Source organism: Agelaius phoeniceus, chromosome 3 (genome assembly GCF_051311805.1).
Source record: "Agelaius phoeniceus isolate bAgePho1 chromosome 3, bAgePho1.hap1, whole genome shotgun sequence".
Taxonomy (NCBI): Eukaryota; Metazoa; Chordata; class Aves; order Passeriformes; family Icteridae; genus Agelaius; species Agelaius phoeniceus.
The window spans coordinates 58,866,822-58,927,769 of NC_135267.1; the positions used below are offsets into that span (position 1 = coordinate 58,866,822).

At 40.3% G+C, this 60,948-nt stretch overlaps 4 protein-coding genes and 1 non-coding gene across 16 annotated transcripts in view; 1 reads left to right on the plus strand and 4 right to left on the minus strand.

Moving 5' to 3' along the window:
- The window catches only part of GINM1 (glycosylated integral membrane protein 1), an 18,860-nt gene extending 13,497 nt beyond the window's left edge, over positions 1-5,363 (plus strand). The window contains exons 5-8 of the mRNA XM_054630733.2: positions 677-833; positions 1,598-1,728; positions 2,453-2,616; positions 4,426-5,363. Coding sequence (XP_054486708.1) covers positions 677-833; positions 1,598-1,728; positions 2,453-2,616; positions 4,426-4,534 — 561 coding nt within the window. The 3' untranslated portion in view covers positions 4,535-5,363. The remainder of the gene's footprint in view (positions 1-676; positions 834-1,597; positions 1,729-2,452; positions 2,617-4,425) is intronic.
- Positions 5,364-8,611: 3,248 nt separating this feature from the next.
- KATNA1 (katanin catalytic subunit A1) lies at positions 8,612-26,566 on the minus strand. Of its 5 annotated transcripts, XR_013181375.1 has the most exons (13): positions 26,446-26,566; positions 22,047-22,230; positions 21,423-21,597; positions 20,556-20,713; positions 19,602-19,785; positions 17,932-18,053; positions 16,414-16,519; positions 15,924-16,082; positions 14,694-14,820; positions 12,966-13,100; positions 12,558-12,684; positions 11,406-11,597; positions 8,816-8,952 (listed from the first exon to the last, which is right to left on the minus strand). XR_013181375.1 is itself a non-coding variant. In XM_054630731.2 (12 exons), exons 2-12 carry the CDS (start codon positions 22,061-22,063, stop codon positions 8,754-8,756), a joined length of 1,491 nt encoding a protein of 496 aa, XP_054486706.1. In that variant the 5' UTR covers positions 22,064-22,230; positions 26,446-26,566; the 3' UTR covers positions 8,612-8,753. The 5 variants fall into 5 exon arrangements, 4 of the variants coding, with proteins under 4 accessions (XP_054486706.1, XP_054486705.1, XP_054486707.1 ...); XM_054630731.2 differs by lacking the exon at positions 11,406-11,597 and having other exon boundaries at positions 8,612-8,952; positions 19,602-19,767; XM_054630730.2 differs by lacking the exon at positions 11,406-11,597 and having other exon boundaries at positions 8,612-8,952.
- A 221-nt stretch (positions 26,567-26,787) lies between these two features.
- On the minus strand, positions 26,788-26,858 carry TRNAG-GCC (transfer RNA glycine (anticodon GCC)). Its single transcript has one exon. It is a non-coding gene; the product is annotated as a tRNA-Gly (tRNA).
- Positions 26,859-28,763: 1,905 nt separating this feature from the next.
- Positions 28,764-50,486, minus strand: LATS1 (large tumor suppressor kinase 1). 8 transcript variants are annotated; one of them, XM_077175363.1, is made up of 8 exons: positions 50,252-50,486; positions 45,857-46,362; positions 43,716-43,851; positions 40,355-41,880; positions 35,120-35,702; positions 34,217-34,399; positions 33,873-33,979; positions 28,764-32,916 (listed from the first exon to the last, which is right to left on the minus strand). In XM_077175363.1, exons 2-8 carry the CDS (start codon positions 46,205-46,207, stop codon positions 32,404-32,406), a joined length of 3,399 nt encoding a protein of 1,132 aa, XP_077031478.1. In that variant the 5' UTR covers positions 46,208-46,362; positions 50,252-50,486; the 3' UTR covers positions 28,764-32,403. The 8 variants fall into 8 exon arrangements, with proteins under 8 accessions (XP_077031478.1, XP_077031477.1, XP_077031476.1 ...); XM_077175362.1 differs by having other exon boundaries at positions 40,355-41,883; XM_077175361.1 differs by having other exon boundaries at positions 43,701-43,851.
- Positions 50,487-51,219: 733 nt separating this feature from the next.
- NUP43 (nucleoporin 43) lies at positions 51,220-60,402 on the minus strand. The gene is made up of 8 exons (XM_054629748.2): positions 60,228-60,402; positions 59,721-59,843; positions 59,382-59,459; positions 58,298-58,475; positions 56,576-56,711; positions 55,536-55,687; positions 53,570-53,692; positions 51,220-52,300 (listed from the first exon to the last, which is right to left on the minus strand). Exons 1-8 carry the CDS (start codon positions 60,345-60,347, stop codon positions 52,086-52,088), a joined length of 1,125 nt encoding a protein of 374 aa, XP_054485723.1. The 5' UTR covers positions 60,348-60,402; the 3' UTR covers positions 51,220-52,085.
- Between the last annotated feature and the right edge of the window lie 546 nt (positions 60,403-60,948).

A 60,948-nucleotide genomic window follows, 5' to 3' on the forward strand; every position in this document is an offset into this window, starting at 1 on the left:
GCACTCAGTCTCACTGTCGGTGGTGCCAGCAAAGTTGCTACACAGCAGCAGTGCAAATACCCATCCCTGAGGACACCCCTTGTCACTGATCTCCATTTGGATATTGAGCCATTGGCAGCAACTTTCTAGAGTGCAAGCATCCAGCCAATGCCATATCCACTGCCTGGTCCATCTGTCAAGTGCATGTCTCTTGGTTGGAGACAAGGAGTTCAAACAGGACACTGTCAAATGCTGTGACACTTGGCTTGCAGTTGTTGAAAACAAGCAATGTTCCTGCAAAAGCAGAAACGTCAGTCTCGCCTTAGCAAGAATTTCAGTGTTTGCAAGTGCTTTCACTACATATCTGAGTTTTCCATGCCCTAAAATGCCTCCCTGCAAGAGGACAGTGATGTACCATGTAAGTGATTAAAACAGCCCGTGGATTGACTACCATGTGCTTTTGCAGGGAGTGAAACCCAGTCTGTTCAAGTGAAACCCAGTCTGTTCAGCATATTTTCTGATGTGGTATGGTCTACAGAAATGTGATATGTGAAAACAAAGAATACCAGTTCATATTATAACATCTCTATGTGTACATCTTAGTGGCCTGGAATTTTCTGGGATCCACTGTTGGCCTCTGCCAGGCTGCTTCAGTCTTGCTTTAAACTCAGTCATATCATGTTTGCATCTTTTGTAGGTTCAGCAGGAAGAAGTAACAGAAATAGATATTTTAGTGAAGGACCTGAGAGTACTTAGACATTCCAACTACACGGTCCCTTTGAAGGAGAGCATGCTGTACTCCATGCCAAGGGACAACGACGTGTTATTTACATTGCCCAACCTCTCAGGAAAAGGTATCTCTCGGCTGTTAAGTAGCATTTTCATCCATATTCAATGTATTGCTTTACAGGCTAAGAGAGCATCATTTATCCCTTGTTCTACATAGTGAAAGAGTTTCTTCATAAACAGGGAATGGGTTTAATTTTATATGCCTTGGTTTTTGTTTTTTTTTTTAAACACCTAAATTCAACTCTTCATATTATGTATTTTATTTGTTTGCTTTCAGATCTGTTCTCCTTTAAAGTACTTGATACTTGGCAGTCTGCAAGCCAGACATCTGACAGGAGTAAATTTCTCTTTCAGATCTGCAGTGTTTGTCTACAACTCCCCCTTTTTCCTGAGAATGAAAGAGAAAACTGTAGAGGAAATAACTGTCTAGGTCAATTCCAAACCACAGAACAGTTTTCTGTTATTAAATTTGAACAACGTAAAAGCAATAGAAGTTACTTGATGCCTTAATTTTATTTCAGTTTTGTTTAATCAAAAACTGTCAAGGATTTAATTGGAGTAGAACATTTTAATCTAGTCCATCACCTTTTAATCTGATGACAGGTGAAATTTACAGCTAAGGGCATAGCTAAAGGCTGCATTGTAACACTGTTTCTGCTTCTTATCAAGTCCATTGCTCAAGTAAAAAAAAGCCTTCTGTGTTCCTGCTGTAAATGTGTGAGAACTGTACCCTCTGCTGAGAAACATGTCTTTAGCATGTCTTTATTTTCCTTCAGAGTGGGTCGAACAAAAAGCAAACTCTCCCCTAAATGTAGCTCTTCTTCTTCAGATATTCAAGATCCACTGCAGACTACCAGTCAGTACCTCATCCAGCAAGTAGAAACTACAGTGGATGAAGAGACATTACCTGGCAAGTTACCAGAGACCCCTCTTAGGACGGAACCTCCATCTTCTTACAAGGTGCTTTTGCTGTTTGTTTGCTTGCTTTAATTATTAGTATAATTATTAGTATAGAAATACAATTATTTAAAGACAGCCAACCACTAAGACCAGTTGATTTTTGCAGATAAACCCCAAATAAACCAAAAAATATCCCCTCCTAAATTACTGTTCAGCAGTGACAAGTCCAGTAGGAATCCATTGGGCTTCTAAGTCTTGCCACGTTCTGACCACACAGATTCTTCACAATAGTCAGTTGTGACATGTACATTGTACCAAGCTAAGCATTTTTGACAATTTCAAATATTGCTTAGCTTTGAATTCCACCGTTTTCTCCTGATTCTGCCCAAGTGCTTACCCCTCTGAGAAATGGACCACTGGTCTCACCTGCTGTAGGAAACACAGTAACAGCTGGAGGAGTTCAGTTCCAGCTTACGCAAGGATGTGTTTCATGGCCTCCTCCATGGCCAAAACACTCACAGTTACAACCCACTGTCGGCCCTGTTCAAGTGTCCTTCATTTTCCAAAGGGGCCTTTAATGAACACAGAACTAAACCTTCACCTGTTTCAAACCTTGAACAACAAAGATAGCTGAGCCACCAGTCAATTCCACCATGCTTTTATGTATGTTTAAGTAAAATTACCACCATGTAATGTGATTTAGCAGTAGCTAAAAAAAAAACAAAACCCCAAAACCCAGCAGTTGCTTTGTTTTGCAATCTTTGTATTTTTACCTGTTTTGTAGGTGATGTGCCAGTGGGTGGAAGACTTGAGAAAAGGGTTGTGCAGATTTTGGTTTCAATCTCTGCCTATCTTGTTTAGTTTCATGGAAGTTGTTGTTGTTGGAGTTGTTGGAGCAGCTCTTATTATCAAAGTCTTAAAGCTGATTCTCCCTTCCTGTGAAAATAAGTAAGTAATTTCTGTAGTTCTCTTTTTGCTTTGATGAAGGCAAAATATTGACTAAAAGAATCTATCAAGAAGCAGGCTCATTCTGTAGGGTAGTTGTAGCAAGAATTCAATGAGAAAGCTACTGGTAACTTTCCATTCCAAGTGCACTTCTGACACATAGGCATTTCAGAGAGACATGGGAAAGTATTTCATTGGAAATGTCTTTAGCTGAGCTGTCATACTGCCAAATTTTTATCAAGTCTTCTAAGGACTACATTGTGAGATGCTATTAACATAGTTCCAAGAAAGGAGGGTAGAAACTAGGTCTAAACAATTCCAATATCTCCAAATCTTTTCATACTCCTACTGTGCTGGAGTTTTACAGTAGTTCTGAAAGGCCTCAAATTTGGCTTTGCAAATTTGCATGGGAATTCTCCAAGAGGGGGGGACCTATCTCTGTAGGCAGCTTCCACAGTGAAGTGGTGCTGGCACAGGTGGCAAGAGGCCACAAATAAAGCTGAGGCTGCAAGGGCTGCATCCACTCCCTGTGTTACCAGCAGCACTAACATTTTTGGGAAACCAAGGTCTCAGAGCAAGGGGCAGAAAGATGAATTGGTAACTGCAGGTCATAAATCAGTGTAGATTTAGTGCTGGAATGGGCAAGCATGTGTGCTTTAAAGCAACCTAAGTCAGCTCTGGAAGAGCTGTCCCTTGGAACTTCATGTTCTTTGGGAAGTGACTGAGCGCAGTGTGCTTCATCAGCCACAGGCACAGCTGCCTTCTTCAAATGCAGCTGATCAGCTGTGCCTCTGAGTGGCCCTGCATGCATTAATTTATGTATCCACTCGGGGGTACAGGTGTTCTTGGTCCTTCTGACAAACCGGGAAAATGGAGGGTTGGAAGATCAGGAAGGCTGGAAACTGCAGTGACAAAAGAGGCAGTGCTTCCCCTGGCATTTCACACTGTGCTGTCAGATGGGAGGGCTCCCCTGGTTAGAGCAGAGACAGTGGAGAAACACTTTGTACTTTCCCCAGCAGTAAGCAGCTTACCACTGGCAGTAAGTAGCTTAACACTGCCATGTATGAAACTGAACTAAGTAGAACTGGGAAGAAAACTCTAATCCCAACAAACTGTTCAGCAAAGTGGATGATAACCTCTGTCCGTAGCAGAGGTCAGTATGGAGCAGAGGAACCAGCTTGCAGTAATTTCTCTTCCAAATGAGGAACATGGGGCTTGCTCATGCCTTGTTAGAGTGTGTAAAGAAATTGAACTGTCCCCCCCATTTAAAAAAAAACAAACTAAACCTCCCCAAAAAACCCTTAAACCACACAGTTATTTTCTTGCTACCTGTGTAAAGTGGTCCTCTAAAGAATGGTAACAGTTTAGCTCAGGATTGTAAATCAGTCAGAATGAGCAGAACATCTCATCTGGTGAATGACAGTTGCAGATGTGAGTTGGGACCTCATCCCAAGTCTTCAGTGCCATTCTATGTTACACTGATAAAACTGGAGGGTGTTGCTGAGTCCTGGAGAATCAGCTACAGGTCCTGACAGCAAAGAGTTTTAGGCTACTATGAAATTGAGCAGCTAGAGCCTGCACTGCTGACATTTAAGATGTAGAAACTGGGCAAAAGGAGCCCTCAGAAACCACAGCCACTACATTCTGGAAGCATTTTTCATTGCAACTTCATATAAGAGATATTATGAGGGTAATACTTAGTTGATGCATTGATTTAAACTAAGTTTGGGGAGTTTAAGAGTAAGTCCAATTTTTAGAACAGAGAATGGTTTTGTGTATTGTTTTCTAATGCCAGGTAACCTTACCTTTCAGGGGCATCCTTCTCCTGGATCAAGTTGGCTTTGTACCTGTGACTACCATCAGCCTGCCTTCAGACCTTTCAGACAGGAAAAATAATTTAGATGAGAAAGCATGTACTTAATACAGTATTTACTTTGGAGTTACTGGTTTTTAAAAACACACTTTTCGTTGATCTGATATTTGGCACCTGATCTTAATACCTTGTTTTTTTCCTGCTAAGAAAACTAAGTCAGTTGATTAATTGATAAAAGGCCACTCAGGCCGAGGCCCAAAGCTGACATCCTTGTGCCTCTCCATAACAAGCAGCCTTTTCAGAAGCTTCAAAGTAGAACAACTGCCTTTTCAGAAGTTTCAAAATACAGCAGCTTTCCACCCTGAGGGCTACCATTGGTTTTAACTTCTGTGAAGTCACTTTTCCACACCTCAGACAGGATGCTGGCTGCCTTCATGCCCATAAACCAAGTCAGCTGTCCTGACTAACAAGATGATGAAATTCAGGGTGTCCTTAAGTCTGGAGATAGCATTCTTTCAAAAAATAGGGGAAATATTACAAACATCAGCTGTGCCTGCAAACCTAAGTAAAGCTGCCCCACCTGGTTCCAGGTCTCATAGGGTTGAGTGTGTCTTGCCAGGAAGATAGACTACCAAACATTTGTGTTACTCAAAAGATCTGACATTTTGTATATGCAAAACAAAAATTTGAACCGAAGATTTATATTTCAAGCACTTTACATTTTTATGGTCCCTTCCACTCATAAAAATTGTTAGCAGTTGTAACCAGCTTGCTTTTTGTATCTGTGACAGCAGTACTCTATGAAGTCCCAAAAGAAAAATGAGAATTCCATTAAATTCTACAGAAATACTGGCTTACTATTGCTGAGTAGGCCCAGTCTGCTCATGCCAGTTTGTATGGTTAACATTTTTCAAATAAACATTTAAATTGTTTATTAGACTGTGTTCATGTGTGCATTTCTAGTTAGGTAAACCAGTGGTTTGCCAAACATTTCTGACTCAGGACATTGTCTGTTTCTTAGCTTTTCATTGTTCTTACAGAAATTGTTTGTCTAAAGAATGAATAGGAAAAAAACCTCAGATCTGTTAACTACCTGACAGTAGACTGAGCACAGTTATCATCTGAATGATCAGAATTATGTGTTCAGCTGGAGTTCTTAGAGCGAGGAAGAAAAGCTGGGACTCCCCCCTCCTTCTGCCCTAAGGAAACATCATGTGTTTAATGAGATCCAAGTCACTCAGATGCTGCTCTGTGACAGGGACAACTCTCATTGTCTCACTGAGCTGACAGCACTGCAGTGATAAAAGGAACATTTCTAACACTGACTTTGCCTTGTAAAAACACCAAACCAAACTTCACCACCCAGCAGTGCGGTGTGGTAGACACCACACCAGCTCAAGGTAACAGAAACACTGCTCAAACTTCCCTTTTATTTTTTTTGTTCTAGTACCTTGTGGGTGGCAGGGGGTTTGCCAGCCATGGCTGAACAGGAAACTGCTAGGATTAGCACAGGAGTGGTGACTGCACAGAGAAGAGCAAGTATTCAAACAGGTGGAGACAAACTTCTCTGTACATGGATATTGCCTGGCCCCTCCACTAGCATAGTTCAAGAAGAAGTGATGTTCAAGGCAGAAGTTAGCTTCTTCTGGGGAAAAAAAAAAAAGATGGACAAGAAACACAATAGTTCTCCCTTAGTGCATAAACACAGTAGGAATTATGCTGCAGATGGAAACCTGGCAGCTGTTTGCATGTACTCTTTGCATCCCTCCTTAGGAAACTGGAAACCAAGCACCTGCAACAGCCACAAGGCAATTTAGCTACTCCAAACAGCTGCCACAAATGCATGGTTAAGCCTGAAAGTGTTGGTACTGCTTCAAAACTTGGCTGATTTCTGTAGTTACAGAGCAGCAGGAAAGAAGTATCACCATCATGTTAATGGAATTCTAAAAATAGTGCAAATCTTGAACACAGTAACTGTCAGACAGTTTCTGCTGCTTTATGGAGCTGGAGTTATCAAGTCTTTAAAAAGTTAAAGCTTTTGTGTTTCTGCTTTAGCACGCACATGGTTTTCCCAAATCACAAGTCACATGCCTTTCAGAGGAGTGCTACTCTGAGCTGGCACCACTCTGAACTATTTTGTAAATTGATTAAAAAAACACCTCACCCAATCAAGACAGTAAGGAAAGGGCAACTGTCCTGCATGCCAGTCATGGTAGGTCTCATTTTTCCAGGATGTGAACTGATGTGCCCTCTAGGGGAAGGTATGTGAGGGGACTGGGAACTGAAAAAAAAAAAAAAAAAAAAAAAAACACCCAACAAAACCCATCTACCAAAAAAAAAAAAAAAAATCCCTGGTGGGATAGTGGTAGGTTCCTAGAAACAGGAACATCATCTCCTCACAAGCACCAAGCACCTCACTGCAGCCCTTCCTGCCCTCAGAACTGTGTATCACCACACTGTGTGCTCCAAATCAAAATGAACCTCTGAGCTGCTGCAAATTTAGCCTCCATCACTTTTTCTTTCCTATACTATGCATTAGAGATGTTAATTTTGTTCAGAGTGAACAGGGCTGTTTGAGTACTAAACTACTGCTTTTAAGTTGAGGTTTACTTTAGGATTTCTCAAAATCTATCATACTTCGACTAAGTGGGCCCTTAATGGACTGCTGCCAAGGTCCAAATCTTGCTGACTCTCCCTTCTTATGTGGGAGACAGATTAAATATTCTGGTTTGTTTGCAGTGAATTAGGAGAAATCTGCAACAACACCTGACAGCTACACTCTCATCCTTACATACAAACAGAAAAATAAGTACTAAGAGTACTCGCATCTTCAAAATATTGCACATTTTTAATAACTCTGACACATAAGACTATCCAAAAATAGTAAATTTGTTTTCCATTCTGGAAATGGAAGAATATAAATGTACACACCTGTATACTCACCTCAACTTTTTTCTTTCATTTCTGGGTTCATCATGCCAGGTCCACCCAGGGATTCAGGAGCTCTCACAAGATCTCAGTGTCTAACTTGAGCCTCTCATTGCTGACACTGCTGGAAGTCCTTTTCAGTGTGCCCAGCTGTCACTCACAACATAGCCATGAATGTCAGGCACATGAACAAGATGCTCACAATAATGGCATTTACACAGCTGTGTCTCTGAGATGCACTTGCCTCCTGCTCAGACTGCAATGTTGCATTACCGTTATGAACAGGAATTCCACAGCCAGCTTTATACAGCATGGATCTACCAGCTGGAACAAGTCCAGACCTATTTGATTCATGAAAAATGATGAAGTTTACCCATAAGCAGAACTACAGCTGGCTGCACTGGGAGGAGCTAGCAGGAAGAAGTGTTTCCCAAACAGCAGAAGATGGATAGAAATTAAAGGTGGTTTAGTTACAATTAGCACTGTTCAGCAAAATCTAAAGTTATTACCTGGATGGTTACTGCAGACTCAGACAATAAGTGGCATGGAGAAGCAGTTAAGTAATGAAAAATGAGAATTTAGATTTTATGTCAATTGTAAAATCAGGGTTATAAACTGAGCACAAACACAGCATGTGCTGCCTTACCAGAATAATTGTGTAAACCAGGACCCAACTCACCAGTCTAACATTTTGCTGCTTGCAGTACCAGGCAAGGGAGAAACACCTATTGCAGAATTAATGCCAGAAAGTTTTTGATTTCTCAGACTAACAAGGAAACTACACATGTGACAGCATCACTGCTGGCTGCACAGAATTAGTTTACACCAGCTGGATGTATTTTAATATTATTTAACAGCTACTGTAAACCCATGATGTTCTTAACCCCTTGCTCAAACTTCACTAACTCCATTGACTGTTCCAGCACGACCATTGCTGTTCCACATCTCAGCCTTTGCACAGGTTCTTCAACAAGAGTTTAATGGTAGAATTCTCCAAGATCAGCTAGGAAAACTATCTGTGTAACTGCATCCTGTTTGACCCATTTTCAAGTTTTCAGCATCCCTGACTCACTTAGCAGGACTAGCTTGGGGGGGAGGGGTTTACTGACACAAAAGCAATTTTTCAAGAGTAAATACTGATGAAAGGAGTTCTAGTATTAAAGTAATTTTAAAATATTGAAAATCAAATCAGATACCATCAGCATTTGAGAAAAATGAGTGATTTCTGAGCTAGTTCAAAGAGAGCTAGGCAGAACATGCATTTTAGAAAAAAATTTATTTAGACATCTGTTGCTCTTAAATTACAAAAGTTAAAAAGAGCACGCAGTGCACTGACACATCACCAATTACTTCTAAAGCTGTTTTAAGACATAAGGTGGTTTCTTCCAGAGAACACAACTCAACATGATCCAAACTCAACTATCCATTTCTCGTATTTCTCAATGTCCGCAGCAGAAACAGATTTAGAAACTTTCTTCAAAGCTATTTCAAAGTCTTCCATAGTTGTTGGCATGTGCATTTCATCTCGGGGAAGATTTCTGATTTCTTCTGGTGTCAAGCCTTCAATACGCCTCCTCATAGCCATCAATGATGCATCTCTGGTCAGGAGGGTAAGAAAATAAAATCATTATTCAATGCAGGATGGTGAATTCAGTTGTTTGAAAGGCTCAACACAGCATTCCAGTTAAGCTGCTGCATTCAAAAAGATTCAATAAAGAACTGTAAACTTTCATGGGAATATCTCCAAGTGCTTGTACAAGCTACAATACCATGTAATCCATATTTTTCAAACATGGCATTATCCTCACTGGATATCTGAAGAGCTACTATTCATAGGCTAAGCAAAAGAGGTAAAGACAAACTGACTGAGGTAAAGACAGGCTGATGTCACTGCATGCTTATGATGTAGCTGCTTTTTAAACAGGAACAAGGCAATAACAATTTCACTCCTCCTAGATATAGAAGGAGTAGCTGGAGTGTTTTGAATGCTTCCTGGTTTGAACAGGAATCCCACTTCAAAGATGGGGAAGTCAACAGTATCTACCTCCAACCTCTACACTCAAGAGCTAAATGTTAAATAACAAAATCTGTTCTGTCTGTAGCTCCTCAAACTTCAGGCCTTAATGAGCACTAAGCACTTTTACAAGTGTGCCATTTTCTTTAGTATTAGGTTTCACTGAATTTAGATTTCCAGCAGTAAATCTGGTGGCAGCAGGTGATGAGCTAGTGAGGTGATAATTAGGTAACACTGGAAGGCTGAAGTTCCTGCCCATTCATTGTTACAAATCTAATAATAACAAGAAAACGCTGCTAATCTAACAGTATAAAAGATGCAACTGTAATCTTGGTGATATCAAAATAGTATATTGTGAAATGTCAGAAGGTGAGAATCCAAAGAGAGAAAAACTTAAACCTTGCCTTCCAGAAGGACTTAGAAAAATGGTTTGAGCATGTTCTGTTTCAGTACCATCCCCTCCCGCTGAAGGAAACCCTAACTGTCAGACTTCAGGAATTTAGTAAATAACTCACAGAATCACAGAATATTCCAAGCTGGAAGGGACCCACAAGGATCATCAAGTCTGACTCTTAAATGAATTGAATCCACAACCTTGATATTATTAGCACCATGCTCTGACGAACTGAGCTCATCTCAGTGTTATTTAATAAATTAAAATCTCTTAATACAGGAACTAAAATTTCAGAACAACCAAAAGATTGTCTTGTTGAACTTCATCTCAACCAAGTATCACCACCCTTCACTGTTACAACATCATTTGTAAACCATAAGCTATTGTTACACAATGGGTAGAGGGGACATTCCATGCATCTAATTTGCTTGCAGACAGCAGTTAAAAAAACCAGAAAGTCCAGCAAAAACAATCCAGCCAACCAACCAACCAACAAGCCCATCATACACCTTAATACACTGATAGAACTGAAGTGCAGCTGCCACCACTTCCTTTTGTGAAGTCATTTTATGGACAGTCATTCCAAACTGAACTCCTGGTGCTTTCTCAAATGTACTCTTGGTGCCTGAAGAAGCATCAAAACCCTATACAAAAAACAGGCTGCCAGACACAGCAGGGACCAGTTCTGTTTAAAGGCCTTTCAACACTGACAGTCCACCCAAAACAATTCAAAGTTAGTTCATACTCACATCTCATCTGCAATTTGGATGCATTTTCTATTTCCTGGATTTTAAAATGAAGGTTCACCTTCATTTCCCCCTGGTTATATGCTGACTGCTACCAACTGTAGTGTTACCTCTGACTGGTTCTCACTCTGGCTCAGCAAACTTTGGACTTCACCTCAAATTCTTTAAGATAGGAGGGTAATTTCAGTAAACCAGAGCTCTTGGCTTGTGTCACTAGGAAGGACTGACAGAGTAAACAAGTTTGAACTATACCCTGCTTCTATCCTGAGAGCCTGAACCATAATAAAGCACTTTTAAATCATCCACATCTTTTTGTCTCAATGGAAATGAAACAATCATATCCAAGAGCTATTTCTCCTGACACCATGAACAAAGTGTAACTACACAATAATATGAGTACTTTCTTAGTGATTTCAAACCATGTACATCCAAATCTCAGTTCATCTGGATTTCTGCTTGCTGCCACCTCAGTCATCACTTCAGAGATGGCCACAAATAGAAGATTCAGATGTAGAAGATTCAGATGATTTTTTTTTAAATAGTATTTGTACAAAGGGGGTTTGGTTAAAAAAATCAAAATTAATTATGCACAAATACATACACACATAAATTTCACTGAAAAACATTACAAGTATTTTCATTTCTAAAATAATTGTATTGATAGTCAGTATAAAATTAATTACAAACAACAAACACTGAACAGACTGGAGGAGACAAACTGCAGCTAAAATGCACAAAGCAGCAGACCAAATAAATTCTCTATCATATAACATGAACCTATTAACACAAACTCCTTTCAAAGCAGAACCAAAGATCAAAAGAACACCAGAAATTCATCTCACAAATCTACAAAATGAAACAAATCTCCACAACACAGATTCAGAGCAACTAACATACCATTCTTTTCCCAGACAGTGCGCAAGGTTTGTTCAGGAAACTACTGAGGCTCCAAACTTTTAGCTCAGCCTGCAGTGGCCCTGCTGACAGAGCCTTGGTGGCAGCTTTGTGTACAAGCTTTGCTTTCATCCCTGTGGCACAGCACACTCCTCTCAGCTGTGCTGACACTGTCTGCAGAGCCCCGTTAAGAATCTAGGCGAGAAACGGAGCCGCGTTGGAGGGAGAAGCCAGAGGTGCTTTTACTCCTGCTCTCTCACCCTGCTCAAAGCCCACACGGGTGGGGCTGGAACAGCTGGGAGCTCAAGCCTTGCCCTGCCACACTTCAGTGCTACCTCCAAAGCCTGAAAGCAGCGTTACACAGGCGCTCATCACAACACAACAGCATCTAAGCAGCTTCAGTTCTCTGTCCCCTACTGCAGGTCTCAGAGCTTGCCACTGCCACAGCTGTGCAAGCGCAAGTCTTTGATGTAAACAGGAGAGCTGACACTCATCTCTTAACAGATCAGTCCCCTCCTTCCCTTCCCAATTTGTCAAAGAAAATATAAGGGAAGAATTAGACGATATTTTTAGTCAAGTATTTCAGGAATCTAGGCTAGAGAATAGGCCCACAAACAACTGTATGCCAACAGTACTGAGGAGACCGGGAAATGAAGGAGGTAGCAGAAAACTTTAGTCAGTCTCATCACAAAACCAATGTGCTGGGTGCACAGCTCTTGCACCATCACACAAGACTGTACACCTTTTCCGTATCATGAAAGAAGAAAACTCCATGGTTTTACTTTAGTTGTTCCAACCTATATCACTGTTGTCTCTCACATGGATTTCTGCAGCAATCATATAGCCCAAGCAGAATGACTGCAACTTCACAAGTTAACCATCCTCTGGATAATCCTCATGCATGGAATTTAGTCTATATGAAGGAAGGTGGAATTTTACCTAAATCACAGCTTATTAGATTACTAGGTTGCAACTACTCTTCAAATGGAAATTTAGGTACATATTAATGCAGGATTTCACCCTTCAGCCATACATAAAAGACAAGTTACAGTCCATTTTTATCCAATAACTTTAATCATGTAAACAGGCCACATTACAAACAGTTTTCCCAAAGTCTGCAGCAGTAGTAACACAAATGATGCAATGTCAGCTTACCTGCATACATTGGTAATGTCTGCACCTGAATAACCCTCCATCTTCTCAGCTATGTTTGCAAGGTCAACATCATCAGCCAGTTCCAGCTCTCGCAGATTTATTTTGAGGAGTTCCTCTCTACCTTTGGCTAATCAGAGAAAAGAAAATTGAGTCTGTATAATTTCCTTTCTGAAGATAAACAATAAATTAAAGGAGGATAAGAGGGAAGAATGAGAAAAAGGATGCTGTACTTGCTACAAGGGTAAATGTTCATGTTTAGATTTAAGCTGGTCCCTGAATCCATAAGTGAATTTGCATACATGTATCAATTCGATTTTTAAACCCAGTGATCTAAACTAAAGGAATGATAAAGTTGATAAAGTTTAGATTTTAGAATTTTTAACCACTCCTCTCCCCAATTCTTCATACCTGATGGTAAAGGAATGTAAATTCTCTTTTCTAGTCTCCGTCTTAGGGCTTCATCAATATCCCAAGGAAAATTAGTAGCAGCAAGTACCATGACCATCTTAGAAGGATCCTCATTTTCAGTAGCCCCCCCAACACCTGCAGTCCAGAATAGAGGAGGTAAAAAATACATGTTTATTGAAATTTCATGTATAGAGAAAACACTTCTGCAGTATTAAAGCAGAAGTGTACTCTATTGCACTTTAATGAGCCCAAGCGTAACAGAATCACCAAGCGCAACAGAGTTTGCTTTTTCATCTCTGTGACAGCCTGCAAGCAGGAATGGAAGCCTGGTTTGAACAGCAGCAGGGGCACAGGACACTGCTCAGACCAGGAAGTTCCTCCCTATCATGGCCAGAATGGTTTTACAGCAGAATTGTTTGTACTTCTGCCACAAGAGTGGTTCAGTTTTCACACCGACATCTTGTAGCAGCCGGTCAGGAAACAAAGCAACGCCCAACACCATCACCACACCAAAAACCAACAAACATCCCCCACAGTATTCACCAACAGCCACACCAAGGCAGCATGACTCCCCTAAAAGGTGCCCTCACTTCTTAAGTCAGGCCAAAGGTTTCATATGCACAGGTGGACTGTGCAAACTGCTGAAGTGAATGTTTAAATTTGGTGGACTAAATCACAACTTCTTAGAGACAGAACACCTGAGTTTATAAACACTATGAATCTGTTACAACAGGAAGAAGGTAATTTCATTAAAGTTGCTACTCTCTATATCTACTGCTTTTCCTTAGAACAACAGGATTGAGCTGTGGGATAGCTGCTGTACCTAGTCTGCCTGAGAGTTTGCATATAAAACACAATTTATTAATGCCTAAGTAAAAGGATGGAAATAGTTCTTACTAATAAAATCAGATTATGTACATACTTGATATGAGAACAGTATTAGAGCTTTGCTGCTCTTTAAAGACAAAAATAAAAGGGTACGAACATCAGAGAAGGAGAAATAAATATGCAAATCTTCTGACTCATGGAATTCTATCACAAAGCAGTCCATAGATTAGCAGTTCTCAGTAGTTCCTTTCCTTCTCTCTGCTGCCCAGAATATGAAATGGAGGCTCTCTGTAGCAACTCTGCATTGTTACCTACTTTTGAACTTCATTGATTTGTGAAATTTTAGCCACATATTTGTAGTGAAATCAGTGTTTTAAAATGAAAACTCTCCCAACCGCTTCTATAAAACAGAAGATCTTCACTTGTTATTTATATTTTTAGGAGAAAAAGAGATCCCAAAGAAATGAAATGTAATGCTGCTTTTGAAGTTAAAATAAAAATAGGTAACAGTTCTTTTGAAGCACGTTTTACTTAATTTGGAAGAAGTGAGTGATATGCCAGGCAAAGACTGAGAGAAGCAGGTTCTTTTTCTGCTACTCTTTTGAAATCTTGTATTTTCCACTGAATCTTCCTTATTCTGAATCACTAATACAAGATCATAGCTCAGAGGCCAAAAGATCATTAAATAATGTCACTTGTGGCTGTTAACCCGAATTTCATGTACGGCTTTTGAAAAACTGCTTCTGAAGAATGAAGTTTTCTTGTTTTTTTGTTTGGTGTTTTTTTGTTTGTTTTTTTTTTTTTGGCGGAGGGGGTGTTGTTTGTTTTTTTTGTTGTGGTTGTTTTTTTCTCCCTCAAGTTTCCTCCAGTCCAGCAGTTCCCAGTGATCAGGTTATTTACCATCCATCTGCACTAGCAGTTCTGCCTTCACACGTCGGCTGGCTTCATGCTCCTCCGAAGTTCCCCTGCGGCTACAGATGGAATCTATCTCATCAATAAATATGGTTGTTGGGGCATAAAATCGAGCCTGGAGAAAGCAAAAGATAAAGCACAAGCTGAAATAGCAGTTCACTCCCATTTAAGAAGTAGCAGCATATTCAGATCTGAGTAATGATGTATTTACCCCAAGTATCAAACAATCCCCATCAATCCCTCTCAGACCCCAGCCCTCAGGTACAAAGCAGCTGTGCATTCATTCAGAGCCTTTGCGTAGAAGGGCTTTTGGCAAAGTTCTGTAGTTGTTAGAGCTCAAAACAAACATTTCATAAGCTATAGGCTGTTTCCCACATTAGGAGTAACATTTTAAACTGTGAAAGTCATCACGGATTGCTTGAATAGTATTTCAGTTAAAGCCAGGATGAATGTTAAGCTGGGACATCAGGACATGGAGGCTGTCCAAGAGACAGGTCAACTGCAAAATAACTGACCTTTTTGAAAACAAGAGCATTTAAAGACAAGGATCCAGGATAATAAAAGCTATTGTATTAGAGCAGTTGAGATGCTGTTCATTGTGTTATATGCATTTTTGACCCATCACATTAAATGAGCTGGTATCCTGCCTAACAAACTATAATGTAAAAGATCTTTTATTTCTTGCCTTTTCTGACTACTGTAATTTTACCTCTGCTGTCCCCTTCAGTACTGGGCACCCTAGCAAACACTGGTAACACATGGGAAAAAAGACAACTATTTTCTGAGTATTATTTCAAGTATTATGTGCTCTGAAGCCAACTACAGTTTGGAAGGCCTCTTCTTTTAACCACAAACAAAAAACCACCCACAAAAACAACAAAGCACACAATCTAAATAGGGTTCTCACCCAGAAGGCAATTAATTCCATCCCTAGATTTCCATTCAAGTCTGTTCTGCAGCACTCACCAGCTTATAGTGAGCTACCTCTAATGTAGCAATTTAACCCTGAAAATAAAAGACTACCTATTTTTCAGCTTTTATAAATCCATTTAGGAATAATCTTTAAATGCAAATGGGCAAATCAGAAATGCCCCAAGCATTCCAAGCTTGGAGAGCTGTTTATATATGCTATAAGTTTGAAACCTTGGTAAGGTTTCACTGTTCCAAAGGTGATTCTACTTCATTATCTCTCTGCTCATGTTCAGAAACTTAAATCACCATTTCAAACAGCAGACGAACAAGTTTCTCAGATTCTCCTCTGTATTTTGAGGTAAGTGTGGAAGAAGAAACATTGAAAAAAGTTGTCTTGCATTCAGTGGCTACAGCTTTTGCTAGGAGGGTCTTTCCAGTACCAGGGGGACCAACCATCAGCACACCCTATAAAAATGAAAAAGAACCACGTTGACAAGAATCAAAACAGAGAATTTTACAGTTTGTTTAGTGTAATAGTAAACTACTGGATGTAAAATTTCCCTTGAAAGTTATTCAAAGGTAGGTAATTATTGTCATTGCTCACTAGCAAACACCTAGCTGAAGAGAGTGTGCAGGTATCTGATTGACATCTTTATTTTGCTATTACTTACAATAAATTTTGTAACTCAAACACAGGAGGAATTTATTTAAACTCTAAAACATTTGAAATTTCTTGTTCTGCCAAGACCCAATCTCTAAATCCTACTTCTGATCACAGGAGCAGATTTTTTCATACCTTCCACGGTCTTCTAATCCCCTTGAAGAACTCTGGCATCCACATTGGTAAAACTACAGCTTCCTTAAGCAGCTTTTTGGCTTCTACTAAATCAGCAATGTCATCCCTGACAAGAAATAGAAAATTGTTTGACAGATTCAGACAGCAGGCAAAAGAATCACTCCACAGCTCAAGAAACTGCACAATTAAACTTATTGTTACACATTGGTTCTCCCATAAATAATTCAGGAAAATGAATTAGATTTATGTTCTAAAGGCAAAAGCCTGTAACAGCTACAATTGACATCTGCCTGGCAGACTCTGGATGGATGCAAAAGCAAAAAAACCCATGAACTATTTCATTAGAGCAACACTGTCAGTATTCAGAGAAAGACAAGCAGAAGAAAGTAGGTTGGTTAAACTTGGGCTAACTATCAATTATGCTTTCTTGTTTTGCTGAGAGGTTGGATGTCCCTGAAACTTAAATAACATCTTTCATTGTTACAAGAACAACTTGCTGAAGACTAGTAAATGGAGCAGAATTAAACATAATTTTTAGAATTATTTTTCAGAGTTACAAAAGTATTAGTTCTTAGATACCTTATAGGCTGGTCTTGTTTCCTTGAAAGCAACTTTCAGGGCATTCCTCTTATCAGCATGTGCCCAAGTAACATTTTGGTTTCAAAACACATCTATATGAAGAACTAGTTTAAAATCTGAAGTAGTAACTTAAGATTCAGTATAAAAACTGAAACATATATTTAAATATTAAACTGAAATACAAGGCAGTTGCATGCACAAAACACAAAGTGTTTTGTGGGACTGGTTTTTTTTAAAGCCTACTTTATTTGCTAGAAGAATTTTGCTCATTTAATCCTCACAAAACCACCTAAGCTTGGAAACATTTGGAACACAAAACAACCTTTACATAAGGTTTATATTAAACCTTTATATAAGGTTTAATATTTAACACATTTATGTAAAGGTACTGGCACAGGGTTATATTTTATACTAGTGGCCACATTACATCCAGCAACATTTCAAAGGGTTCCTATATTGACATAACTTATTTATTAATCAGCTTTCTGTCTTGATAGGCCCCAGAGTAGGAAAACAGATTTTCAAATAAAGATACACTGACAGAAATTAGAAACTTTTACACTGAAAAAGAGTATCTCAAAAATTGATCTTAGGACTCTCAGAAAATTTTGAGAAGCTTTGTATGGCCAAGTTGGACAACACTTTAGGCAACCTGATTTAGAGAAAGATGTCCCTGCCATGGCAGGGGACTACTTTAGTTGATATTTAAAGGTCCATCCAGCCCAAACTATTATATGAATATATGTGGGGAAAAAATTTTTTTTGAGTTCTAGAAGTATTCAACCACATAAAAAGTTTAGTTGCCTGTTTAAAGGCAATAAGGAAAACCCGTATGTATCTTTTTATATGTAAGTATCTGTTAAAATACTTAATTCTTGTCATATCACATGAGAGGAAACAGAAACAGCTCAGGAGATTAGCAGCAGTACTCAAACTTACCATCGGATGTTGGGATTCTGAGAAATGATATCTCTTTCCAAAGCTTCTACTAAATCTTTGTCATATCCAGTACTATCAAATTTCTTTGGTTCAGACTCTGAAATCTCAGATGTGGATTTGTTCTACATATAAAGGATATAACAATGTAAATACATAACAAAGGTCATGCTACTAATGAATTTTTACCATAAGTCCACAACAGCATCGTATTTTTAGAAGGTGGCAACATAAACCAGCATGAAAATTATGAAGCATCCATATTACAGCTGCACTGCAGGATGGATCTGTGTGTTTCACCCAGATTTCTGTACTGCCCTGGTTCCATTTCCTTCTCCCCAAAGCCAGCATGTTGTACTGATGCAGTTTCTTTGTTTTGGTACCTAATCAAAACTCCATACGCCTATCCCAGTGTAACAGTTTCTGCCTCTTGTCCCAAAGAAATCTGAAACTATATGAGACACAGCAGGGGAAAATTAAGTGTAAGACTGGACCACAAAGTGTCACAAATATGCCATGTATGTGGGACACAACAACAAAAAAAATTAAGCATGACTTCCATATGTAGAATGAGCAATGGTGATCTGCAGGGAGACCACAGGGGTAAAACCAGAGCTAATTAACTGATACAGAAGCATGGACATGAACAGCAGAGAAGCAGCTCTGCAGCAGACTCAAAGCAAAGAAGCTACATAGTTGAAAGGGCTCAAACAGCAGAGACCATGCAACTGAAAGGAAATAAAATGCACTAGACATACCCTGGTTTTATACATTTAACAGCAAGCACTGGTGATGACAGAACAACTGTAAAAGAGAAAAAGAAACCTATCCTGTCTCTCTGTGGATACATTTGATGGGGAGAGGATTATCACTCAGAGGCAATCTAATTTAGCTCCTAATAAAAGTAGTAGCTTACACAGCTAAACAATTCTACCCTCATAGATTATACTACCTCCACAGGCCATGACACCCTGCCACAACTTAAGGCTGCTGAAGCTAACAAACTATTGCATGGATATTTGATTTATTTAGACCCTGGAAAGCAATGAATCTGCTGTTTCCTGTATGGTCTCTTACCTTGGTCATCTGCTAAATTTATGGTGACCAGAGCACAAAAATTAAAGCACTCTGCCAAGAACAGATCATAATTCAAGTATACAGGCATTTTGTTCATTTACAACTAAGAGAGTAGGGAGCTAGCAATGTATCTCAAAAGAAAAAAAAAAATAAACAAAAAAAAGGCAAGGGATTGTGTCTAGACAGTTCCTAGTATCCCCAGAGAGGGAGACTCCACAATCCCTCTGGACAACCTGTTCCAGTGTGTGGTTACCCACACAGTAAGAAAGTGCTTCTTCATGTTCAGGTAGAACTTCCAATTCCTGTCTGTTGCCTCTTGTCCTATTGCTTGGCATCACCAAGAAGAGCCTGGAAATACCTTCTTGGCACCCACCTTCAGATACATTTACCAGATCCCAACTTCCCAGAGCGATTGCTTGTTTTTAATTAACCCATAACCAACACTGTGCACAAAGACAAGACACCTTACAAGGTGAGGTTCAAATCAGCACACTGACATGAACAGAAGAAACATTTTATAGGCATTTTATAATACAGTCAATAGTAAGAAAGCACAACTGAGCTTCTCAACTGCGTGAAGTTATTTTCCAGCTTACCTTTTCCTCTTTTCCTTTGTTTTGCTGATCCTTTTTTTCCCGGCTGCGGACTGCCTTCCCTTTATCGCTGGGGTTCCGAGAGGACGGGCGGTGGGAGCCCCTGGCAGCTGCGCTCACGCGGTTGCTGTGCCCTCTGCAGTCACTGCACGGAGCAGACTGACGCTTCCTGGGGCCGGGCGAAGGTCTGGTTAGTTGTAACATATGCAAAAGCCTCAGTCTGAAGCCACTGGTGAGCACCACATAACCAAATCAACTGGCTACAAACTGAAAAGCCACATGGCTCAAGATAAAAATCTGAATGTCAGAAACAAGACAGGTATTTTTAGATAGTGACTGAAAATCCATTTTCCTTGTGCCACAAGCTCAGGGTTCACCTGGTTAAAACAAGTGCCATGCTTTGTATATTTCATCAGTAGAAGTAATATGGACATCCAAAAAAATTAACCAGCAAACAATAATTTGACAATACAGCTAAAGTAATCTAACAACCACTTTCTGTCAAAATGCACAGTTCTGTGTCTGCTTTGCACATACTCTTGTCTCCTCCTTCATGCTACCACTGGCATGTGTTAGAACTTCTAGTGAACCAAGTCAGATAGCTACTCACAAAAAAACCAAACAAAAACCACTAGACAGACAGAACAATCTCTTTAGCATCCTGAACCAGCTAATTAACACCAACAGAGACAAAAGTGAAATAAAAACTCAAAACCAAAAACTAAACAACTCGGGCAACAGTGTGTGGGGCGAAGAACCTTGACATTAGTCAGGACTATGTAAGATAAAACCCTCAGAACATCCACCTGACACCTCCTTCACCACAAACGGTGTCAAGCTGCTGGTGCGAGTGTTACACACCTAAGCTCAATAACAAGAACTACACCACAACAGGCTGAAGTCCAAGCACACTTTGTCCTGATAAATATTAATTTAGGTCTCCGCGTTTCCTCTTACCTACGTTCAGCAGGTACTGGCAAAGACCAGACTTCTGCATCGTGAGCTGGTAATTCTTGTTGTGAGGCTTTCAATGGAGTATTGTCTAGTTTAAAACTCTCCAGTGTTTTCATTATATCTTTCACATGCTTAGCTTCCACACTTATCTCCTGCCAAACCTGATTCAAAAAAAAAAAGTAGATTAAGCACATTGGAAATAAGTTTGTAACAGTCCTCTGTTCAAGCCCATGAAATGCCTGGATGGATTCCACAGGGTTTAATGAGCTACCTAATTCTACTTCAATAAACAAGAATTATGCACATTAGATATTAAGGAGGTTTTTCTGCCTTCCTCAGCACATTAAAAGAACAAACGAAGAGATTTTGGATTTAATATCAAAGAGACTTTTGACAAATTTTGCAGATTTAATAGGTATGACAGAACCTAACAGACTGAATATCAATCAAAAGTATCAACCTCATAGGCAGAATATCAATGAAAACAAAAGAGAGTTTTTGTTGAGGACAAATTATCAACTTGCTGTTAAGGACCTTAGTCCCACTAAAACATTGAGGGAAATAAGACCCTGAAGATACCAGGCTAAAAAACTTGAGCATAGCAGGGATACTCATCAGCATAGCTGTCAGGGCAGACAGTGCCCTTGCTCCTCAGAGCCATGTTCCACTGACTGTTCTGCCACTGTCAGACAAAGAAGTCATAAAGATGACTTAAACAAGTTTATGCAACAAAAAAGAAGCCTATATGTAACAACACTAGTGTATGAGAGACTGGGGTAAGTCTTTTTACATTTTTGTTTGCAGTAAGATAGGCAATTCCTGCTACTTCAATGCTTTTCCCTCAAAATGTGCCAGAAAAGTGCTATTTACCTGCTGCCATTTCTGTTGCAGATAGGTATCTCTCACAGAGTACAAATACTTATTCATTTGGTCAAGAACTCCCTGGTAGTAGACCATGGCAGAGTCGTAATTTCCCAGTAAGGCATATTCACGGGCCAACTTCACATTCTCAATGATCATAACAAGGCTCATGTTCAACATGAAGCTGAAAAAAATTAGGAAATATTAAAGAAGTAAAAAACCAACTGAGGACTGAAACAATTTTTTGCAAGTATTTTCATATGTTATTACCTCATTTGGCATATCAAAACATAGAAGCTGAGAAAACACTGGTTACAAAAACAAGGTCTAAAATGAATGTCATACATATAAAATGCTAATTGATGTTCTGTTAGTAAAAATTAAGCTTTTCACATCACAGCTTTGTTTCTTGTCCTGGAGATTCTGTCTAAAAGCCCATGTAAGATGTGCAGACTTAAATGCATTATTACAAGTCACAGTTGCATACTCTCCTTACCTCTTTCTTCTACTGTAAGATAAATTACTATTTTACTGTGCCTGGCCTGTCTTGTGTGGTTTAAAAAAAACCACCAAACAAGCAATAATTCAAAGCCCTTCTTTCTAATGCATTATCTTTCATTAATTTTTTTTTACCTTAACATTCCACGCATGTGAGTTTTAATAGTCTGATTTTGCCTTTTGGAAAACACTATTCTTCCATTAGCTTCATTTTACAATTCTTCAATTTTATTCAATGTTTCTTTAAAATAAATATCCACCTTCCATGCCCACCTTGCACCTTCCTATAAGCTTCATTCTTACACCTACAAAGAAACCCCTGAAAAACATCAAGGCTCTTTAAGTTAACACTGAAAGGTAAGCAAAAGACACAATTAAACATTTAGTGTGCAACCACCCATTTTATTTAACACATTGTTCAAACCATGCTGCTTTTCCCTGTCAGTGGTGCTTGTTTATGGTTTTTGGAGCAAACATCATAGACTGTGACTACTTCCACTTTGCAGCCCTAACAGAATCTGCACTTTTAGATTAGAATAGTACAGAAATATTATTTATACAAGTACAGTGTAAGTAGAAGCAGTAGAAGTAGACTCATTCTTTACAGTGCCATTGTCCCTGTAGGAACAGTTGTCCCACATTATTGCCAGTGTCTTACATACCCCAGCCCCCTCTTCTCCAACACACTTATGCTGTCTCCACTTGTCTCTTACACACCAAGAATTTCCCCACTCTCCTCATAATTTCCTAACCAGGCACAGAAAGCATTAAAATCAGCAAAAAAACACGCCTGCAAGAGAATCATCCTGCTCTCATTTTGGTACCTGTACCCAGTGCCAGGAAGAAGCAACTGCAGACAAGCAACTCCAGCTAAGCCCTGGGATGAAGCATACTTGATACAGATCAACTATTTAAAGAATGTAAGAGGCACTAAATTCACATGCGCAATAAACAGACTTAGGGCTGAATACATTTCAGGACCAGGTCAGGGTCGAGATCAGACACATCATCAGAGGTTTCAGAAGCCACTCTTTGCACACACGTGCCAACCTATTGCTAAAATGTGAGCTCTCCATTGTAAAGAGGGACTGCTAGGTACAAATCAAACATTTTAGGGCTTTCACTCCTTTTTCTGTCCCCTTCCCAAGTAGTTTCACACACAGAAACACAGCTCAGGCACTCCTGAGCCAACATCCTCTTCTTTATTTGCTTCCTTCCTCTTCTTTCCTCAGCTTCCATTAGAGCAAATTAGCTGCTGTCAAAAATTTCAGTCCAGAGCAGCAAAACTCTGGCAGCAGCAGAGCTGAAGAGGGGCCTCTGAGAGCCCACAGCCATCCCTGCAGAGGGGACCCGTGGGGTGAGCAGGGAACCTGCTATCACAGAACCTGCACGCTGTAATCTCACCCCAGCCAGACACTCGCCCGGCTGGCCATGATGCCTACAAGCTGATACAGTAATGTCACCGCCAACTACAAAGATTAACATGTCCCAAGCTAATTAGGCTTTGGAGACACAGTTTGGCTTGGGAGTTTTGTTGGTTTTAACCTCAGGAGAAAGAGCCTGAAGATGTTTGTCAACTGCTGTATGGATCATCACACAGATGTTAAAGTTTTCCCTGCTGTATTTAGGAGCGAGCTTTTCCACTCCTGCTCCTCCTACCAGATACACCTGTTTGCCTGTGCTGAGAATTCAGACCGATGACTAACACTGCTGAAATCACAAGTTGAGCAAGATGCTAATAGACATTTTAAAAATCAAGTAATAACAAGTTACTAAAACCAAACTAGACTTTTAAATACAGAGGGAAGTCATAGGTAACTTTTTTCACTGAATGCTGTAGAGCAATCCAAGCAGAACAGCTACTTTATATATACAGAAAAAGAAAAAAAAACTTATGTAAGAATAGTTTTCATCTGGAAATGTGAAAATAACTAGAATTAGGAAGAAAATAACAACAAAACTAAAGAGGCTAAGTCAGAAACATATGAAAGCTTGGGACCAAAAGGATAGCACTGTACATAATAAAAGAGTCAAGGATACTTTCAAGTTAGAAAGGGCAGAGAATGTAAGGACAGAAAGCAGAAACAGATATGTAAGCAGACTAAGCTAGCAACTTGTGGGAAGAAAAAAAAGAAAGAAGGTGCTTAGTCAAGCTTATAATGCTATTGGAATCTACCTGTGTCATTAGTACTACTGAAAATGCAAGATAATTTGGTTAAAACTAGAAAACCAATTTAATTTGTTGCTTCATCTTGACTCATGAGAGCAAAAGAGCTTGAAGTGGCTTCCAAACACAAGGCTCTTGAGTACAAGAGAGGCAGAAAAAGCTGCTGGCTGTGCTTATATCTGGACGTGCCACTGCTGCTGCCACAACTTCATTAGCTGATACACTAATGAGAGTCCATGGGTCTGCAGCACTTGTAAGTGAAGATGGTGAAGCAGCTCTAAGGGGGAAAAAGAAGAGTTAGAGTACTAGTCTGAAAGTAGATTGAAGTTTGTGGCAGAAGGTGACAATATACTGGGGCAGCTCAGCAGGGTGGAGGACATGGGAGAGGCATGACTACACATGAATCCAGAGTTAAACCAGAACTGAAGGGATTAAAACTCTCACAAAACTAATCCTGCACTACTTAACAATCTTTAAAGTATTTACAAATACTTAGCAATATCACACGTGTTTACAAATACTTGGTGCTATCACGTAACAGGATGTCAAAGCAGCACTTATCAGCCACAACCTTTCCATGAATCATGACCAGTGAAGTTATCTATGTTCCAACAGTCACTGAAACAGAGAAGAGCTCATAAAGTTTACAGTGAACAGGATATGAGACAAATAACCTAAGCACTTTGTCTTGCAAGTTTAATTCTTCACTATGTACAAACACACAGACTTCACAAGAATAATCGCTCTTCACACCAGATGTGGGTATATAAGGTTCCCTGAAATTAACCCACCTCTAGTTACAAAATACATTTTATCATTTGCTCCAAGGACCTAAAATATTTCTGGAGTATAGAACAGCCAAGTCCAGCAAGGGTTGAACCTAACAAAAGTTCGAGATCCCTACAGCTTGTGAGAATGAGGTTTTGGAACTTATTTTTGTATTTCATTTGAAAAACACCAGCCATTATCAAGAACCGTAATAACCATTATCAAGAAAACCCTGGGGATACTTCATGTTTTCCATAACTTCAAGAAATCATCAGTGGAAATGACTGTAAGTAATTTCTGCTCAGTCATACGTTAGAATCCAGGAACACTGCATCAATCCCATAACACAAAGAAGTCCCCCAAACTTTAAAAAATAAAAGAAGAGATTGACTGATAGTGTGTCAATTACCGTGGTGGACCTGCTGACTGGAAGGCACGAACTATACATGGAAAATACTTTCAAGGAGTTCTTCGCTCCAACCTTAATGTCTGGACTAAGCCAGAGCCTGAATTTTGGCAGAGCGCACATGTTTCCATTATTTCAGCCTGCTATACAGGCTCTGACATCAAAGCAACCCTGTAATATTTGCAAAGTTCTCTTGGCAAGCCAGAAGAGAAAAAAACACCCCAAAGTAACAGCTTTCAGGAATCAGTTTTTGCTGATGACACGATGGCCTGCATCACCTCCGAGTTCCCTTCCACCTTTAATACTCTTCTCCATAACATCCACGGCATGCAACATTTGGTATCAACAAGTGACTGTGTGGATTCCTAGGGAAGGAGAGCTGCCAGACTTACTGGATACTAAACAAAATGGTTCTCGTGCAGTTGCTGTATTTAACAGTAACAGTTAGCAGAAGAACAACCACCAGCAGCCACAAACATAAGTATGGCTGGCAGTTAGTGGAAAACAAAAAACATTACAAAAATCAATCAACAGGTAGAGATACATGGCTGGCAGGTGATTTTATGTTTTCCAAGCAAAGCCTTTCAGAAAGCTTTATTAAACAGGCTTCTCCCCACTTCACGGGGTCTGACATTCTTTTTGACGATCAATGTTAAATTAACAAATTTCTCTGTCAGTTTAGAGAGGTCCGCGGCTGAATAGAGATCTGAAATTGCTGCCTGCTATTTCAGCTCCAGAGAGAGCTTCTCTCTCTCTGGAGAGCAAACTTGCATCATCGCAGATTACTGCACATTAACAAAAAACTCCCAAACAACAAAGCAGGTGGAGGGTGAAGGGAGACTTAGGAAGCAGAGCTCCGTGCCTGGGCCAGTGCCAGCAGCCCCCGGAGCCCAGCCGGGAGCGCCGGCCCCACACCTGCGAGCAGCAGAAGCCCCCGACAGCGCTGCCCCGTGCGGCGCCGAGCACGTGTGAGCCACGGCCCCGACACAACGAGCTCCGTGGTCACGGCTGTCGCGACAGCAACCCCCGTGTTCCCCGGCCCTCCGGCCGCGGGGCAGAGCAGCCGGAGCCCGCCCGTGCCCAGGAACCCTCGGGGTGGCCCCGCCACACGGGGCGCAGCTGTGGCCCCCCGTCCCAGGCCCGCCTGTCCCTGCGGCCCGGCCGGACCCCGCGGGCCCCTCCCGCTCACTTACTCCTCTCCGGAGCTCGCACCCGCAGCGGCGGCAGCAGCTTACAGCGGCAGCAGCCACGACCCCTCCAGTTTTTCCGCCCCCTTCCTCCCGCAGCGGCGCTGACCCCGCCCCGGCCCTGCCCACCGCCTCCTCCCGCCACCGCCGCCGGCAATTTTTGAAGGCAAATCCGGCTGCGTCACTTCCAGCCTGGTGGGACGGGGAAGAAGGTCCGCCAGCCGGACCGACAAGGAGTTGGTGTCTGTTTGAGCGTTATGACTAAAAGCGAAGAGATGGTTTGGTTTTAAATGTTAACAGCGGGGAAAAAAAAAAAAAAAATTTAAAAAGCGGCGAGAAAAGAGCAACTGCATTGGCCGGGAATCGAACCCGGGCCTCCCGCGTGGCAGGCGAGAATTCTACCACTGAACCACCAATGCTTCTATAGCAACAACTTTTTGCCTCCATAACTCGAAGGTGACAAACGCAAATTTCTTTGTCCCATTACACTCGCTTGGGATTCCGTCCTGATGATCGAGAGAGTTCCTTTGGCTATTTCTTTTCCATAACTCACAAATGTGAGTTTTGCCGAGTGAATAGCAAGCACCCACTTTTATCTATGTGTTCTTTGCTTGTGACTTGTATGCACCTCTTCAAGCTTTCATAGATGGTGCCGTTCTGGGGAAGAAAACGCGTCTGAGTGTGCTGAGGAAAACCTGCTGCCGAGCGGAGTCATACCAGGAAACTGCCCTTAAGTGTCCCTGATGCAGCAGTACCTCATCACCTGTCTAAATAGACTCAGCTGCTTAGCAACAAATAGGATCTAAAGGTTGGGCACAAGGCAGGAGGTTTATGATAGTCCTTCAGGTGAACTCCAAACCCCCACAGCAGTATATCATCCTTTAATTAAGTGTATCACATCCATTCTTACTCGTCTTGTTATTCTATTTCTACCCATTCTTAAACTGGCAGTTTTAGTCTATCCCTTTAACAAATGTCTATGTTTAAAACAACCATTCCTACATTGCTTCAGCTGTAAAGACACAGAAAGCTGCTGAATTTCTAAAATTTTAAATGTATCACATCACTTGATTGATGATAGCTGGAGAAATTTCTTTTCTCCCCTTTTAAGGTGGGCTAATGAATAAAGAATGGTGCTGTACTTCCACAACCTCCTCCCCAAGCGTGGAAGGATTAGGATATAACTCAGTCTCTCCAATAACACATTAGTTTCTGCTTTAGCATTTTGAGATGCGCATGGATTTTCACAAAGACAAATACAGATGAAAGCTGTGATACATTGCCCTCTTAAGGAACAGCTTCACAGTACATAATGTATGAATAATAAATAATAAAAATATTAATAATAATAGTAATTAATAAGATTTACTTATTTTGATGAAAGAGGTAGCAGAGGACAAGGAAAGAACACCAACAAGTTGAACTCTTGAACATCAACATGTATCCTTTTGAGAACAGGTACAAACAGGAGGTGACATCCAAGTACAATAGCATTCCTGCTCTTACACTTGTGCCATTTTATTGTTAAACAGAAGAGCTGCTGCAGCATGAACGGGACTTGTAGAGGAGGGATGTGAAGGAGGAGAGAAAAATAAATGCAATTGGGCAATAATTTTTATATTTCATGTCTGAATAGCCAAAATAACAATGTGATTTTCACTTCTTATAAAGATCCAGTGTGGGGTTTATTATTCCATCAAGTGTTACACTACAGACACCAATTCTGAGAAAACAGGAACAATTTCAATAACTCAGGAATGTCAACGACTACCAGTAGCTGATAATTCAGTCAGGCTGCTCATGAGAGCTGGAATTCCTTCTCTTATTCTAAAATAACTTTTAAGAAGGTGTCAGTGCAACCACCCACTCACATCCCATCTCCAGGTCAAACACGCATGCTGTGTGTGCAGTCAGCAGGGACAAGGAATTCTCCACTGCTCAACTGCTGGGCACTGACAAACTGGAAACCTGGCACTGCTGGATGAAGTGGATGCATGCTCCAGTGTACCTACTGGAAAAGTCAGCAAAGATGTACATTCCTTTCATATGAACATCAGGAGCCTTGGAGATCATGGTCCAAGCCAGCATCCCATATGCCCCTAAGACCCAAAAGTGCCAATGGGCATTCAGAGATCATATGGCACACATGTAGCTGGATTGCAGGAATGCAGAGACCTGGCAAAAGGGGATGCCCAGGTCATGGTTGAGACAAGTAAAGAATACTCAAAAAAATGGTGAATAACTTACTATGGCCATGAGATAATGTGAAATTGTTACGTTTACCAGCTAGGTACAGAATAAATGAATGATCCGCTTAAGAAGAATTGTGGGATGGTCTATGTATTTAATAGGAGAATCCAAAGGAACTGACAGCCTTATAATACAAAAAGGACATTATATACACATATACACACAGAGTATGTCTATATATATCTATAGATATATATATATAAATCAGTAAACTTGAATAGTGCCTTATCATGACCATCTTAAGGCATTCAAAACATTTTACTATGACATTGACCCAATTCATTATCTTTTTTGCTTTGGCTGAAATAAAGCAAACACATTTAAAGGTCTGATCTGAAACACCCACAACATCTGAAACAAAAGCCTAATAGTATCTTCAGTGACAGCAGCATAACCTAAGAACCCACCCACTGCACTGCCTATCAGCTGAATAATATTAAAAGGAGTCTAAATAAATCATTCCCACTCACAGCTTTTGCAACAGCGGAAGATACATCAGTCTCAAAGAGACTTTCTAGCCATAAATTCTATAGATTCTATTAAAAATTGAGGATAGAAAAGATACAGCAAGAGGGCCTGCCCAAGGATAGAATGCCACTGAATATCAAATAGTATTTACAGTACAAGTTCTAGGATTATAGAACATTTTATAAATACAATTAATATGTATACAAGGGCACATAAAAGAGAAACTTGTTTTCATGCTTTACAAAGTAAAGGTAACCTGAACTAAAACTTACTGCAGAATTCCACAGCTGCTGGCTAGGAGCCTCTCTTCTCTACTGCCTGTACAAACCAATCCCCATTGTAGGTCACCAGTGAAACACCCATGTTTTAAGCAGCAACTATGAAGAATCTCAACAGACTCTGAATCTACGTATGAAACATCAAGTTTCAAAACATGGGTAAGGCAGAGTGTGCTGGAGAGTTGTGACAACATTCGTGTGTAACTAACTTTCTCAGAGGAGAACATGGACTGTAATGAACTGCACTTTTTGCAAGGAAATACATAATACTGCAGCATATAGGTGGTGAAATTCAAACAAGGAACATTACAACTTCTACCACGATATTAGAAAATGCCAGAAGCATCTACCAAATTCTAAAGTTGTGAGCACTTCCCATATTTGTTTAAAAAAGGCAAAAGAGTATTTAAGATTTCAGTACTTGCACATGTCCTTAAAAGAATCAATGATTTCCTTTAATAAAAGCAATTGGTTTTTCTTTTTAGACCAATGGTGCCTTTACAGGACACTTATTTATTGTTTTTTAGAATTATTTTTAAATTGCCTAGGATCAGTAATAGTATTAAACAGGAATACACCATAGTATAGTGCAGGCAGAGGAGAGATATACTCAGATGAAAAAGCAATTTTAAGAGTCAATTTAATGAATTGACATTATTTTCTCTGCACACTTCAAAAATGGTGACGCAGGCTTGATTAAATTACCTTTAACCAGCAATATATTATACTTTGCTCCAAGACAAGTAGACCAGTTTTACTGGGATACTTACTATGAAGGAGGATAATCTTTAAAGTTTATTTACATGAAAAGCCATCTTTTTTACATAATATATAAAATGGAGTAGTTATGCACTGCAGCCATTTTACAATAATTAAGCTAAATGAAATTAATCTTAAAAGCTACTCTATTTCAACAGCTGTGAGAAAGGCAGAGCAGGAATTGTTTTATTAAGCTGCAAACTCATTTTCATTATAGTAAGCAACTAACTAACTACTTGTTTGAGAAAACAACTTCTCATAACCGTCTTCTAACCATTATAAACACTTCAGAGCAGAGGGGTGAACTTCCACAAACATTTTCTTCTGTGCCAAAGTACGTTTAAGAAGCTTCCTCACTGCCAACCTGCTGCAGTTCCCTCAGTTATGTCAATAAAAATCATTTTTGGACCACACCAGAAGCTGGATCGCTCAAATGACAACCCACTCACAAGAAAGGAAACTCCAAATGACAACCAACAAGCACTTTCTTCAGAGATCAGTATTTAGGACAGCACTAGAGACAGTTGCACTGGCACAAACAGAGACGCTGAACTGGAGCACGGAAAGACAACAAATGGCCATATGCAAACAAACCAGCCTGGTGAGAAAAGTAAACTGGTAACTGATGTTGGCTGCAAGAACAGCTATGAACACCAGTTTCATGATGTTTAGATAGTTGCAATGCCAGTGCAATGGCACAAATAATAATTTAGGAAAGCAGTAATGCTTACATGCATGTTATTAGATTATCCATTGGAATTAAATTCCAATGAAGAAGAAATGTTTCAAAAGGCATTAAGTTTACTAAAAATAGTGCATTCTTTTTTTTACCACTGCATTTATTTTAGGAAAAAGAAGGATAGTGGCAAAACCGTAATTCTTTCTGCCTTTCAATACTTAACTCCTGGTCTTGTCTCAGTGAAGCTGCTCAGAGTGATGCTCCCATCCTGCTCTACAGAACCTCAACAGGCTCAGTACCCTCCATGAGACCCTAGGAGATACCTGAGCATCTACTGCTGGAAATTATGGAAACTAATGCAGAAGGCAGCAGGCACAGCAGTCAGCTCCTAATTCTGTTCTGATCCAGGCTGTGAAAGACAGAGCATTGAAACTGTACTGCCAGCTCAGACAGACCTGTGCACAGCCCTTCTCCTCAGTGCCTGTGTAACCAGGAGCAAACTGTTCCAGCCAAGGCAAATGGTCTCCACAAGAAGTCTCAAAAGTCATAATTTAGAATATTTTCCCATTACTAACTCAAATTTATCATAAAGATACTACTCTAAAATTTATTTTTCAAACTAAAATTCCAACTAAAGCAGCACTGTACACATTTTACAGTTTGGCTGTAGTCAGAAAATTGAACTAGATTTCAGAAAGTGTTGTTTCTAAGGCTTCTTTTCCTCTTACATCTATAGGAGAACTGATGACAAGAGACAATCAAGTTCTTTCTCAGGGAGCAGTCCTGCTTTGAGAGTACCAGTCACATGCTACAGTGTTACTAATATCAAATCCAATTACTATTTAATAAAATACTAGTTCTAATGTTTTATCATCTTACAATCATATTGTAGCCAAGACTGACACTTTCTTGTTTCAAAGCTGAAAACAAGGCCACTCCCACAGCAGCTGGAAACATTTCACCAGATAGGTGGATTTTTTTCCAACACTGTGAATAATAAGGCTAAATACAGTGAGAAGTGAGGGTACAGCAGCCTTTTTTTTCTCTTCAGAAATGTATCAGAGAACATTATTAGTGTAAAGTAGGTTTTATATTTGGTCAATGCATGGAAAAACTGTGATTAAAAATTCTGAAGCACAGATTTGTTCTCTAAAATTATTCACTATATGTATAAATAGATACCAGGCATCTTAGGGAAAATAAAATCACTATTTCCTATTTTGAGTACTTAGAGTACAGAGGACCAATAAGAATATTCAAGTGATTTTTGTTTTAACCTAACATCAAATCTCTTCTAAATTAAACAATTAACATCACTGGAATAAATTAATTCTCAAGAAGCATTTCCCTGTATTCTAGGGGAAACAAAATGTACAGAGAGGGAAAGTGAAGAAATAATTTTTTTAGCATTTAAAAGAAGAGTGCACATATTTACCCTAGCAATCTTCTTTCAGTTCTCTTAAAGGAAGAGACTTTTCAAAATCTAAAGCTGCAGAATTGATTATTTCATTTTTGACCTTTATTGCTCTACTAAACATAAACTAGATCACGACTCTGAACTCCTCTACTTGCCTGTTCATCATCATCATCATCTGACTGCTGTTCTGAGTTTTGGGAACTACTATACTCATACTCAATGGGCTTTGGATTGTTGTATGGGTAGCCATTGTCATCAAAAAACCTTCGGAAGGTGAACTCATAAAAAGCGTGTTCAGGATGTTTTCCGTTTTTGTACCACCCATTGAGGGTATCATTTCTGTTCCCCTCCTTATCATCATCACTCCACAATTTATCTGGATCAACCGGATCAAAGTTTGATGTGTCTGTAGGGTGAGCAATTTTGGGAATGTAGAAAGCAGACTGTCGCCGTAGATCGCTGGAAAAATCAATTGTTTTGAAAAATGGATGAGCTTTTATTTCATCTGCACCGTTTTTGCCCAAACGATCTTCTGGCCCTCGGCAGAGTTTAATAATGAGGTCGGAGGCCTCGGGAGTCAATTTAGCCTGAGGTGGAATATGAAGTGCAGTTTGCCAGTTGATAACCTTAAAAGCAAAAAGATGTGTTATTTATTTATAATTAAAAAAAAAAAGGAAAAATACATTAAAACAACAAAACAAAACAAAAGACCACAAAGAAATAATTCAGTATGTCTAAGGTTTTTCACAGTAGAGGGGAAAACATGAAGCTGCTCTTTCAGAAAGACAAGGAATATTTTGTCTGGAAATCTGGCAAAATGCAGGCAAAGTTTATTCACATTCCAAATCTAAACTAGAGTCTGGCATGGAAGACACAGCTATAAACCAACAAAGATACCATAAAATCCAGCACCTGGGACCTGAGATTAGGCACATGGCTTACAATCCTAAAAAGATGAGGCAGATGAGTTTTGAGTTATTTGATGTACTGTAAAGCCTAAGAGATTTCAAGTTAAAAAAAAAAAATCAACACTGCCTACATTTGAGCCACCTGAATGCAATTTTGCAAAAAATGACATCAGCAGAAGACTGCCTTGATGCTTTCTCTGAAACAGTAGGGGCTCAGGAAGGAAAGAATCATAGGCTCTGAGCTGTCAGTAGCCCTAAGCAGGCAATCATCTGCTGCTCCTCCACCCTCCCATGCTAAGCACCTGCAGGTACATCACCAAAGGAAATCCTCTGCCGGCAAACAAGCATGGAAGAGGTGAGAAAAGAACACATAAATACTGGAAGAGGGAAGGGGAACAACAACTAGAACAGATACAAACAGTGAAAGGCTGAGATGAGATGTAATTTTTAGTTGGCATGTTTACTGTATGACCAGATAAGTTACAAATGTGATTCTAGAAGTTTCTTTATAAATCAAGTACACTTCCACAATAACAAAGTTTAAAATCTTCAGTTTATAACATGCTTGGAGAGGCAGTGCCTTCAAACATCACCTTTCTTTTCACTACAAATTAGTATGACTATGTAAGTTTCAAGCCTTTTTCAGACTGTTAATACCAGGTTTTTAAAGTTACCTTCATTTGTGTTTCCAGTGGTGTCTGTGCCAGGAACGGAGGCTGCCCCACTAGCATCTCAAAGAGAATTACTCCAACACTCCACCAGTCACACAACTGTGTGTAACCTGAAATAAAGTTCAAATAAGGTAGTCAAGCCTTTGTATAGTTTTAATCTCAAATTTCTAAGAACAAAAAAGTTCACAAGAGAATTCAATACTTAAGGTTTCCATATTAACAAATATTTATTTTTTTGTTAAAGTATCACACCCTGGGGAGAAGGGGGAGTGTGGGAGAAGTGAAGCAGGACGCCTGAGTACCAGTCACTTTGCAGTGAGGCTGCAGTACAACAGCACGTTCATTACCTGTCCGTAACAGCACTTCAGGTGCAATGTAGTTGGGAGTGCCCACCAGGGAGTGGGCCAGGCAGCGTTGGTGCTGCCGCGCAGCCCTGCGCTCCAGCGGCTTCAGCCGATCCCCACACCTGCAGTTGGCCGGGTCACCCCACTCACTGCTGAAATCCATACTGTCCTGACGGGCGTGATCACCTGCCAGGGAGTGACAAGGATGCCAAAACTGAGCATGGCTACTTTAGTTCTTACCTAAGATGAAATTTGCTTTATCCATTAACATTCTGTGTTACAAGACAGAATCAGTTACAATTTCAATACTGAACCTGAGAGTTAAAACAGAAATCAACATCAAGATGTTGATTTTTGTTTAGGATATAAAATACCAACATCTGAGGGCACAATTTTTTTAAGCAAATTTTTGACATAACTATAAGAAAATACCAATCTCAATACTTTTCAGATTTTTCTTAGCATCACCACATTGAGTGTATAAGGGGTATATTGTTTTAACGTTTGTGTAAACATAAACCTCTAACATTTAAATCACCAAAAAAAAAAATCAGATTTTAAATCTTTATCTTCTCACCAGAGACTGTGTAACAGTCTGGGCTAAGATACATAACATTTTGAGAAAAACTAATCAGAAGTAATTTAAACCTTGTTTTTGAAGGTATGTTTTTATTTTTGGAAACTAAAAAAAAGTTATCACATAATCTGTATTTTACCACTCTCAAAACTGTGACTTCTCTTTCACTCCACCTTTTCCTTTAGCTGTTGTTTCAAATTATCAAATAGGATTTTGAAAAGCCTACTTAAACCTTCTCATAAAAGAAACAGCACAGTCATCTTTCTACTCATTTATAATTTATCATTTATAATTTAATTCCTTGTAAAGAATACTTGTATCTCTCTTACCGCTCTGGTAGTACTTTGAGTCATGGGTCCACCGAAAACCAGTACAGAGCCCGAAGTCAGTCAGTTTGATATGACCATCACGGTCTATCAAGATATTGTCAGGTTTAATATCTCTGTGGATGAAGCCCATTTTATGAACACTCTCAACTGCACACGTCAGTTCTGCTGTGTAGAACCGTGCCAGATTTTCTGGGAAGACACCCATTCTAATTAGGAGACTCATCATATCACCTCCTGGAATGTAGTCCATTACAAAGTACAAATTGTCCTTATCTTGGAATGAATAGTACAGGCGAACTACCCATTCGTTATCAGCTTCTGCAAGGATATCCCGCTCAGCTTTAACATGAGCAACTTGATTTCTAAGCAAGACATCTTTTTTCCTCAGAGTCTTTGTTGCATATAGAGCATTAGTATCCACCTTTCTTGCCAGGCAAACTTCTCCAAACGCACCAACTCCCAGGGTTTTAATTTTTACAAACATTGACTTGTCCATTTTAGCTCTTCTTAGCCGAATGTAATTTGACTCTTTCTGGCACAACATTTTCCTCATTTGATCCCGGGCTTCTGGTGACAATCCAACCTGTGCAGCAAACAGAGTTAAATCTGAAGAGTGAACAGTACTCTTAACTCTTGGTGATCTTCTCATAATTAATTACAAGGCTTAGGCAAAGCAAACCAAATACTTATACACAGCACAAGAAATAATACTTAAAGGGATTTGGTTTTGTTTTAATTTACACATTAGGATTCTATGAAAACACATAGGAGTGATAAAAAACTGAAATGTGATTATTTTCAACAGTAAAATGCAGGTTCTAGAGAAGGGACTACTACATTCTTAAGAATGGTAATTTACAAATTACTGATAAAAACCACTGCAAATAATATTATCTGAATAACAGTGTGCATCAGCTGCCTCCCTGATTATCTTTACAGGGTTAAAGAAAGCCAAGACATGTCTGGGAGCTGTAAGTTGCTGAGGGCTAAGGAGCTGCCATGGGAAAGGCAGACTAACTGGAGCAGAAGTCACTGAACTTCCTGACCATGCTCTAGAATTTCAGCTGCAGGAGGGAGTATGCACTCCCTCTCACACTCTCTCTGTCACTTCCGCGTGCAGCTACCCAAAACAGATCCTACTGGCACTGCTTCCTACTGCTTGCCCACACCTCTGCCACACGCCTTGACCAATTGATGTTCCCTCTTATCACACAACACACCCCTTTCTAGCAGGGCTTCACTCACACTCTCACCCCTGCTCTCCACTCTGCCTAGGAACCAGCTGAGCAAAGCACCTCCTGGAGTGGCTCACTCCTCCCAACAGGATCTTTTCTTGGCTCCTATCTGCGTACATATCCCTATCTTCACTGAACATCCCTGGTGTTCCAGCCAATGCCACCAACATTCTGACAGCTGAAACACTCACAGACCACACACAACTCATCACCTACAGTGTGGAAACCCTTATCTACAAGAACCACATTGATCACTCTCATTGTACTCCAACCTGCGTGCCCTCCCAGTATATTTTTGCTGTTTTCCACTCCCTTCAAAGTCCCATTAATTTTGGTGCCATTCTTCTTGGCAAATTTCAGGGCCTGGAATCAGAATAATCCTTCTTTGTTTCAATGAGAATAGAACCTGTCTTCAATTTTTTTATATTTTTTCTCTGTGACACTATTGCCACGTAGCCTGACGTTCATTCCTTCTTTTGTTTTCTGACAGCATTCTCACATTACTATATGCTACCTTTCTCACAGCATCCCAATTATTTTATCTCCTACTTGGCTTGAAATCACCATCCCACACCAATGATTTCCAAGTTCAACATATAGCATACTTCCTTATTTTTTCATGGACATGTTGATCATAAACTCAAACATGGCCACACTGAACCCCTGCAAACATTTCAACTGTACTCAAGCACTAGTCTAAAAGCTTTTCTTACTGTAACATCTTAGCGATTCTTGATACCAAATCTTGCTGTTTCCATCTCTTTAAAGCTTCAAATATGTGAGATACTGTCTGCATAGCTGTATTCAGAACCATCAATAGGACTAAGTAACTAGTCTAGGCCTGCACAGACTGTATGTTAATAGACGACTTTGGCCTTGCCTGACTTCCAACATAACTTGAAACAAAATATAATAGATGCGACTGACAAAAAAGGCAAAAAAATTCAATTAGATATCATTCAGTATCTTAAAAATGTTTTCACAAGTTACTATATGCCACCTATTAAAGAAAATACTGTTAGAAAACATAAAACTTCTTACAGGCATCATAGCAAAAAAGGATCCAAAGGAGATGCAATTAGGAAAATGCATACAATATGCTCGTCTACCCAAATGAATTTCACAAGTTATACAAATTTGGTAGGATTGAAATGGGGAAGGCTGTCTCAAATTTAAGACAAAATTTTTTGTAGACATCAGATAGGCAGTAGTTAGGACTGGTTAGCTGCAGTTTTATGACTGGTGTGGGTAATGGGTTCAACTACATGTTTTGAATCAAAAAATTGTCTTATTGCAGGAACATCTGCGTACTGTCTTCCAAGACAGAAACATCTGAAGTTTTCCACGAAAGAACAGGCTTAAGGCACACTTCAACACAGAAGGAAGGATTTTTTTAAGACTTACAAACATCAAGAAGACAGCTGAAGACCTGAGCCTGGTAAAGTTCAGACAATGGTGGGTCACCTTCTTAAGGCCCATCTGAATCCTAAAGCTCATCTCAGTACAGACCCACTTGACACAAACTGAACCCCACCCATCACTGACAAAGCTGGCAAAGAATAAAACCTGGATGCCAACAACCCCCTAGGAGTGAGACTCTATACAATGATTAATCACTGCAAGACATACAAAGAGTCTCCAAAATCCTGGTTTTGGAAAGCTTTGGTTTCTTCTACCTGCTCTCTAGCTCTCGCATCTGAACCGTTTTATAGTAAAAAAAAGTAGCCCAAGTACTGCAATTTGTCATCTCTTCCCTCAACCCACCTTCATTTTTCCCTGTCATCCACTAAAACAAATGTTAATTACAAACTTTCTCTCTGAATTGCTGTATTTTCCCTAGAACACTCCTCAGCTTCAGCATTTACCAAAAATTAACAAACTGTCAGCTGCACAAACCTTTCTGCACGTGTACCTCCAATTATTTCAAGATGCCAGACACCAAAACTTTCCTGACTGGCTCTCTATCATCACACAGTTTGCTCTCATTCTGCTTCCTTCTCATCTTGCTGTGCCTTAAAGGATGACTTAGGCTTCTGTTTGCAGGAAAGACACCTATTGTAACTCTTGGCCAAACTCACACATCTAAATTAAACACTTTTGAGACCACTAAACTCCTAGGAGACCTGACACCATAGAAATATGTCAGGTATGCTAGAAATACAGCATCTGGTATTTTCACAGGTGCATTCTGAGGTATTTTTCTTTCAAAATTCAAAGGGCAGAAAAGAAGGGATTCAATACTTGCTTAATCTTCTTAAAACTTTCTGAAAATAAATAATTTCCCGTTCTCCTTCTCAAGAAGGCCCAAAACACACTTTATTCTTGTGGCATTCCTCTCCTGTATGCTTATGAAAAAGGAGAGGTCTGCAGCAGCACAATAACCCATGTTCCAACCTCCGCCCTGTAAATAAGCATCCCAGCTTTAAATCCAGCATAAACTATTAAAACTCTAGCATTAATATTATAAATATTATAAAATACTCCTACTAAGGTGCTTTAAAAGCACAAGAAAAATATCAAGAAAAGTTATATCAGTGCTTTTATATAAGTAATACTTATTCTGAGATACTACAAAACACAACACAGTAAGAAGGGAAAGTGAAGTTTGCAAATCAACATTAATTATAATCTTACATTTAAGTACTCAAAAATAGCCAAAATAAATTCATGCTTAATTTTGATGCAGGGTTGCATGCAAAGCCCTCTAAAAAGGGATCATGCTATTCTTAAGAAACACTGTTGCTTCAGAATCTTACTTGTCTACACAGGGATGGAGGCTACAGAGTTCAGGAAAGCTTCCCACACCTTAACAGTTTAAATCAGCTGTTAGTGAAGTGAAAAAGGAAAGAGAGAAGACTAAGAATAAAGATCTAGTAAGAATTCCAGGATGAAATCTTGCTAACATTTACATATTCGTGATCAAACAAACACAAAAGACTACAGCTTACAGTAAGAATTTTCAAAGAATAAGAAAAAAAAAGATTTAAAAAACAGCATGTCAAGAAAGTGGTATAAGCCAAATACATACTCTCATAGAATAAATAAAAAAGAACATCATACTTATGTGAAACTTTCAACTACAACTGTTAAGAAATATATTTGTGTGACTCATCTCAATTTCATCTTTCTGCAAATCTTAGTTTCACTACTTCTCACTGTTTTCTCTTTTGAAATGACATATGTTTGTCAGCTCAAGTTTTTACCCTTTTGATTTGGTTTAACAGAACACTGAAACACTAGAAATAGACCACTGACTCCATGCAGGCAGAAAAAAGTTGATTTCACATGTATTTGTTTTATAATTACGCCCTTCAATTGCTCTTGAAGAGCATAATTATAAAACAGACACATGTGAAAAACAGATACATTTACAGTGCAGATTACAAAATCATTAGACAAAAGATACAATCTCTTTCATTCTACAAAAGCCCCAACTAACCTTTGAATGTTTTCTTTTTTTTTTTTTGAACTTTAAAAAACTATCCCTACTGGTAACAAATTTCAGAATGTAAATAATGTTACTGTTTGCAAGTCTATATAAAAGCTCTAGCCAGCCTGCAACTTGTCCTCAGTTTGCTTGTACCTTCAGTACTTAGTTTAAAAAAACAAAAATATTTTTTAAAATCATTAAAATATTGCCTATAACTCAAAAATCAGGATTAAGTAGAACCCATAACAAAAAGCTATGAGCCATGTAGCTACATCTCAGTTCATGTAACAACTGTTTTGCTTCTGCCACCCTACTGTACGTAGGCCATACAAATTACCTTTAGATATCCAAAACAACTTACTTAAAAATCAATTTCTAAGAAAATTAAATACATAAACAAGACATGGAAGAAACTTGCCACATCTCAAACACAAAGATTAAAAACAGATTTCAATACCACAGCTCTAAATCTTCTACTTATCTCTATCTATTTAATTCTACAATTAAGACATTTCTTATAAAAGTAATAGAAGAGTTTAGTCATAGATTTAGAAAGAAGAAGGAGTTTACCCGCATCATTTCATTCTCTAGCTGTTTTTTCCGGTGCAAACGTTGCTGGTGTGACTTGAGTATATTCTCCACATGCTGCTCCATGAAGAATTTAAAGGCTTGAGGGGAATAACTCTGAATGCGAGACTCTCTTCTTTCTTCATCTTTCTTGTTTTTTCTAACAGGAACAGGTGAGGTTGTAATTTGCTTCTTTTCTTTATCTGTTGAATCAACACATTCGTAATTCTTTTCATTCTCATCCTCCCTGGATAAAGGAGGTGGCTCCTCCTTGTTGAGCTTGGGTCCTGCCTCATATAGATTGACAGAAGGGTTCTGATGTAACAAGTGTTTGGGGTAAGGTGGTGGGGGACCCTGGTAATTTGGAGCCTCCGCCACAGGAAGCATAACTGCCATATTGGTGGAGGGGCTGTCGGAGAAGGGAATGGTCTGAACGGTTTGCACGGGCTGCGGCATCCAGGAAGGGTGAGTGGGTGCCAGGGCAGTCTGTAGCTCTGGTTTCAACACTCGCATGCTTTTCACTGGCTGCTGAATGGGAGCAGGCGTTATGGCTGTCACTGTGGTGGCCGAAGGCTGGGAGCTGCCCGAGTGACTCTGCCTGCTGCCGTGATGGTTGTTGAAGGAGTTGGAGCGCACGGGAATACTGGGCTGCCACGCAGGCATGTCGTGCCCATTGCCCGGCGACGACTGCGGCTGCACGGGGGAAGGCTGTGACCAGGATGCAGGTATTCCAGCCACATTGGTGTTGTAAAGTTCCAGGTTGTGACTGTTCCTGTTTGGCACCATTATTGCCTGAGGAATATTCCCATTGGTGTACGCTGAAGGAGGAGCAGATCCTCCTGCCTGCATCTGTAGTGCTGTGGGACTCTGCCTGTTGGTTGGATTCATTGGATATGGGGGTGGCTGGCGACTCACCGAATTTCCAGACACCACATTCTGGTGAACTACGAATTCTGCCTGACAATTGCCATTTTGCATTCCAGCTCTTCCTGAGGGAAAACTAAATTTGCTGTTGGCAGAACTCTGCATGATTATTGGCTGCCTGCCAATGGGGACAGCACTCATGCCTCTCTGCCCCTGTGCGGATGAATTCATAGGAGGAGGATTCATAGGTGGAGGTGGATAACCATCCTGCCATGCTCCTGGTGGCACTGGAGAAATACGGGAGATCACATACTCCATGTTTCCAGAGTACCGCTTCGTTTGAGAATTTGGCTCCCAGGAAGGAGGTGGAGGAGTAGTTCCCCTTGGAGGGGGTGTCTGCCCCCGAGGAGGTGGAGGGGGAGGTGTGACACTCCTTATCTGCGGCAGAGGTGGGGGATTCACTCTTTGTCCATTGGCAGGATGAGCCTGAGCAAATGCTGCAATGCCAGATCCAGATAACGGCCTTCCTACATCAGGCTGCGAGCTGGGACTTTCCGAGCGATAAACCACACCCTCTGCCAGGGAAGGGCCGTGCCGCTGAGGAACGAGGGACTCCTTAGAACCCTTCCAGCTCTGCTTGCGGTTCACTGACTGCTGCACAGCCCCTGCTTCCACAAGAAGAAAACACAGCATTTACATTATTAGAAATTATTCCTATTGACTGCTTTGAATATTTTGTTCTTCTGTGTTAATTACCACAGAAACAGGACTTGAATTCTCTGACACAATATAATCCACCATACTTCATACGAAAACTTTTTCTAGTAATATACAGCACTGCATGCTAATATGCTCAGTGTACATATAAGAAAGAGGGAAAAAAAACCCCACATTGAAACTATAAACCTATAATACCAGAAAGTGATTTTTCAGAAATCACTTTTCTGAAAATGTATTTCACTTCAGTAAAAATGTAACATTTAATTGAAAAAAATGGTAACATGCAAAATTATTAGTCACACAATGTATTTTTAAACATGTGTACAAGAAACTCTCAGAATGTTCAGCACAAATGCAATAAGAAGTAATAGCATGGAAAAATATGTTATATTGCTATCCTTTCCAATTAACATTTGCAAAACACTTAGTGTTCTTAAATTAAATTTAACTGAATGCTGTAAAATCAAGGCTTGCACCCTTATATGCACACAGATCATTCAGACTTGTTATATTCCCATAAGACAGAATCTGACTAAGTACTTTAATTTTAAAAGTTGGATCTTTTTGAGTAAAAGCATTGTAGATAGATGCAAAAATTAAAACTGTATGAATGCAAAATTTACAGAGCAAAACCCTGCTATATATTTACTTTGCAGATGCTATTTTGCATCACATAAACAAAATATACAAGGAACTGATGGTGCAGGCCGTCTTACTGTGGTTTTTATAATGTTAACACTAAAATATGTGTAAACACATGCAGTACTTTAATTGCTGAAAATCACCCTGTCCTCACTTAAAGAACATGTTAATTACTATATTTTTGCAGGTAACAATGAAAACTATGTCTAAATGGTGGAATTTACCTATGAACTTCATACAAGCACCAACTAATCCTGCTTAACAGACTAAAGGAAAATGACGCTGTTCTTTGCAACTCCTGACTAATTTTTCCTCCTATCTATATTGTTGATTTAAAATCTAACTGCAGTGCTAGCAGCTCAGCACCCAACTTTAGTCTAATAAAAGTTCAGTATTTCTGCTGCATCTTTAAGTTGCTCTTTTTTTAGGTGTATGCTACTAAAAACGCATCAAGTAATCTGAAAAATGTGCTAGCATCTGTTCAGAAAGCAATAATAGCAAGTGGCAAAATTCTGAGTCTGCTAGTAAAGATACAGTCCCTCCTCTAACATCTCTAAGAACATGGAGCCTGCCTTAAAAACTATAGAAACAAAAGCTGGAACCAAGCAGGAAATTAAGCAGAGAGGCATCCTGAAACACAAATACCATAGTTATATGATATATAAATACACACACAGACAAATACATACGCAAAAATACACATACAGAATGCGTATGTGTGTAAAGAATGCAGGAGTGTGTAAAGAATATAGTAAAGAAGAATTCAATGCTCATGCACTAATTTCTAAGTGGTGCCTGACACAAAACAAAACACAGGCACCACATCAGAAGGTAACAGAAATTACCAAAATGCGATCTGAATACCATTCCTTGTATAAAATGTTTATGCACAGTAATAAAACCATGCAGTTATAAAACCATGCTTAAGAAACTCAAGTCAAACAGACCTATCTCTCAGAAGGATTACATCAGATATGTAAAATGCTGTTTTTAAAGGCAAAAAAACCTGTATCTCAGCATTTCTGTTCTACTGTGGGCACATGAAGGCAAAATTTACTCCAATCCATGTTTCACCTATAAGAATACACTCAGTGAGTAACTGAGTCACCATGGATACACCTACCTGGTGGTTTCATACCTGCGTTTACAGGTCTTGCTGCTGCTGCAACCATCTGTTCCCGACGAGGATCCTGGTAGCTCATTTTACTTATAAATTCAATAGCAGCCTCTATACTACGGTTGTTAGTTTGTCTAAGAGCTTGTATAACCATATCCTAAAGAGAAAATTATACACAAAAAATTATTTACAAGAAATACCAAAAATCATGGTTATTTAGCCAAATATCCTCCGCTAATTGCACCTAAGTAATTTTACAAAGTATCGATTTCTTTCAATTGTTTTAGAACTACTTTTAAAATGTCTTTTCTAGAAGAGATCACCTGAAATAGTAGTGCAATCTGGATATTCAGAAGAAAAGTTAACCAGTTGAAGCACTGCAGTCTGATGTAAATCATGTCATCTTGATAGAACAGTGTGGTCATACAACCCTTAAAAAAGGACTTTATAATAAAAAAGCCTATACAGTAAAGTTGTTGCAATCTTTATGGACCAGCTGACATTACAAAAAGCACACATAACATTTTCAGGTCAACAATTTGGTCACCTATGTGATATGAAGTAGTCAATGTCTTAATGTCATATAAGGATTTAACTTGAACCATAGTAAGCAAAAGCGATTTTCTGTAAGATATTTAGGATAAAAAACCCCAAATGCAATGACTAGCAACCTACCCTGATTATTATATATATATATATATATCTGTATACACACACCTGACACTTACTGATATCTATCTGTTCCACTTCACCCCTTAATGCTACCTACTACTGAGAGGTGGGGGGAAATAACAAGAATGTTTGTTAATATTTCATTTGGAAAAAAAAAAATTCAATACATTTTGAAACTTCTCAACCAAGACAAATGCTTCCCTACCTCAGCTGTATCTGTTCCTAGGGACATATGTGGATCAGTGCCATATGGGCTATTGTGGCAATACAACTGTAGGTTAACACATGGCAGAAAGGGCTTATGCTGGCACTGTGCCTGAAAAAAGCCCCATATAATCACAAGTGTCATGGGAATTTGCAGTTGTATCCAAGAACAAAGGGTAGAAGCAAAAGGCTTCAAGATACAAAGGATCTGACAAAAATACCAACTTAAAGATACCTTTCTAATTTATTGTGCAGCCACATACCACAACCTTCAGTCTGCAAAACCAGCTGCAGGTTCAAATCTGTAAAAATGGAGCTGAGAACCAATCGACTTTGAAAAAACAAACGCACACCCCTCCTTGCCCCAAAATCGCACACAACAACAGCAACAAAACTTCCTCAACCTCAGCAATGAATCACAGAGCTGGAGCAAATGATTACAAAAATAATTTATCGTTATAAAATCCTTCCATTCTTCCTGACACACAGTCTGGACTGTGAAAGGAACATGAAAAGCCACTATCAGCACTTGACACTGGGATGCAGCTGAAGAAAAGCCAGTTGGTAGTTTTGGAGAAGCTCACTTGTGTCAGAGGTAGATCTCTGTAAATATCAAAGCATCACAGACAGCAGAACTCATGAGCTGGTCACTATTGCAAGCAGTGCACGCCTGAAAAGTTAATCCCTGTTGTGGTACTGTGCCTTTTTCCTCTGGCAAGATGAGTGGTTTGCTAGCTCTTTTTAAACATGCTTTTGTACCCAGGTTTACAAAGAAGGCATGAAAACAAGTGTGATTTATGTGATGTGCAGGTCCCAGTAAAAACACAGGAGATGTAAGTGTATTCATTTTTCCTTCCTGGAAACCACATTTCAGATTATTTTCCAAAATATTTGGTATTGCCATTCAATTTAGAATGGCCGTATTTTATCAACCTATTTTAATTTAGCACAATCCAAAATTACTTTGAGTATCAGAGGCAAAATCCATGTTCTAGAGAGTCCAGTCCTCTCTGCCTAAAACTATATAAATAATTAAAACAACCTACCACATAAGAACAATCTGGACAAGATGCTTAAAAATACAAAGCCAAGCCTCTCTAAATCCTTCTAGTCCTCTTTTACATCCCCCACTATTACCAGTTTCATGTCCCAATCAGAAACCTACCAAATTTTGAAGCTTTTTGCTTATCATGCTGTTCAAACATTCCCTGACCAACACCCCCTCCAACATGCACTTATAGTTTATAGCTAGCAGAACACCAAATCCTTAAAATAAAACACTTCACCTCATCAAAGCCAGCAGCTTGCAAATCTTGCAGCATCTGTCGATTAACTTCTGATGTTCCTTTGACAGCTGAGGTTGCTTCATTTGCAAAAGGCAGAAGTGAGTTTCTTATCTCCTGCAAAACCTTATGATATGTTACAAATTTAGGGGGATTTCGGCCTTGTCTAGGATCTTCAGGTAACATTTTGCCCATGCTGTGATCAGCTTTAGCAGCATCTGAGGGTTTAGGCAAATTCCTGAGGCTCTCTCGTATTTCCTGTAGCATCTGCTGGCTGCTGCCAGTATAATTACTGGCAGGAAAAGTTTTAGGCCTCATTTGTCTGTAACCTTCTGGCTTCTCACTTCTCTTCATGAAAACATGTATATATGCAACCTCCACCAAGGACTCGCACACACCAGAATTCAAGGAAGACTGGCTGATGTCAGAACTTGTGAAAGCAGGGGCTCTTCGCTGTGAAACCTTGGTTCCTGAAGTGCTCGAGTTTGTCAGAACCCAAAACTGCTATTCTGTTAACAAAACAAAACAAATCACATTTAACAGAGCAGTAAAAAAATTCACAATGTAGCACTGGAGCAGTGAAACATTCACATGCAGCACTGCCTTCACAGATGCTAAAAGCATGCTAAGCGAATTCTTCAGGCAGTCTTTACTCAAACTAATTTACAAACCATGTTGGGTTTTTAACTGTCTGTTAACAACTAATGTTTTAGGTGCCTCAAGTCTAAACAGTCCTAAATTGCAAAGGATGTGGTCATAGTAAAGAGCTCTGTGTGGTGGACAAAGCTTGCAAGAGCAGATATGAACCACTGGTGTGTGCCAGCACCGCTTCTTTGCCTCCCCCCTCTCCTGTGTCCATTTGTCACCTGTGTTCTCCCCATCAACACCTTTGTAGCTAGAAGAGCCAACTCTACTACCCAGTCAGCCAGGATATGGATCAAATAACCTTGCTGTTCAATGATTCTGACATCCAGCTCCAGCAAAAGATGGGAGTGAGAAGTACACCAGTAAGAGCATGTAATTACAGTGATTTTATTCGTTCTCTAGCAGTCACATTTGTTAAAACTACACATTTGCCTGGCTTATCACATGCAACTTTATGACTTCTTGTATCATCTGCTACTTGCACCTGTTTAAGGGTTCAGATTCTGAGGCTTTCACAGTCTCTTAGCTAAAGTCTCTTTGAGCCAGTCTTCATCAATAGTTAAGTAATTTTAAAATTTATTTTACATAAGGGAAAATGAGAGCAGGAAGAGAAACAAAGAAAATTTTAATCTTTTTTTTTTTTTTTTACTGTAAAATTGTTTAACAACTCAAGCATCAAATTCGCTGAGAGCATAGCTATGACATTTGGTAAGGGAAACAGAATTTTCTGCCAAAAGCCAAATAAAAAACGTTTGCATTTTGAAGGCGCTGACTCATCAGGGAAAGAGCCCCGTGTCTGCAGAGAACTCAAATCTCTGTGTTCAGGCTGGGCACTAATTGTTACTGCAACTGCATGGCAAAGGATAAAGCAACCACAGTGAAACACTGAAGAAACTGCAGAGCATTTGCCTCTTCAGAGTATCATGAAATTAAACTTTGTCAGTCTCTACTGCTTCACAGAGGAAGATCAGGAACTAAGACAGTGCTAGGTAAACTAAATGTTTCTGCTCTGTCTTTTCTTCAAAGGCAACAAAAATGCTGAAGCCCAACTCACACAGCTCCTTTACTACTGTGTTGCTAAGCGTTTCTCATTGTAGATATAAATTAAATAAATTAAACAAGAATCCAAATTTTACACAGTCTACCAAAAAGTCACTCTTTCTTCATTCAGGTTTCATTTCTACAATACTTGCACTGTCACAAACCAATTAGTGATTCAGCAATTGAGGAAGAATATGACAAGTTAATAGGAAAATGAACTCCCGGGAACATATGCAAATTATATGAATTAAATACTCGTGCTACTCATATATGAATAAAACCTGAAAGCTGGGAAGTAATACATAAATGAGGACTGCAAAAGAAACACTTAAGGGATATCCACTTAATCCCATTCTCCTTGGAGAACCATTTTAAAAATAACAGAATTCCTCTTAAGAAACTTGCTAAATCTTAAGGGGTATAACTGCATTCACAATCCTTCTTTGCACTGTGATAGCTTTGAAACCTTAAATGAGTGTAGTTGGGTAATTATATGTTCAATACAGTCTGATAGCATATAGTTCTTCAGTGCTCACTGAATAAGGAAGCGATCATCAGACATGAGTGAATTTTAATAATTAACAGTGAAATTTTGCCCAAAGTATTAAGAAATCCAGAAATCAGCAGAAAGTACAGCATGAGAGCAATTAAAATGTAATTTAATTTTGGCCACTTTCAAAATAATTTTCCAAACATGCGGTATTTAAGACCACATTGAAAATACTTTTTCCAAAGAAAATGAAGTAAGAACTTGACAAAATACCCCAACTTATGTTTTTAACAAATTCCAAAGGCCTGGAATTCAGGACAAAATGGGTTTTGCACCTACATATTTTACAAATTTCATCTGGTATGGCAGTATTCACTTCATGGTTACACCAGCTCGGGTAGCTGGGATAGGTAAATCTAACACCCCCTAAGAGAAATCAAGGTTAAATTAACAGAAGACTAAAATCATAAATCAGCAGCAGTCTTGGAAAATAAAGCTGCACTCTAAATTTTTAGAAGCAGTTTAGGTTTAGGAGTGTAAACCACCCAGTCCACTTATCTCCCACCACTTACCACAGACAGCTTAACTGTTTGTAAGGCCACACAGCATAAACCAAGCTAAGGAACTTACCCAAATAAATAACTTTTTTTTGGTGTTTTTTTTTGGTGGGCTGTTCCTTTTGGCAGCACTGATGGGTACCAGCATGTACATGTTAAACTAAGTCTAATTCTTAGAAAACAAATTAAATTAGTCCTCCAGAAAACAGGAATTACTACAGCTCACCTTGCTTTATATATGAATCTCAAAATTCACAAGTCACTTCTGCTTATAGACACTGGCACACATTTTAAAGGAAGAGAGTGTTGACTGCTGAGTAAGAAACAGATCTCAACTTTGTACTTCTAACTACCAAACACCAACTGTATCCATGGGAACTGATGTCTATTCCCTCCTGTAGTTTTGTGTCCTTAAATAATCTGTTTGTTAATGCAGCTGTTTTTGCTGATTAAATTCTCTTCCCTAAAGGAGTTGAAGAAAATAATGTTTCACCTCTTTTCAAAATATAGGAATACAGTATTTGCTTTTACAGGTCAAACTGTAAGGGAAAAAAAAGCCCACCTTGGTTTCTTTTACATTATAATCACAAAAGATTGGACTTATATAAATAAGAGCTTGAATGAAAGCTCAGAAGTGTTCAAGGCCAGGCCTGATGAGGCTTGGAACAACCTGGTCTAGTGGCAGGGAGCTGGAACTGGATTATCTCTAAGGTCCCTGCCAAGCCAAACCAGTCTGTGATGCTCTGAATGGCAACATGCAACTGTCAATGACTCCCATGATTTTCTGAGGAAAAAAATACACAGCTTTTAAATCTAACTTTAAAATTCCTTAAAAAATACTTTCAATGCCCATATTTCCAACTGAGTAGTGAACATCACATATTGATGTATCTAGGTACCCTCCCTCATGTACCTATTCTAACAGCTTATTTTATACATGATCACAATGCTTCACTGCCAGAGATAAAGAAACTAACAGAGACTTCACAAGTCATAAAATTAAGTTTGTAGGGACTTGGTTCAGACCAACTAAAGGGGGCTCTTCTTTCAGGTAACAAGTCATTGACCTGCAACAGCAATTTCCCAAAGGATGCATTTCCAATGCTAAAAGTTTTCATAGAATGAGGAGAAAACTGGTCCCTGAAATCAGCACATAAGCACAACGACATACGGTCAGAGAAGCCAGAGCTGGAAAGAAACAGAGGCCAGCTGAACACGAGGAACACTGTGCATTCGCTCGGTTGGCTTCCATTCTTACGCTCTGCTATCTCCTTTAGCAGGATACAGCTCCTCTCCGTACGCATACACGTATTCCCGGGAGCAGCAGGAGTCATTTCAGGCGCACCTCGGAGCGATCTTCACGGCTAACAACTGCAGGGCAGCCAAAGCCCCGCTGCGCTGCTCGGGCCAGCACGGACTGTGCAGGACAGCAGCACCCGGCCTCCCGGGACACGCAGGCCAGGAGGGTTTCACGGCCGGGCGGAGTATCCCAAACGGGCCCCGATGGGACACCTGCTCTTCTGTCGCCTCGCCGGCCCCAGGCCGTGACCTGAGGTGGCTCCTGCCACGGCTGAGTCCCGCAGCGGGCCCAGGACGCCGGGCCGAGCCGAAGCGGCCCCGTTACCGCCTCGACCCCCCTCCGGCCCCGCGCACGGCGGACTCTACCTGAGGCGAGAAGGCGGCGGCGGCAGCGCCCCGGGCGCTCGGAGCTCGGCCCCGCCCGCGCGGCGCCGACCGGCCGCGGCCCTTCCCTTCCTTCCGCCCTTCCTCCGCCCCTCGACGATGCCGGCAGCACCCGCTCGGTCCCTCCACCAGCGTCCGCCGCCGCCTCGGGCCGCTCAGTTCGGCGCCGCCATTTTGTCAGTGTCCCCGCCGCGGAGCCGCCCGGATATGGGCAGATCCCGGCCTGCCTCGCGCGGCTCCTGCCGCTCCCGGATGGAGCAGCGGCGGCTCCCGCCCGCCCCGGTGGGGAGCGGCAGCGCCCTGTAACCCCTGCGCGCCCGGGCCGGGCAGCCGCACGCACAGCTCAGCACGGCACAGCACAGCACGGCACCGCGCTGCCGGACACGGCTGGCTGCTCCTGAGCCAGGGCCGGGCACCACGGTCAAATTCCCATTTTCTGATTTTCCAATTTTCTTTTTATGGGGGGTGGGGAGGAGAAAGCTCCGCTGAGCCTCGTGTTTCGGCTGATGCCCGAAGAATGGACTCGTTACAGACCAACAGGAAGGAAAACCCACCAGTTAGCACTCGGAGTGATCCATTTCATTTCCATCTTTTGCATTTTAAATAAATTTCAAATAAGCTGCTCTAAGGAGCTCGTTGGCAACTCAGTACACCTTGCCCTGCACAGGGACTACTGCCCTGTCCCCAGTGCCCCATCCATCTCCAGACACACGGAATGTGCATCAGGTGAGCTGTTCCTGCCACAGCACACCCAGGGCACCCACGCCGATGTGAATTAAAGTACACTCCAGAGGGGTTATGGTGGAAATACCATGTAACACCTCATAACTAACCTGTTCCTGCCCAAATACAGAGGTTTTTCCATCCTTCAGGTTCAATACCCAGGCTCAATCCAAATAAATTCCTGCAAACACATCTATTTGAATTATTTTAGTAAGTCAGACCACTACTCTTGTGCAAAACTTTTTAATAAAAAGAGAAAGGGTTCTCTGTAAAAGAAAACAGGTACAATGCTAATAATAAAATTTAAAACTTCTCAAAGATTTCAATAAACCAGATGTGAATTTGTGACAAAGACTATGTCTCAAGTTTAGAAACTCTTATTCTTACACCTGAAAACACAGCCAACACATCTGTCAATTATGACTTCTTAATTACAAACCCCATTTTTCTGTTGGGAGATTTACTGGTGCATTATCAAGTTTTAACATGTAGCATCCATGATGAAGCTGTGAATAATTCAAAATAATGTTGCTAGAATGCTGAGATTCCTATAGAACCTTTCACATTTCATAGCTTTAACAGTTTTCCTTCCAGCTCATGAACTAACATTAACAGTTATGTTCCCCTATATATAAAAACTCAGCTTAAAAAAAACCCATCTCTTTCAGGTGACATAAAAAGAATTTCCATGAAGCCCACAGTTTCGCTTTAGAAATGATACTTGAAAAATACCTTTACAGGGAAAAATAAAAATTCAGGGTTTACCTTTTCGTCTGTTTTTATGTATGTGTGTATTATGGACATCACTTTACAGCAAAGATTTTGCCCTTAGTGACTGACTACTTTCCTGCTTGTCAAAACCAAGCAGGCAGCAGGGAAGAAATGGCATGTAAGCTTGCTCAGTTCCCCATCCTGGAGCATCAAGTGACAGCTGTCAGAATGTGAAGCACCTGACTTCTTCCACAGCACCAGGACCAAGCTGAGGCTGCTCCCACACACGCCAATAAGAGACTAGCCAGTAGCATTAGGAATGAACCTGACCTCTCCCAGTAGTTCAAGCTGGTAAATGCTTCAAAGGGATACCACAGTCACTTCATGCAAAAAGTTGTCTGTTCACATAAATAGCCTCTGCATCAGTACCATATACCAGGCATGGTCCTAGAACATCTAAACTATTCACTGACAAAGTCTGGTTTGGAATCAGGTTGGTGATTTCCATGCGGTCTTTGGTCGGATCATTGCTTAGCCAGGCGCTCACTACAGACTGGTTCATGGTACTGTGGGAAAGATAGGCAGTGCTTCTTCCTCCTGAAAGAAGGAAGACAAAGAAGTAAGTTTCAAATTCGTTTATATATTCTCAGAATTTGGAGAAACACAGTAGATATGGGTCAGACATAATAGAAATAAAATTTTACATTTAAGCCAGTTTTCAGAGTAGTTGAGATGTCATTTCTTTGGTAAATTAAGGAAAAAATAGCTTAAAAAATCAAGTACTTGAAATAATTACAAAAATTATCTACCAGCTCTACCCTCAGTTAAGACAAATGCATCACAGCAGCTATTAACTCATCTCACTGAGAGCGTAAGTACCTGCAAGTTTCTCTGTAGAGATACTAAAGCAAGGGTACAAGAACACAAGTCTGTTTATAGAGTGTCTTGCTCTATTTGGAGTTTTCAGCTTTGCTTCAATAACACTTATTCCCTACTGCTCCTCCTCCCCACTTTGCAGCAAGTGATATACCTATATTTGACTTTTAATTTTTTCCACATAACACTTTACGTTCAAACTGAAGTCTCACACTGTAAGAACCATCATTCAGCATAAGATTTACAAGTGTCAGAAGTGATGCTAAAGGATTTATACTTCATATACTTGCAAACATGCAGAGTCCAACTTGAATTAGTAATCCTATAACTTCCATAGATAAAACTTAACTTTGAATGACAACTTTGAGGCCAAAGGCAGCAGGTGACATCTGAAAGTTTCCCCACTATTGTCTAATGTGGCAAGCACTTAGCAGTCTTCGTGAGTAGAATGTGAAAATGAATGCTTATATTAAAAGTCAGTATCATAACTTTAAAATCCTGCCACCATGCAAAAGGATCCATTTTCATTTATTGAAAGTTTCAATTATTACCCTGAATTGTAAATTCATAATTCTACTATCTCATTAACCTATCAATTATTTTTGTATTCTAAGTTAGTGCAACTCCCTCAGAGACTCAATAAGGTCAGTCAGGCTGCCTCTATTTCTTTTCTACAGATGATTTTTAAGTGAATACAGTCTATCTTTGAAATCATAAATGTGCCCCTTCACACACTGGTCAGAGGGTAGCATATTAAAAAAACCCAAACCAGACCATGAAAAACCCTGCACAACCATTTGCCGTATAAGTAGTTTTCCTCAAGTACTTATCTAAGAAAAGTGCTTATCTAAGTCTGCTTTCTAAGAAAAGAAAGCTGTTTTTAATTTTCTGTATTAAGATTGTGTTATCAGTTGGGTCATGTGAGAACACTGACTGTAATGATGTTACCAACTGACAAATTCAGTGCAGATGGACTTCAAACATCCTTACCTTGATGAAGAAAAGATGGTTTTTCAGATACGTTTGTGGAAGTATCCCAGTGCCAAAGAGATCCATCTTCAGAACACGTGAATAAATGATCAGGGTCAGAGGGATGGAAGTGAACTTCCCACACTGGAAGTATCAAACAAAATCATTTCAGAACAAGTCTCAGGTACTTTGATCAAAGCATTTGGATAGCATGATATAGACATGTATTTACAAGAACATATGCCTCCATCAAAACCTTTCATTTTTAATTGTGTGTGGGTAGGAAACCCAAAGCCCCATCCGAAGTTATATACTGCAGTTTTCCCTCTGCTGGCAGGGGGGAAGGGGGAAAGAAAAAAGAAGGAAAAAAAAAGGAAATGACCCTATTTTGTTGCATTTCAGTATTGTGAAAATTGTTAAAGTATTATATGAATTCAGGCAATGTGCATGTCATCTTTCCTGCTGTTAAGTTCAAATCCACACATAGTATGCATTCCTTCTCAGGACACACATTATTTTGTGTCTAAATACCATAACTGCAGAAAATATTTAAGTAGGTAAATGTAATATCAAGAAATATTTTTACTCCTTTAATTTAAATGTAGCACCAAATCACAAAATTTTCAGCATAAAATTAATTGTTGTCTTGTTCCTGTAGTTGCCAGGAAAGTGAGCTATTTCAGCACAGAGACACCAAATGGATGTTGAGTTTCCCCTTCTTCCTCATGTTTTCAAGTTTGCTAATATCTGCATTCTGCTTTACTCTATCTGCCTAACACTGCACCAGCTTCCATGACTGTTTATACACCTACCCTGCTAGAAACACAGCCATTCTGATTAAATGCATCTAAAGCTCATTAAAGAATTGCTTACTAAGTCTACTTTTAGTTTAGAGAGAGTTCACTTTTATCTAAAAGCAGTCTCCTATACAGAGAAGGAAGCCACATTTTCCAGATGAAAACATGGAGCAGTAGTAGGCATCCTGGGAAGAGTATAGAGATGAAGGTTAGGGATACAGAGTGAGGTAGGCCAAGGAGAAGCTGGACCTGAGCCTGGCAAGGGATGAAAAGAACAACAGGAATGGCTTCTACAGGTATGTCAGCCAGAAAAGGAAGGTCCCAGGTGTATGCCCCCCAGTCATCAATGCTGGAATACTGGTAATACTGGACAGGGACAAGGTTGAGCTACTCAACTTTCTTGTGTCAGTCTTCAATGGCAACCTCTCTTCCCATACCTCTCCAGTGGCTGAGCTGCAAAACAGGGTCTGGGGAAGAAAAGTCCTTCCCACTGTACAAGAAGCTCAGGTTCATGACCACCTACGGAACCTGAATGTACATAAATCTACGAGATACTTCCCAGAGTCCTGAAGGAATTAGATGATGTAGCTGCCAAGCCACTCTCCATGTTTGAAAGGCTACAGTAGTCAGGTAAAGTACTAGGGGACTGGAAAAAGGGAAAGATGGGCACAAACCCATGTTTAAAAAGAGTAGAAAGGAAGACCCTGAGAACTACCAACTTGTCAGCCTCAGTTCTGATCCTGGGAAAAACACGGAACAAATCCTCCTAGAAGCTAGGCTAAAACACATGAAGGACAGGGGCATGTAGTGATAGGACAAAGGGGAATGGCTTTAAACTGACAGTAGGTTTAAATTAGGTTATTAGGAAGAAATTCTTAACTGTGTGGGTGGTGAGGCACTGGAACAGGTTTTCCGGAGAAGCTGTAACTGCCTCATCCCTGGAAATGTTCAAGGCTAGGTTGGATGGGTATCTGAGCAACCTGGTCAAGTGGAAAGTGCACCTACCCTTGGCAGGAGAGGTTGGAGTAAATGAGCTTTAAGGTCTCTTCTAACCCAAACCATTCTATGATTCACTTAAGTAGCAAGTATGTGATTGTTTTCTACCACAGTTACATCAACTTATTTTTACAGTAATCAGAAACTTCTTTAAAATGCCACCTTCTTCCCCCCCCTCCATTTCAGGTACTTACTTTCTGCTTCATGAGCATTTAGCAGGGACACTGGCATAGTACCCTGCCTGATGTCCCATATACTCAGCATTCCATCCTGGCCCCCTGTGGCCACAATATGCTGCTGATTGGGATGCCTATCCACACAGTGCAGTGGAACTCTGTCACCTGCCCTGCAAAGAGGAAAAAGCAAAACAACCAAATAACCCAAACACGAATTTTTTATTTATAGCTTCTATTTTCCTCTTCTTAATCCCTAATTTGGCATCAGAAGCATTGACAAGCGAGGTACCAGTATCAACATGACCTTCAGTTCCTGTAACATCTGACCACCCCAGGCTGAAGGCACATGACATCTACTGGAAACCAGAGGTATGGCAATAACATGAAGCTACAATCAGGTTCCGTACCCTATGGAACATCTACACAGCATCTGACAGCTTTATAGGAGTGAGAAGCCATGCAGGCAAATAATACTCTATATATACCTATAATAATAATATTATTATTATGATGCACGATATAATTATAGTTTTAGTATACACTAAGAGTTAAAAAGGGAGACCATGCACTAACAAAATCAGGTACCTAAACCACAGTCTAGGAACAGCAATGGGAATTATTACACAGACAACAGGACTGAAATTTAGCCCATCTTCTTTTCTCACAGTACCTTATAAGGCACAAAGTTACCATTCAAATACATTCCAAATGCCAAAAACCTTACATTAGGCCTGTGAAGAAAAGTAAATATAAAGAGGTAAATAGTTTGGGGTTGAGGATTGAAAGTTTTTTCTTAACAAGATAAGTGTACAGGTATAATAGTCCTTCAAAAGTTAAATCATTAAATGCACCTGCTAAGCACAATGCTGAGGTCACAACAGTGGTTCAACCATTAATCAGCCTGCCTTTTGCTTATTTAAGTACCAAAGAAGTTAAAATCCTTAAAAAAATCAGTAATTTACCATCCTGTTGTTAGGAAGGCATTAGGAAAGATTTGAATCAGATTATATAAAGTAGCACATGCTTTTCAGTAAATAATAAAAAAGTGGAGGTCTTACAAAGAAAATATTTGAGATGGCTCATTTCTTTGCTGTCTGAGGTCCCATATTTTTAACTGTCCAATTGAGTTTACTGTCAAGATCTCAGTTGTGCGAAGGAAAGTCACTGCATGGAGTGTACTGCTGTCTGCGTTGTCTGCAAGAGATGAGAAAAGCATTCAGGTAAACCTGTGGAATGCTAGTCTCCATTTAATTGCAACAAAATAACTCTTAATAGAGAACAGAACACAGCTGTTTAAACATGTGCATAACCTCTGCAGTTTCAGGGTCAGAGACCATCTAGTATCTGCAAATACCCTGTGAAAAAGGAGCCCTTTCCTTGCTTACTATATAAAACACTACTGAGACAAATCTGTAAGTAGATGTATTAATTAGCTCTGGTGATTACAAAACTACTCATTGATTTGTAAGATTTCTTTTTGTAGAAGAGGAATTAATTTCAGCCAAATTTATGGTTCTCAAAAGTTTTCTTCATATGGCCAGCACCTACTGACAGAAGTAGCTATGGAGCTTTTCATAATGGAGTTCTAAGCACAAGGAACAGGAACTCTGGCTGACGGCATTAAGCAGTTTTATACAGAAACACTTAATTTACCAACTTTTAGACCTTTTCTGAACTGCCAATGTGGTATCAAGTTAAACCCAAATTATCCTTGTTAATAACTAAATAGCAAGGCCCTTTTTTTTAGGTCCTTTTCTCCAGTGCCTCTTTTTTGTCACAGTAATTTACAATGTCAAACAATTCACAGCTTTGAGGTGAAACTTTAAAAGCCTTCTGAAAAAGAGACACTATTTTCTTGTATTTTATTTCTGTTACTATATATAAACTTTTCACCTTGATTATGATGGGGTAACTTTGTTAAGTCTACTTTCACCTCAAGTATTTTAAAATTCTTTGTGTAAGCCCATATTGAAAATATAGGCAAATTATTATCTTTCTGCATAAGATGGAAATATTTTCTGATAGCAAGACAAAAAAGTTACACTGATGCCTGGTTACAGATATTTTAATGACTTTTCTGCCTACTCTTTAAATGAAAGCAGAGGGGAAGAACAAACTCACCAAATCACCATTAAAAAGAAATGTTGGATTACTGAATACTGAGGTTTCAGGGGATTTAAAGTTTTATGACAGACTAAAACTGAGTAGTTTAGCAATGATACACTTTTATGGCTCCAAAAGACTTTTACATAATCTCTAACTTTGAGATTTCTTTCTTCCTACCATAACTGACTACAAACCTATGCACTTTGTACTGTGCTCTTAAATCCACTAAACAATAACAAAAATATCAAGGCATTTGTTTGCAACTATTGAACGAGGTACAAGAGTCTATCTTCATGTTAAGGATTCAGCTTAGTGCCTGGGAAATGTCAAGATGTTATTGAATTGGGAACCAGCAAAACAGATTGCTTACACCATAGAACTCCATTCTGAAGAACCTGAGAGCATCTTCCAAGATGTTCTCTCTCTGTCCTCTCCACCTTTTACTGTAAAACCATGAACTTAAAAATACCTAGACAAATATAGAAATACATTTGAAATATGCTTCAAGTATTTGAATTCTGGAGGGATATAGGAATAATCTGGAACAAACATGTTCAACCTGGAATACTGAAATCAATACTCAATTAACTTTTTTGTTTTGTTATAATAACCTGAAAACCAAACAAAACCCCCTGCAAACTAGACTAATGTAAAAACCTAGGTATTTCACATACCTATAGTTCTTACTGCATCTTTTTGGTCAGCCCTGAAGAGATTTATTCTACCATCTTCTCCAACAGTGACAATTTCTGGGTTGTTGCAGACGACTCCTGTACAGGCTGCTCCACCACAAGATGTGTCTTGACCCACATGATAATGAGCTTTCGCCCACTGGTGGTCAGCAGATAATGTCTAAGTAGTAACCAGACATGAAATTAAGCTCTTTAATAATGAACATGATAAAACAAAGCTCCAGAATACTCATGAAACCAGAAACAAGCTCCAGGGAATGAGCTATTTCATGGGAATGAGATCCCCCTATACAAATAAAAATCAAGAGATCTAAGTTTTCATCAACTCTTAAGCACAAAACCCTTCTACGACACAATTACTTCTTCTCTGAACCACCATGTTCACATGACCTAGCAAATAGAAATAACACTACGGACTGTAAAATGTTGTTCACTAGGCTCATGTCTTCAATATTTCCCCAGGACAGGGGAAAAGAACTGATGCACTTAGAAAATAAAAGGTCAGATTCAGATCTTGATTGCAAGGAACTTAATTTATTTTAGGTACCACACCAAATTATAAACTGACATTCACCTTTACTGTGTCACTGTGAACATACATAAAAAGGTAATTATACATTTATTTCCAGTGATTTATAATCAAAGCAAAAGGCTATCAAGTTTTACATAACTTCCTTCACAGGACACACATGAGAATTCATTCATCATTTATCATTTGAGTTGAAAAGGAGTCATTTAGTTCAAGAATGCAAAAACTCTGATAAGGCAGACAGAAGTCCATTAATATTTACTGCCCCAAAACACTCTAATGTCTCAAAGTATGTTTTCAATGAATGGGCTTTTTGGATACAGACGAGGCAATACCCCAGTCTGTCTCGCTCTGGAATCTAGTTTATGTAGCATGTGCGTAAAATGCTATTTTCTTTCCTCGTATGTGTCAAATCAAAGCTTTTTTTAACAGACTTCAAAAAGAAATTCATTTTGGTAGCCAGATGCTTTTTATAGTAATATCAAAGCAACCTGTATTACAGAGAATAGCATCTTAAAGCCAGTGCATGTCACATACCTGGTTATTTTGATGATGACGGAATATAGTTACAGTTCCTGTTGACGAGGCAACCACAATTCTTTCTTGATCCAAAAACTAGAGAGAGTTAACAAGAATACTATTAGCCAATATTAGTATCAAGGTGATAATTTTGATTTTAGAGTAACCTAAATTATTGGTAGGTGGAGGGGAAAAAACCAAACCCACAAAAACCACAGCAATATTGATTGGCTTTGTTCTTTTTCTTTGTAAGAATTTTTTGGCCAATCTCAGCATTTTCACAGTTCACTCTCATTCAACTCCTCCTAAGTGACCAGCCCTTAAAAAATACGGATCTATTCAACACAGCTATTTTACCTGCATATCCATAACATCACCGTTGTGCTGGATGTCACACAGCAAATGAGGTTCTCCATGATATTCACCATTGAGGCCCGCATTTCCAAGGTCGCCAGCTGACCAAATGGAGATCCTGTTATCCTAAACAGAAACGATACCACATTTACTCGAGAACGCTTTCGAAAGTACCGAGCAGTAAGGCTCAGCCAGGGAAAGCAATACGCTGCGGGCTGCGCACGGCTCCAGAGGAAGCCGCCGCCGGCCGGAGGGAAGCGCTTGCCCAGGGGGATAACGCTGCCGTGCGCCGGGGCGGCCCCGCGGCTTCCTTGGGGACCCGAGCACGGCACGGCCAAGTGAAGGGCGGGACTGCCGAGCCAGGCAGTGCTCACGGCCGGCTCCGGCCGCGCTCTCCCGCTCCAAGCGGCCGAGGCGCAGGGGACCGAGGTGGCGTGGGGTGCCGCCGCCACCCGCGCCGAGCTCCGGCGGGAAGGTCGCGCCGCGCCTCCGGGCTCGCCCGGCCGGTACCTCGTTGTCCCAGGAGCCGGTGGCGAAGAGGTCGGGAGGCTGGAGCGCGGCGGCGGGCAGGGGCCGCCAGCGCGTCCGGCTGATCTTCTGCGACACGAACTTGGCGCTCACGTCCTCCATGGCCGCGCCCGCCCCGCGCCCGCTCCCGCCCGCCCCGCGCCGCGCGCGCTGATTGGCTGCGGCGCGACGGCGAGCGCGGAGGGACAGGCCGGGGGCGCGGCGGGAGCGCGGGCCGGGCCGGGCCGTGCTGTGCTGTGCTGTGCTGTGCGGGGCCGGGAGCGGCGCTGAGGCGGCCCCGCCGTTTGTAGGAGCCGGGCGGTGCCTGCTGCCCGCGGTTACCGGGACGGGCCGGGGCGGCGCTGCGCTCTGCCTGGCCCCTGCGAGCCGCTGCACCGGCGCGTATAGGCTCAGGGTCGGTTGCAGGTCGGGTCCGGAGTGGAGGAAACAGGAAGACGGGATGGTGCCGCTGTTTTCCCTGTCTGCTCGGCTGGGCCGCGACCACCGGAACGCTGTGTCCGTGTGTCACCTTTGCATGACATGCACCGAGTCCTGTTCTCTCAAAATGAGTGACTTACACAACGACTAAGCATTTCTGGTCTAAGATCTGCTTTAAGGATGCCCTGCTTTCAGCTGGGGCAGAGTTAATTTTCTTCCGAGTAGTAGCCACAGCGCTGTTTCGGATTTAATGTGGAATAATGGTGAAAACACGCTGATGCGTCAC

Bases quoted from the DNA above. Each gene is read 5' to 3' on its own strand.
- LATS1 (XM_054628967.2), bottom strand. From the start codon at position 46,207: ATGAAGAGAAGTGAGAAGCCAGAAGGTTACAGACAAATGAGGCCTAAA. The intron at 43,852-45,856 runs GTGAAGTGTTTT...TTTTCTCTTTAG, and splicing joins AAGCTGCTGGCTTTGATGAG to GATATGGTTATACAAGCTCT. The intron at 34,400-35,119 runs GTAAGAGAGATA...ACTCCCTGGCAG, and splicing joins CTCAAAGTACTACCAGAGCG to GTGATCACGCCCGTCAGGAC.
- NUP43 (XM_054629748.2), bottom strand. From the start codon at position 60,347: ATGGAGGACGTGAGCGCCAAGTTCGTGTCGCAGAAGATCAGCCGGACG. The intron at 59,460-59,720 runs GTAAAATAGCTG...AACTCTCTCTAG, and splicing joins GTGATGTTATGGATATGCAG to TTTTTGGATCAAGAAAGAAT. The intron at 56,712-58,297 runs GTATGTGAAATA...CATCTCTTGCAG, and splicing joins AGATGCAGTAAGAACTATAG to ACAACGCAGACAGCAGTACA.
- KATNA1 (XM_054630730.2), bottom strand. The intron at 18,054-19,601 runs GTAAGCTGGAAA...CTTTATATGTAG, and splicing joins ACAAAGGAAAAGAGGAAAAG to AACAAATCCACATCTGAGAT. The intron at 16,083-16,413 runs GTATGAAAAAAT...TCATTTTTATAG, and splicing joins GGATTAGAAGACCGTGGAAG to GGTGTGCTGATGGTTGGTCC.